The 72,089-nt window shown below is 46.3% G+C and overlaps 2 protein-coding genes and 1 long non-coding RNA gene across 6 annotated transcripts; 1 reads left to right on the plus strand and 2 right to left on the minus strand.

Annotated features, from left to right (window-relative positions):
- The first annotated feature begins 46,105 nt into the window (after nt 1-46,105).
- On the plus strand, nt 46,106-48,034 carry LOC125523593 (protein translation factor SUI1 homolog). Of its 3 annotated transcripts, none has more exons than XM_048688619.1 (5): nt 46,106-46,261; nt 46,966-47,073; nt 47,330-47,541; nt 47,632-47,685; nt 47,775-48,034. In XM_048688619.1, exons 2-5 carry the CDS (start codon nt 47,037-47,039, stop codon nt 47,817-47,819), a joined length of 348 nt encoding a protein of 115 aa, XP_048544576.1. In that variant the 5' UTR covers nt 46,106-46,261; nt 46,966-47,036; the 3' UTR covers nt 47,820-48,034. The 3 variants fall into 3 exon arrangements, with proteins under 3 accessions (XP_048544576.1, XP_048544582.1, XP_048544586.1); XM_048688625.1 differs by having other exon boundaries at nt 46,178-46,258; nt 46,964-47,073; XM_048688629.1 differs by lacking the exon at nt 46,106-46,261 and adding an exon at nt 46,353-46,371.
- Nucleotides 48,035-48,438: 404 nt separating this feature from the next.
- LOC125523612 lies at nt 48,439-50,209 on the minus strand. Of its 2 annotated transcripts, none has more exons than XR_007290313.1 (2): nt 48,891-50,209; nt 48,439-48,721 (listed from the first exon to the last, which is right to left on the minus strand). It is a non-coding gene; the product is annotated as an uncharacterized LOC125523612 (long non-coding RNA). The 2 variants fall into 2 exon arrangements; XR_007290314.1 differs by having other exon boundaries at nt 48,872-50,209.
- Nucleotides 50,210-51,613: 1,404 nt separating this feature from the next.
- On the minus strand, nt 51,614-55,103 carry LOC125523585. The gene is made up of 3 exons (XM_048688607.1): nt 54,580-55,103; nt 53,506-53,610; nt 51,614-53,407 (listed from the first exon to the last, which is right to left on the minus strand). The coding sequence occupies exons 1-3, from the start codon at nt 54,904-54,906 to the stop codon at nt 51,854-51,856; spliced, it is 1,986 nt and encodes a 661-aa protein (XP_048544564.1). The 5' UTR covers nt 54,907-55,103; the 3' UTR covers nt 51,614-51,853.
- Nucleotides 55,104-72,089: the final 16,986 nt, after the last annotated feature.

Raw genomic sequence — 72,089 nt, forward strand, 5'->3', positions numbered from 1 at the left:
CATAAGAGATTCGTTGTTATTTGGTTGCAGGGTTGTTTGAGAGAGACCATCTTCATCCTACGCCTCCCACGGATTGATAAACCTTAGGTCATCCACTTGAGGGAAATTTGCTACTGTCCTACAAACCTCTGCACTTGGAGGCCCAATAACGTCTACAAGAAGAAGGTTATGTAGTAGACATCAATTGTCGTTCGATCTAGGAGCATCCAATGGTGTAGACGTACGATCCGTGGGGTTTCGGTTCTGGCAAATCAGAACGCACGACTTAGATCGCGCACGCAGCAAAGGGGGGGCATCGGCCACAGTTTGGTAGGCACACACCTTTCGTGAGTGAACCGTGTTCTATTTGAAAAACATTTTTTGCGAGGGGCTATTTGAAAATATTTGCATGAACTAATAGCACATTTTCATTTGAATGAAAACAAGAGTTCATCGTTTCGCCTCCAAATTGTTTTCCACGGTAAGAAATCACTATTGTACCCTATGGTTTGATTTTCTCATGCATTTGAGGTATCGTTTGCTATATTTGAGTCGTTTGCTATAGTCGCAACTACACGTGGGTGCTAGCTAGCTAGCAAGATCATTTGTGTGTCGCTTTGGGAGTTTTCATTCATTGTTCGACAAACAGGAAAAAAATCAAACAGTTCGGCCATAGGGTGCGGCCAGAGGCGTATGCCTTGTTGGTATTCTAATTACATGAAATGCATATAGAGTCTGAAAATAACAAAAATCGGGGTGTCACCGTGCCGTGTTCTCAGGATCACATGGGAATTTTTTGGTAAAGATGGCACGAGTTTTCATGCTCACACCTAAGTATCATAGTTTCCAAAAGGAGACGCGGCACTTCGGACTCTAATCGTCAGTTTTCGCTTTGAATTATTTTCACGGTAAACAATCATGTATATACCCTAGGTTTGATTTGCTGACCCATTTCAGGTCCCGTTGCTATATTCAAGTCATTTTTTTGCACTTACCTTGCATTTAGTGCATATTATAATTAAATTCAAAACCATTCTACAACTACATCTGGGGTGTTAGTTAGCAAAGAAGGTGTACAAATCATTTGTGTGTCGCTTTTCGAGTTTTCATCCATTGTTTGAGAAATGGGGAGAAGTTTCAAACATTTCGGCCGCGAGGTGCAGCCACCGGCGTAGGCCTAGTTGGTATTTTAATTACTGGGAATTCAGATGGAGTCCATACTTCATGAAAATCGGTGTGTGCCCGTGGTGTGCTCTCACGACCCCGGGGAATTTTTTTGGTAAAGTTTGGCACAGGTTTTGATGATCGCTCCTTCCAAACCGGAGAATCTCATATGAAGGACCATGGTTTTCAAAAGGAGATGTGTCAATTCAAACTCCAGTGGTCGGTGACTTCATCGTTTGGCCTCATAAAAATTTCCATGGTACACATTCACCATTATACCACGGGTTTGATTTTCTAATGCATTTCAGGAATTGTTTGCTATATTTAAGGCATTTTTGAATTTAACGTGCAATTTATGGATATAAATAAAATCACAACCGGAACTACATGTGTTGTCGAAAGGGATGAGGATCGCCGTTCGATCAAGGAGAATCCAACGATGCAGACGTACGATCCATGGGGTTTGGGTTCTGGCTAATCAGAACACATGACTCAGATCACGCGTGTGGCAGAGGGGGCATCGACCACGGTTTAGTGGACATATGGCTTTCGTGAGTGAACCGTGTGCTATTTGAAAACATTTACATTATCTAACATCATATTTTTGTTTGAATGAAAACATGAGTTCATCGTTTCGCCTCCAATTTTTTTCCACGGTACGAAATCACGATTGTACCCTATGGTTCGATTTTCTGGTACATTTTACCAGGCGGCAGGCCTCGCTAGCAATCTAAAACTTTGAATGTGCAAAAAAGAGATCTCATTTGTATGTGTATATATATAGTCGCAACTACACGTGCATGTTAGCAAGATCATTTGTGTGTCACTTTGCGAGTTTTCATTCATTGTGCGAGAAACGGGGAAAAACTTCAAATAGTTTGACCGTAGGGTGCGGCCAGAGGCGTAGGCCTTGTTGGTATTTTAATTTCAGGAAATGCATATAGAGTCCGGAAAATAACGAAAATCAATGTGTCACTGCCGCGTGCTCTCACGATCGCATGGAAAAAATTTGGTAAAGTTTGGCACAAGTTTTGGTGCTTGCACCTTTCGTACCGGAGCATCTCACAAGAAGAATCATAGTTTCCAAAAGGAGATGCGACAGTTCGGACTACAAATCGTCAGTTACTACATCGTTCCGGCTCATTTCAGGTCGTCTTCTATGTTTAAGTCATTCTTTGCACTTACCTTGCATTGCATTTTAGTGCATATAATTAATTAAAGTCAAAAACCATACTACAACTACATGTGGGTGTGTTAGTTAGGCTATATATATACTTAGGCTACTCATAGTGGAGAGTGTCATATAATAGTATCATGCATACATATATATATATATATATGATACTAGTGTATGATACAACCTTTAATTAATTATAGCGTAGAGTATAATATATAGAATATAGTATCATAGATCATATTTATTGCCATGCATGACATAACTTAGCATCGCATTTAACATGATACAGTATCTACATATATGTTACTCTAACTATATATATATATATATAATTCTTTGCCACATCAGCATACTTGCTATTTTCGAGTGCATGATATCGTCGGCTATGATACCACCACTATGGCCAGCCTTATATAGTGGGAAGCATCATATACTATATATAGTATCATGCATATGATACTTGTGTATGATACTACGTACATACCTTCATAGTGCATATATAGTATCATAGAGTAGTATATATCATAGATTATTGTATTTATGGCCATGCATGACACAAAGTAGTATAGCATTTATTATATATGTTACGGTATCTACCTATGTTACTGCTTCTTTGCCACATCATCATATTTGCTATTCCCGAGTGCATGATACCAGCTATGATACCCCCCACTATGACCACCCTAAGGCTGGTCATAATATGGGAGTATCAAGCGGTATCATGCATGCCAACTAGACTTTTTGGATGATGTGGCACAAAGTTAAATGAGGAAAGAGAGGGTGTGGTATCATATCATGATACCGTTTCATATCAAATGTTGTACTACTTTGTGTCATGCATGGCAATTAATAAGGCAACCTAAGATACTAACTTATGATACTATGCATGCGCGCATGACGGAGGTATTACCGATCATATACTAGTATCATGCATATATACTCCCTCCTTTTCGGTTTATAGGCTTATCTTAAAATTTTAGTTTTTCCATTTTATAAGACTCAATTTGGTTGTTTCACATCACATGTTCAGATTCCAAGGTGCATTAATCATTGCATGCAAGTATTAAGAGAAAATTGACAAATGCATGTACTTTATGCATGCATGTATTGCAATTAATACATTGGTAAACATAATCTTTTGAGGAAAACAAAAGCATTAATTGGGTGTTTTTGCAAACTACAAAAAGTATTCCACCACTCACCATCTACCTTGGTTGGTCAGATTTTTGAATTGAGCCCTATAAACCGGGAAGGAGGGAGTATGATACTAGCTAGTATATGATATACTAGCTACCTCACTAAGAGCATGGTTAATAATACAGCCAACGGTCGGCTATAAGAAGTTGCCATGTCATATCCAACCAACCTCTTAGCCGGCATGTACAATAATAAGTTTTAAATATGTACTAGTTTATCAATAGTTGGCCCACCTTACATCCTCAAAAAGTGTCTTGGGTCTCGTGTTGCAATTGGCTCTACTAACCAAGAGCCCGCTTCTCTTCTCTCTCCTCTTCTCTTCCTCCAACTAATAAGCACATATATATTATTCTATTCCTTATAGTCTGCTTATGTTACTCTATTGTACTTGCTCTAATGCATAGTATCATAGAGTAGTATCATCTAGTACTTTATTTATTGTCATGCATGACACATAGTAGCATATCATTTATTATGATACGGTTTCATGATATGATACTTAACCCTCTCTTTCTTCATTTAATTCTATGACAGCTCATCAAAATTGCCTAGTTGGCATGCATGAAGCTAGCTATGATACCCCATTACTATCAGCCTAGCAAAGAAGGTGTATAGATCATTTGTGTGTCGCTTTGTGAGTTTTCATCCGTTTGTTCGAGAAGCGGAGAGAAGTTTCAAACATTTCGGCCGCGAGGTGTGCACACAGGCGTAGGCCTAGTTGGTATTTTAATTACAGGAAATTCAGATGGAGTTCATACATCATCAAAATCGATGTGTGCCCGTATCTATAATTTTGATTGTTCCATGCTATTATTTTATATGTTTTGGATGTTTAACGGGCTTTAATATGCACTTTTATATTATTTTTGGGACTAACCTATTAACCGAAGGCCCAGTGCCAGCTGCTGTTTTTACCTATTTCAGTGTTTCGCAGAAAAGGAATATCAAACGGAATCCAAATGGAATGAAACTTTTGCGAGGATCTTTTTGGAACAAACGTAATCCATGAGACTTGGAGTGGAGGTCAAGGAAGCAACGAGGCGACCACGAGGTAGGGCGGCGCGCCCCCCACCCTCGTGGGCCCCTCGTAGCTCCACCGGCCTACTTCCTTTGCCTATATATACTCTTATACCCTGAAAACATCCAGGGGAGCCACGAAACCACTTTTCCACCGCCGCAACCTTCTGTACCCGTGAGATCCCATATGGGGACCTTTTCCGGTGATCTGCGGAGGGGGATTCGATCACAGAGGGCTTCTACATCAACACTATAGCCTCTCCGATGATATGTGAGTAGTTTACCACAGACCTTCGGGTCCATAGTTATTAGCTAGATGGCTTCTTCTCTCTCTTTGGTTCTCAATACAAAGTTCTCCTCGATGTTCTTGGAGATCTATTCGATGTAATTCTTTTTGCGGTGTGTTTGACGAGATCCGATGAATTGTGGGTTTATGAATTTGATTATCTATGAACAATATTTGATTCTTCTTTGAATTCTTATATGCATGATTTGATATCTTTGCAAGTCTCTTCGAATTATCAGTTTGGTTTGGCCTACTAGATTGATCTTTCTAGCAATGGGAGAAGTGCTTAGCTTTGGGTTCAATCTTGCGGTGTCCTTTCCCAGTGACAGTAGGGCAGCAAGGCACGTATTGTATTGTTGCCATCGAGGATAAAAAGATGAGGTTTATATCATATTGCTTGAGTTTATCCCTCTACATCATGTCATCTTGCCTAATGCATTACTTTGTTCTTATGAACTTAATACTCTAGATGCATGCTGGATAGCGGTCGATGTGTGGAGTAATAGTAGTAGATGCAGAATCATTTCGGTCTACTTGACACAGACATGATGCCTGATACGTCTCCAACGTATCTATAATTTTTGATTGCTCCATGCTATATTATCTACCTGTTTGGGAAATATTGGGCTTTATTATCCACTTTTATTTTACTTTTGGGACTAACCTATTAACCGGAGGCCCAGCCCAGATTTGTTGTTTTATGCCTATTTTAGTGTTTCGAAGAAAAGGAATATCAGACGGAGTCGAAACGGAACGAAATCAACTGGAGAAGTTATTTTTGGAAGGAAACACACCCGATGGACTTGGACCCCACGTCAGGGGAGACACGAGGTGCTCACGAGGGTGGGGGGCGCCCCCCCTAGGGCGCGCCCCCCTGTCTCGTGGGGCCCCCGTGGCTCCTCTGATGTCCTCCCTGCACCCATATATATCCACGTACCCTAAAACTTCCAGAACGCAAAAAATAGATCAGGAGTTCCGCCGCCAGAAGCCTCCGTAGCCACCAAAAGTCAATCGGGGCCCTGTTCCGGCACCCTGCCAGAGGGGGGAACCCTCACCGGTGGCCATCTTCATCATCCCGGCGCTCCCCATGACGAGGAGGGAGTAGTTCTCCCTCGGGGCTGAGGGTATGTACCAGTAGCTATGTGTTTGATCTCTCTCTCTCTCGTGTTCTTGAGATGTTACGATCTTGGTGTATCGCGAGCTTTGCTATTATAGTTGGATCTTATGTTTCTCCTCCCCCTCTTCTCTCTTGTAATGAATTGAGTTTCCCCTTTGAACTAATCTTATCACATTGAGTCTTTAAAGACTTGAGAACACTTGATGTATGTCTTGCCGTGGATATCTGTGGTGACAATGGGATACCACGTGCCACTTGATGTATGTTGAGGTGATCAACTTGCGGGTTTCATGACATTGGGAACCTATGCATAGGGGTTGGCACACGTTTTCGTCGTGATTCTCCGGTAGAAACTTTGGGGCACACTATGAGGTTCTATGTGTTGGTTGAATAGATGAATCTGAGATTGTGTGATGCATATCGTATAATCATACCCACGGATACTTGAGGTGACATTGGAGTATCTAGGTGACATTAGGGTTTTGGTTGATTTGTGTCTTAAGGTGTTATTCTAGTACGAACTCTAGGGCTGTTTGTGACACTTATAGGAATAGCCCAACGGATTGATTGGAAAGAATAACTTTGAGGTGGTTTCGTACCCTACCATAATCTCTTCGTTCGTTCTCCGCTATTAGTGACTTGGGAGTGACTCTTTGTTGCATGTTGAGGGAAAGTTATGTGATCCAATTATGTTAGTATTGTTGAGGGAACTTACACTAGTGAAAGTATGAACCGTAGGCCTTGTTTCAACACATTGCAATACCGTTTACGCTCACTTTTATCATTAGTTACCTTGCTGTTTTTATATTTTCAGATTACAAAAACTATTATCTACTATCCATATTGCACTTGTATCACCATCTCTTCGCCGAACTAGTACACCTATACAATTTACCATTGTATTGGGTGTGTTGGGGACACAAGAGACTCTTTGTTATTTGGTTGCAGGGTTGCTTGAGAGAGACCATCTTCATCCTACGCCTCCTACGGATTGATAAACCTTAGGTCATCCACTTGAGGGAAATTTGCTACTGTCCTACAAACCTGTGCACTTGCAGGCCCAACAACGTCTGCAAGAAGAAATTTTTGTAGTAGACATCAAGCTCTTTTCTGGCGCCGTTGCCGGGGAGGTGAGTGCTTGAAGGTATATCTTTAGATCTTGCAATCGAGTCTTTTAGTTTCTTGTTTTATCACTAGTTTAGTTTATAAAAGAAAACTATAAAAAATGGAATTGAGTTTGTCTCACACGCTTCATCTTTTTAATATCTTTCGTAAGTATGATGGAAAGGATAATTGTGCTCAAGTGCTAGAAGAAGAAATCTATAAAATGTTTGGCACTAAATATTTGAATGATGAGCATGATTGCAATATTGTTGGTATGAATTCCTTGAATATCCATGATGCTAATGATATGCAAAGCCACAAGCTTGGGGAAGCTATGTTTGATGAAGATGATATTTTTTGTCCCCCAAGTTTTGATGAACAAATTTATTGTGATGAAAGCATGCCTCCTATTTATGATGATTATATTGATGAAAGTGGTTTCGGAGAGGTCGTGACTTTATTTTGTGATGAATCCACTATTCCGGAAGAGGTTCCAATTGATTATGAGAACAAAGTTGCTATCTATGATGATTATTGTGATGACTTGTATGCTATAAAGAATAATGATATCCATGAAACTTGTCATCATGATTTTAGTTTTCAATTGGATTATGCCTCACATGATAATTATTTTGTTGAGCTTGCTCCCACTACTATTCATGAGAAGAAATTTTCTTGTGTGGAGAGTAGTAAATTTTCTATGCTTGTAGATCATGAAAAGAATGATTTAGATGCTGTTTATATTGTTGAATTCATTCATGATGCTACTGAAAATTATTATGAGGGAGTAACATATGCTTGTAGTTGCAATAATATCAAGTTTCCTCTCTATGTGCTTAAAGTTTTGAAGTTATGCTTGTTTTGCCCTCCTATGCTAGTTGATTATTGTTCCCACAAGTTGTTTGCTCACAAAATCCCTATGCATAGTAAGCATGTTAGACTTAAATGTGCTTGTCATATTCTTCATGATGATCTCTTTATGTTTCAATTCCTATCCTTTATGAGAGCATCATTGAAATCATCATGCCTAGCTAGGGGCGTTAAACGATAGCGCTTGTTGGGAGGCAACCCAATTTTATTTTTGTTCCTTACTTTTTGTTCCTGTTTAGTAATAAATAATTCATCTAGCCTCTGTTTAGATGTGGTTTTATGCTTTTAATTAATGTTTGTGCCAAGTAAAGCCTTTAGGGTCTTCTTGGATGATTGTTATTTGATCTTGCTGTAAAAAACAGAAAGGATGCGCTCACGCGAATAATTTTCATGTTTTACCAGAGAGCGATCAAATACCAATTTGAACTGCAATAGATCAATATACAAATTATTTAAGACGTCCTAATTTATCAGGATTTTTGGAGTTACAGAAGTACTCGAAACCTACGGAATACTACAGACTGTTCTGTTTTTGACAGATTCTGTTTTTCGTGTGTTGATTGCTTATTTTGATGAATCTATGGCTAGTATCAGGGGGTATGAACCATAGAGAAGTTGTAATACAGTAGGTTTAACACCAATATAAATAAAGAATGAGTTCATTATAGTACATTAAGGTGGTGGTTTGTTTCCTTGTACTAACGGAGCTCATGAGATTTTCTGTTGAGTTTTGTGTTGTGAAGTTTTCAAGTTTTTGGGTAAATATTTGATGGATTTTTGAATAAGGAGTGGAATGAGCCTAATCTTGGGGATGCCCAAGGCACCCCAAGGTAAAATTCAAGGACAACCAAAAGCCTAAGCATGGGGATGCCTCGGAAGGCATCCCCTCTTTCGTCTTCGTCTATCCGTAACTTTACTTGAGGCTATATTTTTATTCACCACATGATATGTGTTTTGCTTGGAGAGTCTTGTATGATTTGAGTCTTTTCTTTTTAGTTTACCACAATCATCCTTTCTGTACACACCCTTTTGGAGAGACACACATGAATCGGAATTTATTAGAATACTCTATGTGCTTCACTTATATCTTTTGAGCTAGATAATTTTGCTCTAGTGCTTCACTTATATCTTTTTAGAGCACGGTGGTGGTTTTATTTTATAGAAATTATTGATCTCTCATGCTTCACTTATATTATTTTGAGAGTCTTTTAAAACAGCATGGTAATCTGCTTTGGTTATGAAATTAGTCCTAATATGATAGGCATCCAATATGGGTATAATAAAAACTTCCATATAGAGTGCATTGAATACTATGAGAAGTTTGATACTTGATGATTGTTTTGAGATATGAAGATGGTGATATTAGAGTCATACTAGTTGAGTAGTTGTGAATTTGAGAGATACTTGTGTTAAAGTTTGTGATTCCCGTAGCATGCACGTATGGTGAACCGTTATGTGATGAAGTCGGAGCATGATTTATTTATTGATTGTCTTCCTTATGGGTGGCGGTCGGGGACGAGCGATGGTCTTTTCCTACCAATTTATCCCCCTAGGAGCATGCGCGTAGTACTTTGTTTTGATAACTAATATATTTTTGCAATAAGTATGTGAGTTCATTATGACTAATGTTGAGTCCATGGATTATACGCATTATCACCCTTCCACCATTGCTAGCCTCTCTAGTACCGTGCAACTTTCGCCGGTACCATAAACCCACCATATACCTTCCTCAAAACAGCCACCATACCTACCTATTATGGCATTTTCATAGCCATCCTGAGATATATTGCCATGCAACTTTCCACCATTCCGTTTATTATGACACGCTTCATCATTGTCATGTTTCTTTGCATGATCATGTAGTTGACATCATATTTGTGGCGAAGCCACCGTTCATAATTTCATACATGTCACTCTTGATTCATTGCACATCCCGGTACACCGCCGGAGGCATTCGAAAAGAGTCATATTTTGTTCTAAGTATCGAGTTGTAATTCTTGAGTTGTAAGTAAATAAAAGTGTGATTATTTTCATTATTACAACATTGTCCCATGTGAGGAAAGAATGATGGAGACTATGATTCCCCCACAAGTCGGGATGAGATTCCGGACGAAAAATATATAAAAAAAGAGGCCATAAAAAGAGAAAAAAGGCCCAAATAAAAAAATGAGAGAAAAAGATAGAAGGGCAATGCTACCATCCTTTTTCCACACTTGTGCTTCAAAGTAGCATCATGATCTTCATGATAGAGAGTCTCCTATTTTGTCACTTTCATTTACTAGTGGGAATTTTTCATTATAGAACTTGGCTTGTATATTCCAATGATGGGCTTCCTCAAAATGCTCAAGGTCTTCGTGAGCAAGCAAGTTGGATGCACACCCACTTAGTTTCTTTTGTTGAGCTTTCATACACTTATAGCTCTAGTGCATCCGTTGCATGGCAATCCCTGCTCACTCACACTGATATCTATTGATGGGCATCTCCATAGCCCGTTGATACGCCTAGTTGATGTGAGACTATCTTCTCATTTTTGTCTTCTCCACAACCACCATTCTATTCCACCTATAGTGCTATGTCCATGGCTCGCGCTCATGTATTGCGTGAACATTGAAAAAGTTTAAGAACATCAAAAGTATGAAACAATTTATTGGCTTGTCATCGGGGTTGTGCATGATTTAAATATTTTGTGTGATGAAGATAGAGCATAGCCAGACTATATGAGTTTGTAGGGATAACTTTCTTTGGCCATGTTATTTTGAGAAGACATGATTACTTTGTTAGTATGCTTGAAGTATTATTATTTTTATGTCAATATTAAACTTTTGTCTTGAATCTTTCGGATCTGAATATTCATGTCACAATAAAGAAAATTACATTGAAAATTATGCTAGGTAACATTCCACATCAAAAATTATGTTTTTATCATTTACCTACTTGAGGACGAGCAGGAATTAAGCTTGGGGATGCTGATACGTCTCCAACATATCTATAATTTTTTATTGTTCCATGTTATTATATTATCTATTTTGTATGTTTAATGGGCTTTAATATGCACTTTTATATTACTAGCAAAAGAGCCCGTGCGTCGCAACGGGAGAGAAAACATAACACACGATCTTAACTCAACAACCATCACTCAAGACCACAATAGGTCCATCTCCTTTATTTTTGCGAGGCATCATATTTGTGTTGCCACTTATCGTCCTTCTCACCCCGCCGGTGATGGCCTCGGTGTTCACACAAAACAACAACAAACGTGTGTTGAATATGGTTAATCCTAAGACGTCTCTCTCTCCCTCTCTCCTCCCTCTCCCTCTCTCTCTCTCTCTTTCTCTCACTATCCGATGAGAAATCTGTTGTTTTCCCCTTCGACATTTTTCAGAGGTATGCATGTGTAGTTATCGATGTTTTCTTTTCCCTATATGGTTATAGTGGGGTGTTTATTTGCAATCTGGATCGCCGCCGGTATGAAAAAAACGGATCTTGCACTATAAATTATAAGTTTGCTTCCATAACAATATTTTAAAAATATTTAACAAGTAAAATTAACATAATATTTAGATTCCACACATTTTTCTAATAAAATTTCATATATAATATGTTAAAATCAAAGTTACGGTTTAAAAGATATAGATAATTTAGAAAATCATTTGGTTTGAATCAAATATATTCTAAAATAATATTTAAAAATACTTAACAGGTAAAAATAATCTCATATTCATATTCTACATATTTTTCTAATAAAATTTCATATATACATGTTCAAATCGGAGTTACGGTTTAAAAGATATGGATGATTTTAAAAAGCATTTGTTTGACTTAAATATGATCCGCGGATGAATTACATAAAACATCAGGGTTTTTCAAAAAATGTAAAATAACGGTTCGGGTGTGACTTAAATCCGGACGGTGGGTTGATTTCAAGAAAAGACAGGGACTTTTGTGTAAAATACGAAAATAATGATTCGTTTTAACTTAAAATAGGACTGTGGGTTGAATTCTCTGAAACAGAGGGACTTTTCTGAAAAATGCCATGACGGGCGAAAGAAAACCAATTTGCTTTATTATTAGGTAAAGATTTTTGGGACTAACCCATTAACCGGAGGCCTAGTGCCAGTTGTTGTTTTTGCCTATTTCAGTGTTTCGCAGAAAAGGAATATCAAACGGAATGAAACTTTCGCGAGGATCTTTTTTGGAACAAACGCAATCCAAGAGACTTGGAGTGGAGGTCAAGGAAGCAAGCCACGAGGTAGGTGGCGCGCCCCCCACCCTCGTGGGCCCCTCGTAGCTCCACCGGCCTACTTCCTTTGCCTATATATACTCTTATACCCTAAAACATCCAGGGGAGCCACGAAACCACTTTTCCACCGCCGCAACCTTCTGTACCCATGAGATCCCATCTGGGACCTTCTCCGGCGATCTGTCGGAGGGGGATTCGACCACGGAGGGCTTACATCAACACGATAGCCTCTCCGATGATGTGTGAGTAGTTTACCACAGACCTTCGGGTCCATAGTTATTAGCTAGATGGCTTCTTCTCTCTCTTTGGTTCTCAATAAAAAGTTCTCCTCGATGTTCTTGGAGATCTATTCGATGTAATTCTTTTTGCAGTGTGTTTGACGAGATCCGATGAATTATGGGTTTATGAATTTGATTATCTATGAACAATATTTGATTCTTCTTTGAATTCTTATATGCATGATTTGATATCTTTGCAAGTCTCTTCGAATTATCGGTTTGGCACAAGTTTTGATGACCGCTCCTTCCAAACCAGAGCATCTCACATGAAGGATCATGGTTTCCAAAAGGAGACGTGTCAATTCAAACTCCTGTGGCCGGTGACTTCATCGTTTGGCCTCATAAAAATTTCCACGGTACGCAATCACCATTATACCACGGGTTTGATTTTCTGCCGCATTTCAGGTATCGTTAGCTATATTTAAGATATTTTTTGAGATTAACGTGCATTTTGTGCATAAAAATAAAATTACAACCGGAACTGCATGTGATGTCGAAAGGGATGAGGATCACCGTTCGATCTGGGAGCATCCAATGGTGCAGACGTACGATCCGTGGGGTTTGGGTTCTGGCCAATCAAAAAGCATGACTCAGATCGTGGGTGGGGTTTGGTCGGCACACGACTTTCATCAACGAACCGTGTGTTATTCACAACCCAGATTGCATATTTTTGTTCACACATACTGTAGTGAGATCAATTGAGTGTGCTACCTCTATGATATAATAATAACAATAACAACAACAATAACAACAACAACAACAACAACAACAACAATAACAACAACAACAAAAATAGTTCATATTCATTGCCTGAGCTGACAACATATCAAGGTCAACATATTAGCGGTTCTTACATCAACAGAAAACCGGGCATAACTTTACAAATTCAGTACATGTGATAGTTCTAAATTGAACGAATTAAGTTGCAGGGTAGGCATAAATACTAGTATTACGGCTTAATTCCCATGTACATGGAGGAACTGGGATCATTACGTTAATGAAAGTGCAACTATCCCTGGGTGGTTTTGGTAATTATTAACAACATATAGCTCATTGAACTAATACTATTTCAAGATGATCATTTCAGAAAGTTCAATGATTGGCATGGCATGGATTAAGAATGTGGACCCCTCAAAATGCTAAGGACACATTTTGGCTCAAGCTCAAGACTCTACCTTTTTCATTTTAGTGATCCAAGATCACATTGAGTCCATAGGAAAAGCCAATACTATTAAAAGGGGATGAGGTGTTGCTTAATGGCTTACTTGCTCAAAATGCTTAGTGATATGCTCCAAAAACCATCAACCACTTTCTCATATCCACATATCTCCCAAACCAAAAAGTCAAACTTGGCCCCACCGAAGTGTTCTATCCGGCGCCACCGAGTTCACTTGACATAGCCACTGCCAGAAACCCTAGTCATATCGGTCGTACCGATAGGGATCTCGATCTCACCGAGATGGGATTGCAAACTCTCTGTTTCCCTTCGTAACATTTTGGTCCAACCGAGATGAGCGATCGGTCCCATCGAGTTCGCAATGCAAACTCTCTATTTCCCTTTCGTAACGTTTCGCTCTCACCGAAATGAGCGATTCGGTCCCACCGAGTTTGTGTAATCGGTCTCACCGAGATTACGTTATGCCCTAACCCTAATCAAATCGGTCCCACTGAGTCGACATGTCGGTCCCATCGAAAAGCCTAACGTTCACATTTTGAACTGAATCGGTCCCGCCAAGTTTTCTGATTCAGTCCTACCGAGTTTGGTGAATTGTGTGTAACAGTTAGATTTTGTGTGGAGGCTGTAAATACCCCTCCACCCACTCTTCACTCGTGGAGAGAGCCATCAGAACATGCCTACACTTCCAACATTCATTTTCTGATAGAGAACCACCTACTCATGTGTTGATACCAAGATATTCCATTCCAACCATATGAATCTTGATCTCTAGCCATCCCCAAGTTGCTTTCCATTCAAATCATCTTTCCACCAAATCCAAATCAGTGAGAGAGAGTTGAGTGTTGGGGAGACTATCATTTGAACCACAAGAGCAAGGAGTTCATCATCAACACACCATTTATTACCTTTTGGAGAGTGGTGTCTCCTAGATTGGTTAGGTGTCACTTGGGAACCTTCGTCAAGATTGTGGAGTTGAACCAAGCAGTTTGTATGGGCAAGGAGATTGCCTACTTCGTGAAGCTCTACCCTAGTGAGGCAAGTCCTTCATGGGCGATGGCCATGGTGGGATAGACAAGGTTGCTTCTTCATGGACCCTTCGTGGGTGGAGCCCTCCATGGACTCGCGCAACTGGTACCCTTCATGGGTTGAAGTCTCCATCAACGTGGATGTACGATAGCACCACCTATCGGAACCATGCCAAAAATCTTCGTGTCTACATTGCGTTTGCTCCCTCCAAACTCCTCCCTTTACCTTCATGTGCAATGTTTTACATTCTGCTGCTATACTCTTAGACTTGCATGTGTAGGTTGATTGCTTGACTTGTGCTAAGTTGTTAAAATCTGCCAAGACTTAAAATTGGGAAAAGGCTAGATTTCTATTTGGTTAAGTAGTCTAATCACCCCCCCTCTAGCCATACTTTCGATCCTATAGTTAACCCCGAATGAACTTGGGTTTTCTGATGATTTTACGCTTCTCTGTTACACCGGTGCGTGATCCTTTGGCTGGCAACTCATCAAATTCATCGTACTCGTCCTCATCAGCAACATCGTCGACACCCAGTACCCTTCTCTTCCCATGCATCACTACATGGCAGTTCTTATGCAAGGGGTCTTCCACAAAGAAAATCTGGGTAGCATCGCTGGCAAGAATGAATGGGTCCGCGTGATATGCCATCGTTGTCCTGTTAACACAGGTCTTCCTGTACTCATCAATACTTACATGACCAAGAGGGATCCATGCGCACCTGAATAATGCCACCTTAACTTTCACATAGTCAAGCTCCCAAATCTCTTTGATGGTTCCATAGTATACCCTTTTATCAGCTTCATTTACAGTCATGCATTCTATTCGAACAGAGCTGTTCTCATATGAGGTCTTTTGATCACGTTCCTCAATGTAGAACGTGTATCCATTTATGGCATATGCTTGGTACGTCTACACCATAGGTGATGGATTTTGTGCCAATCACGTAGCAATGTCATCGATGGATCCTTGTGCCAAACGATTCTTCGGCCATTCGACATAGTTCTTAGTGTGCTCCTTCATCTCCACATCTGATGAAGGCACAATTGGTAAGAAGCTTTGGCGTATCTCCGACAAGTGTTCTTCGGCATAAGCGTTGAGAACTAGGCTGTTAAGCAGTACCGTCAAATGGGCTTTCTCTGCCAATTCTCTGGGTGCAGCCATTTGCGTGCCAGCAAGGACCGGCTTACCTTTCATCCTTCTCTCGTGGCGAGAGAGGGGCAAACCTATAGGTCTTTGTTTCATGTATTCAGTGCAAAACTCAACCACCTCCTCCGCGGTATAACCTTGTAGGATGCTTGCCTCTGGATGGTTTCAGTTCCGACAAAAGTGCTTCAGTATTCCCGTGAACCGCTAGAAGGGATACATGTTGCGAAGAAACACAGGACCACAATACTTTATCTCATCGACAAGGTGCACAGTGAGATGGACCATGACATCAAAGAATGACGGTGGGAAAAACATCTCTAGGTTGGACAATATTCTTGCAATATCATCTTGCATATGATCCAACTCTTCAGGATCTATAACTTTCTGCCATAGTTGGTCGAAGAAATCACAGAGGTCAATGAGTGTGTTTCTTATATCTTTGTCCATAAGATTCCTGATGGCCACCGGGAGGATTTGTGTCAACATTGTGTGGCAATCATGTGAGTTTATGTGTCCCAATTTCATTTTACCTGAGCTCACATCCACAAGATTTCTGATGTTGCTTCTTTTGTACTGAAATTGTAACTCTTGTGAGATTTGATGAATTTGTCATCATCTTCTGCTACACTCTTGTGTTTTGATTGATTAGCAAGCATATTGAGCCGTGAACCGTCACCATCCTTTCTTTACCTTTAATCTTGAGCAGAGTACCAAGGATGCTTTCACATACATTCTTCTCTACGTGCATGACATCGATGCAGTGACGTACATGTAGAATCTCACAGTAAGGTAATTTCCAGAACACCGATTTCTTCTTAAACACTTGGCCCTTGGGTGTTTGTTTCACTGTCAAATAGTGGTTCTTGCCAAGCACAACATTAATTTTTTAGCCATGTTGTGGACCACCTCCCCTTCATAGGGTCTTGGGCCCACATCTTCCTCTGTTGTACCATCAAATTCAGCTTTCATCTTTCGGTATGGGTGATTTTTCCGTAAGAACCTACGATGACGCAAATACATGGTTTTGTGCGAGTTGGGAAGTCTTCTGCTAGCTGTCCTATCCATGCATGTGACACACCCTACATCTCCCTTTGTTTTCTGCCCCGATGTGTTGCCTAATGCCAGCATATCTTGAATGGTGTGCACCAGCATCGCATGTAGATCAAAAATCTCCTTTCTGTAAGCATCATAACATTTTATAGCAGGCACATCTATCCACACTGTCAGCAGTTCTTCTACCAGTAGCTGAAAGTAAATGTCAATGTCATTTCCAGGTTGCTTCGGGCCTTGTATAATCATTGACATCATAATGTATTTTTTCTTCATACACAACCAAGGATCTAGGTTATATATGCACAGAAGCACCAGCCATGTGCTGTGATTGGTGCTCATATTGCCAAAAGGATTCATCCCGTCAGTACACTCCCTCAGCCTTATACTTCTAGGCTCCTTGGCAAAGTCTACAAACTTATTGTCGATTAATTCCCACTGAGCCCCATCTTTCGGGTGCCTCATAAACTTATCCGCAATTCGCTCATCATGATGCCACCGCAACCTCTTTGCCTCTCTAGGGTTTGCAAACAAACGCCTCAACCTTGGAATTAAAGGCAAGTACCAAACAACCTTGGACGAGATTCTTGTCTTGATCTCGTCATCCAATTTTTACTTGTCCTTTGCTCTCCTGCGCTTGTATCGTGCATGCTTGCATGTGGGACATGCACACAAATCTTTGTACTCACCACGGTACAATATACAATCATTCACACAAGCGTGTATCTTTTGTACTTCAAGTTCCAATGGGCAAACAATTTTATTCACTTCATTAATTATTCTAGGGAGCACATTATCTTCCAGAAGAATTTCTTTGAAAAGACCTAACATCTCTGTGAAGCCCTTGTTTGATAGACCGTTTGCTGCTTTGAATCTGAGAAGCGCTAGGGTGGCACTCAACTTGGAATATATATTTTTGCAACCTGGATACAATTCTTTCTTGGAGTCCGCATCAATGGTTGGTAGATCCTTGTACCCAATCATATCCTTTTTTGGGCCCTCGAAATCTGCAATCATAGCAGCAAAATCTAGCATATCAAGATCGTCGTCATCTGTGTCGACGTCTTGGTTTTCCAGTGGGTGTTTCGGCTTTCCGGTGTTCCATTGGTAGCTTGACGCCTCTGCCCCGATGTTAGATTTAACATCCATGTGACACTGGTCAGGGTTTGGCATCTCGCTGCCCTGGGTATCTTCATCCATGACCTCCTCTTCACCGTGTCTGGTCCAACGTGTATATCCATCCATGAATCCCCTAGAGACTAAGTGCAACTGGACATCTGAAACTTCATGTGAGTCTGTGTTGGCACAATTAGTACATGGACACAGGATGTAATCCGCATCACCAATTCTCCTCTTTATACTTTCAGCCAAATTCATGAACTCTGTCACACCACTGATAAAATCTATGGTTTTCCGATTCTTCGTCCATCGAGATCGTTCCATCCGCACCACACGAATGGAAATTAAAAACAAAACAACAATATTAATACACGGATTAACTGCTTCCCAAAGATGCGTGCATAAATCACAAGGTTTTATTTTCATAATTACTGAGGGCGCTTCATGTTGTTATCCAGACATGCAATGACAAAAATTAATGGCCAGTCAATTTACATGCAGAGTACTAGTACAACACTACCCTTAGGAATTGAATACCTTAATTAAGCCACTCACGAAAAGAATACTTAATTAATTAGCCACGGGGCGACCTCCACCCAGCAAACAGAGAAGCGCGATGCGGCGGCACGCCGAGACAGCAGGGTCGAGGAGCAAAGCTTAGTGTGGCTACCGCCTGAAGTTCGACCTCCACTATCCCTCCATTGACCGCGATGGATGTGCTCGAATCACGCCGCCGCCGACCTCGATGGTTGAGCTCCTCCTATCTCCCGTCGTAGACCGGGGATTGACCTCCTATGACGCCGCCACCGCCCACCGGCCGAGGATTGACCTCTTCTCCGGTAGCCGCTGCCTAGGCCACCGCCGCCATCTCTATATGCAGAGCGGCTGTTTTTTTATGGATATCCGCAGAGCGGCTGTTTACACAGTATCACTGTAACTCAATTATATGGACATGGTAGTACATCACATACGGTTATGTAACGGCAACCGTGTCTAACCTACGTTGTCTTCTCACACGGTTTGGTGCGGAAATCGTGTGTGACGTTGTAATACCTAACTAAAATGACATGTATAAACAGTGTGCCGTATACAACATATAGTGCCATAGGTAGTTCCCGACCGTTAGCTTATCCCCACAGTTTCCCCATTTCCCCCAAATCCCTACATAGCCTCCAAATTCCCTCGCGTGGCGCTGACATTGGGGGAATGCAGATGTGTGGTGCTGATGGTTTCGGTGCGGCTGCTCTTGCTCGTATCACCGCCACGACGACAGTCGCCGCCGAGCACTTGCCTAAGGTCATCAGAAGGCATGTGTACTATGGATCCGAATCGTCCTGTCAGGTTCCAATCTATCCCGATCTTTTTTAACATGTCCAAAGTATAACTCCTTGCCGAATCCGTCCTGAATGACACCCCCACCCCCCAGGAAAGCAATATGCCACCGGATCCGAAGCATGACTCCAGACTCCCGCAACACGAGTTTGATTCCGAGTTTTGCACCACCAAGAAGTACCAAAAGTTGAGTTGTGTGCACGGGCACACTCCTGCTCAACGTGTATGCACGAAAAGATTCGACATTGGCAAGCGGTTTCTCGGTTGCCCCTTAGAGGTTAGTGCTAAGTTCATCATTTTACTTCAGTTAATGCCACCGCTCATCCTGAATACTATTTAACATTGGCCGGGATATGAGGCATGTGCCTTTGTTAACTGGCTGGATGAAGAATGGCATGGTAGGGCTCAGAGTGTTCTTACCAAGCTCGCAAAAGATAACGTAAAGCTGAAGAAGAAACTGGCTGATCTGGAATGTACAATTAGTACGATGAAGCAAGAAAGAATCAATCACAGGCAACAGATGAAAGCAAGAGACAAGAAGGAACTAGCATGTGTAGTTCGGGTTGTCGCATTGGCCATGTTCTATGCGTTGTTTGCAATGATGATTAGGGTTTTTTATAGTATTGCTAAAGCACATCTAGATGTGCTCTAAGTAATGCACATCTAGGTCATATGCCATTGATGTTACGCGAAGATTCGTGCAGATATTTTCCTTTGTCTTTTTTTCTTTTCCTTTGTAGTTTGATTATTACTGGCTTTATCAATAAGAAGAGCTCAATGTATTGCTTGCCACCTGTCCTACTCCGTTCGTACCTATACCGGTGCATAATCCCAAAACTCGTTCCTTCTTTGTGTCCTAAAAAAATAAACCAGCCAATAGGAGTCATGCGCAACCCCAGAAATTTGGAGCGACTGGGTACAAATAATTGTGGTTGATTATATCAGCGGTTAGATAATACGTCAACCCCCGCTTCAATTGGCATTTCCTCTTCTCTGCATACCCCGCTTAAGTGTCCACCATCTTCATCGTCCCCGGCAGGCCGTGCTACACACTGGCACACACTCTGCAGCCATGTTGAGCGACAACAAGGACAATAGTTCGGCCAGTAGTCTGGCGCCCGATGATAGGTCAACATCGGAATCATCCCGCTCGTCTTCCATGAGTCCGGCGTCGAGTCCAGACCTCGATTATATCCAGATCATGGAAGGGACGCCGCCTCCGGAGTTGTCAGACGACAACCAGACAGACGAGGAGCCGTCGGAGGACGGAGAAGAGGACGACGATGATGAGGTGGAGGAATGGTCGAACAAGGAGGAGGAGGAGGAGGATGACAGCAACGACGATGACGACGACGATGAAAAGCCAGCCGTCGGTGGCAAGAAGCGTCCTCGCCAAGATGATGTTGCGGGGCCATCCAACAACAACAAGAAGAAGAAGAAGGACTAAATTAAGCAGACTGTACATATCTTTGTTTCCGTTCGCTCATATTAATTTGTTATCTCTGTTTATCCTGTCAATCTCATCGCAGACGGTTGGTAATAAGTATTCGACAGAGATCTTCTACATTATTGCCCACAGGTTGGTTTGTTGAACTGTGTGCCCTGACGAGCACACAATTCACAAAAAAAGACAGTATGGGCTGTCTATAATGACCGCACACAATTCTGATTACCGGCCTGTTTGTCGGGTATCACACACATCTTGTTACGCTGAATCGTTTGTGTTCACCTCGATCATCACAAATAGTTCATCGGAGCAAACTATATGCCGTATATTTCACACACATTGATATGGCTGCCCGTTTCTGTTGTTCTATCTAATCGCAAATAGTTCGTATGGATCAATCATATGCTCAGCATCACACACGCAAGTAAAATCTGAACCGTGTTTGATGTGCCCGCCATCGCAAACGGCTTGCACCTTTTTTGACGGTTATTTTACACCACCATTTGAGATATTGCATCGCACACAGTTTCGTCTAAGGGTCTCTGATCGTAGTGTCGCTTTAGTAGCATCCTGCAGTAGTGCTACCCAAGGATACCTGTCAGATTCAGATCTAATAGCAACGCGCGCAGGATTAACGTTAATCAACGGGCAGGTACACGTGGAGAGTTGTCCTTCCCTCGAGAGGACGAAAGGGTATGCTTCGTGTCTTTCTTATTGCGTGGCCTAGGATTTCCTATTCACCCCTTCCTTCGGGGCCTGTTGGATTTCTATGGGCTGCAGCGTCACCACTTCACCCCAACTCGATTTTACATATCGCGGGGTACGTCGCCCTTTGCGAGATGCACCTCGGGTGCGAGGCACACTTCGGGCTATGGAGGAAGTATTTCTGCATAGCGCCCTGCTCTCCTGTCGAGAAGTTATACAAGGTTGGGACAGCCGAAGTCTGCCGGATCGATGGGACCGAATAGCCATCAGCCACACCTCGGGAGGATACCGATGTCTGGCCAACTGGGTGGTTTTAGATAGAAGACGTTATTGGAAATATGCCCTAGAGGCAATAATAAAATGGTTATTATTGTATTTCCTTGTTCATGATAATTTTCTATTGTTCATGCTATAATTGTATTATCCAGAAACCGTAATACATGTGTGAATACATAGACCACAACATGTCCCTAGTAAGCCTCTAGTTGACTAGCTCGTTGATCAATAGATGGTCATGGTTTCCTGATCATGGACATTGGATGTCATTGATAACGGGATCACATCATTAGGAGAATGATGTGATGGACAAGACCCAATCCTAAGCCTAGCACAAGATCGTGTACTTCGTATGCTAAAGCTTTTCTAATGTCAAGTATCATTTCCTTAGACCATGAGATTGTGCAGCTCCCGGATATCGTAGGAATGCTTTGGGTGTACCAAACGTCACAACGTAACTGGGTGGCTATAAAGGTGCATTGCGGGTATCTCCGAAAGTGTCTGTTGGGTTGGCACGAATCGAGACTGGGATTTGTCACTCCGTGTAAACGGAGAGGTATCTCTGGGCCCACTCGGTAGGACATCATCATAATGTGCACAATGTGACCAAGGAGTTGATCACGGGATGATGTGTTACGAAACGAGTAAAGAGACTTGCCGGTAATGAGATTGAACAAGGTATCGGGATACCGACGATCGAATCTCGGGCAAGTACTATACCGGTAGACAAAGGGAATTGTATACGGGATTGACTGAATCCTCGACATCGTGGTTCATCTGATGAGATCATCGTGGAACATGTGGGAGCCAACATGGGTATCCAGATCCCGCTGTTGGTTATTGACCAGAGAGATGTCTCGGTCATGTCTGCATGATTCCCGAGCCCGTAGGGTCTACACACTTAAGGTTCGATGACGCTAGGGTTATAGGGAAAGTATGTACGCAGTTACCGAATGTTGTTCGGAGTCCCGGATGAGATCCTGGACGTCACGAAGAGTTCCGGAATGGTCCGGAGGTAAAGATTTATATATGGAAAGTTGTTGTTCGGGTTCCAGGAAAAGTTCGGTTTTTCCGGTATTGTACCGGGAAGCTTCCGAAAGGTTCCGGAGGGGTCCGGAAGTCCAGAAAATGTTCCACCGCGTCCAATATAGCAGCATGGGCTATAGGGGGCTCCCTAACCTTAATGGGCCAGGGGTACCAGCCCCCCAAGGCCCATGCGCATGGGAGAGGGGAAACCCTAAGGGGGAGGGCCTCCACTTGACTTGGGAGGCACTCCTCCCACCTTGGCCGCCGCCCCAACCCTAGATGGGATCTAGGGGGGCCGGCCCCCTCTCTCCCCCCACCTATAAATAGTGGAGGGGTGGGAGGGCGGCCAGACCCTTGCACTTGGCGCAGCCCCCTCCCCTCCAATACCTTCTCCTCCTCGTGTCTTGCAGTGCTTGGCGAAGCCCTGCTGGCGTGCCATGCTCCTCCACCATCACCACGCCGTCGTGCTGCTGCTGGACGGAGTCTTCCCCAACCTCTCCCTCTCTCCTTGCTGGATCAAGGCGCGGGAGACGTCATCGGGCTGTACGTGTGTTGAACGCGGAGGCGTCGTTGTTCGGCGCTTAGATCGGAATCGACCGCGATCTGAATCGCTGCGTGTACGGCTCCACCAACCGCGTTCTTGCAACGCTTCCGCATTGCGATCTTCAAGGGTACGAAGATGCACTCCTCTCTCTCATTGCTAGTCTCTCCATAGATTGATCTTGGTGACACGTAGGAAATTTTTTGAATTTCTGCTACGATCCCCAACAGTGGCATCATGAGCTAGGTCTATGCGTAGATTCTATGCACGAGTAGAAAACAAAGCAGTTGTGGGCGATGATTTGTTCAATTTGCTTACCTTTACTAGTCTTATCTTGATCCGGCGGCATTGTGGGATGAAGCGGCCCGGACCGACCTTACATGTACGCTTACGTGAGACTGGTTCCACCGACTGACATGCACTTGATGCATAAGGTGGCTGGCGGGTGTCTATCTCTCCCACTTTAGTCGGATTGGATTCGATGAAAAGGGTCCTTATGAAGGGTAAATAGCAATTGGCATATCACCGTTGTGGTTTTGCGTATGTAAGAAATGTTCTTGCTAGAAACCCATAGCAGCCACGTAAAACATGCAACAACAATTAGAGGACGTCTAACTTGTTTTTGCAGGGTTTGCTTTGTGATGTGATATGGCCAAAAGGATGTGATGAATGATATATGTGATGTATGAGATTGATCATGTCCTTGTAATAGGAATCACGACTTGCATGTCGATGAGTATGACAACCGGCAGGAGCCATAGGAGTTGTCTTAATTTATTTATGACCTGCGTGTCAACATAAACGTCATGTAATTACTTTACTTTATTGCTAACCGTTAGCCATAGTAGTAGAAGTAATAGTTGACGAGGCAACTTCATGAAGACACAATGATGGAGATCATGATGATGGAGATCATGGTGTCATACCGGTGACGAAGGTGATCATGCCGCGCCTCGAAGATGGAGATCAAAAGGCGCAAGATGATATTGGCCATATCATGTCACTTTATGATTTGCATGTGATGTTTGTCATGTTTTTACATCTTATTTGCTTAGAACGACGGTAGCATAAATAAGATGATCCCTCGTTAAAATATCAAGAATTGTGTTCCCCCTAACTGTGCACCGTTGCTAAGGTCCGTTGTTCCGAAGCACCACGTGATGATCGGGTGTGATAGGTTCTAACGTTCGCATACAACGGCCGTAAGCCAGATTTACACACGAAATACACTTAGGTTAACTTGACGAGCCTAGCATGTACAGACATGGCCTCGGAACACGGAAGACCAAAAGGTCGAACATGAGACGTATAGTGGATACGATCAACATGAAGATGTTCACCGATGATGACTAGTCCGTCTCACGTGATGATCGGACACGGCCTAGTTGACTCAGATCATGTATCACTTAGATGACTAGAGGGATGTCTATCTAAGTGGGAGTTCATTAAATAACCAGATGAACTTAATTATCATGAACATAGTCAAAAGGTCTTTGCAGATTATGTCGTAGCTCACGCTTTGGTTCTACTATTTTAGATATGTTCCTAGAGAAAATTTAGTTGAGAGTTGACAGTAGAAATTATGCGGACTGGGTCCGTGAACTGAGGATTGTCCTCATTGCTGCACAGAAGGGCTATGTCCTTAATGCACCACTCAGTGCGTTGAACCTCAAGCGTCGTCTGTAGATGTTGGGAAACATCTGACATACACATTTTGATGACTACGTGATAGTTCAGTGTGTAATACTAACAGTTTAGAATTGTGGCACCAAAGACGTTTTTGAAACGTCGCAGAACATATGAGATGTTCCAAAGACTAAAATTGGGATTTCAGACTAGTGCCCACGTCAAGAGGTATGAGACCTCTGACAAGTTTCTTAAGCCTGCAAACTAAGGGAGAAAAGCTCAATCGTTGAGCATGTGCTCAGATTGTCTGAGTACTACAATCGCTTGAATCGAGTGGGAGCTAATCTTCTAGATGAGATAGTGATAGTTCTCCATAGTCACTGCCACCAAGCTATTAGAGCTTAGTGATGAACTATAACATATAAGGGATAGACATGATGATCCTTGAGCAATTCGCGATGTTTGACACCGTGAAAGTAGAAATCAAGTAGGAGCATAAATTGTTGATGGTTAGTAAAACCACTAGTTTCAAGAAGGGCAAGGGATAGAAGGGATACTTCATGAGACGGCAAATCAGTTGCTGCTCTGGTGAAGAAACCCAAGGTTGAACCAAACCCGAGACTAAGTGCTTCTATAATGAGGGGAAAGGTCACTGAAGCAGAACTACCCTAGATACTTGGTAGATGAGAAGGCTGGCAAGGTCGACAGAAGTATTTTGAATATACATTATATTATTGTGTACTTTACTAGTACTCCTAGTAGCACCAGGGTAATAAATACCGGTTCGGTTGCTAAGTGTTAGTAACTCGAAATAAAAGGCTGCGGAGACTAGCTAAAGGTGAGATGACGATATGTTGGAAGTGTTTCCAAGGTTGATGTGATCAAACATCACACGCTCCCTCTACCATCGAGATTGGTGTTAAACCTAAATAATTGTTATTTGGTGTTTGCGTTGAGCATAGACATGATTGGATTATGTTTATCGCCATACGGTTATTCATTTAAGGAGAATAATGGTTACTCTATTTACTTGAATAATACCTTCAATGGTCTTGCACCTAAAATAAATGGTTTATTGAATCTCGATCATAGTGATACACATGTTCATGCCAAAAGATATAAGATAGTAATGATAGTACCACATACTTGTGGCACTGCCATTTGAGTCATGTTGGTGTAAAACGCATGAAGAAGCTCCACGTTGATGGATCTTTGGACTCACTCGTTTTTGAGAAGATTGAGACATGCGAACCATGTCTATTGGTAGATATGCATGAAGAAACTCCATACAGATGGATCGTTTGGACTCACTTGATTTTAAATCACTTGAGACATGCAAATCATACCACATGGGCAAGATGACTGAAAGGCCTCGTTTTCAATAAGATGGAACAAGAAAGCAACTTGTTGGAAGTAATACATTTTGATGTGTGTAGTCCAATGAGTGCTGAGGCACGTAGTGGATATCGTTATGTTCTTACTTCACAGATGATTTGAGTAGATGCTGAGTATATTTACTTGATGAAACACAAGTCTGAATTATTGAAAGGTTCAAGTAATTTCAGAGTGAAGTTGAAGATCGTCGTGACAAGATGATAAAATGTCTATGATATGATCATAGAGATGAATATCTGAGTTACGAGTTTGGCACACAATTAAGACATTGTGGAAATTGTTTCACAACTAATACCGCCTGTAACACCACAGTGTGATGGTGTGTCCGAACATCATAACTGCACCCTATTGGATATGGTGCATACCATGATGTCTCTTATCAAATTACCACTATCGTTTATGGGTTAGGCATTAGAGACAACCGCATTCACTTTAAATAAGGCACCACACAATTCCGTTGAGATGACACCGTATGAACTATGGTTTAGAGAAACCTAAGCTATCGTTTCTTAAAAGTTTGGGGCTGGGACGCTTATGTGAAAAGTTTCAGGCTGATAAGCTCGAACCCAAAGCGGATAAATGCATCTTCATAGAATACCCAAAAATAGTTGGGTATACCTCCTATTTCAGATCCAGAAGCAAAAGTGATTGTTTCTAGAAACAGGTCCTTTCTCGAGGAAAAGTTTCTCTCGAAAGAATTGAGTGGGAGGATGGTGGAGACTTGATGAGGTTACTGAACCGTCACTTCAACTAGTGTGTAGCAGGGCATAGGAAGTTGTTCCTGTGGCACCTACACCAATTGAAGTGGAAGCTTATGATAATGATCATGAAACTTCAGATCAAGTCACTACCAAACCTCATAGGTCGACAAGGATGTGTACTACTTCAGAGTGGTACGTAATCCTGTCTTGGAAGTCATGTTGCTAGACAACAATGAACCTACGAGCTATGGAGAAGCGATGGTGGGGCCAAATTCCGACGAATGGCTCGAGGCCATAAAATCCGAGAGAGGATCCATGTATAAAAACAAAGTATAGACTTTAAAAGAACTACTTGATGGTCGTAAGGCTATTGGGTGCAGATGGATTTTAAAAAGAAGACGGACAATGATGATAAGTGTCACCATTAAGAAAGCTCGACTTGTCATTAAGATGTTCTCCGACAAGTACAAGGAGTTGACTACGATGAGACTTCCTCACTCGTAGCGATGCTAAGAGTCTGTTGGAATTATGTTAGCAGTTACTGCATTATTTATGAAATCTTGCAGATAGGATGTCAAAACATTGTTTCCTCGACGTTTTTCTTGAGGAAAGGTTGTATGTGATACAACCAGAAGGTTTTGTCGATCCTGAAAGATGCTGACAAGTATGCAAAGCTCCAGCAATCCTTCTAAGGACTGGAGTAAGCATCTTGGAGTTGGAAGGTACGCTTTTATGAGATGATCAGAGATTTTGGGTTTATACAAAGTTTATGAGAAACTTGTATTTCCAAAGAAGTGAGTGGGAGCACTATAGAATTTTTGATGAGTATATGTTGTTAACATATTGTTGATCAGAAATGATGTAGAATTTCTGGAAAGCATGCAGGGTTATTTGAAAAGTGTTTTTCAATGAAAATCTGGATTAAGCTACTTGAACATTGAGCATCAAGATCTATAAGGATAGATCAAAAACGCTTAATAGTACTTTCGAATGAATACATACCGTGACAAGATTTTGAAGGAGTTCAAAATAGATCAGCAAAGGAGTTCTTAGCTGTGTTACAAGGTGTGAATATTGAGTAAGACTCAAGACCTGACCACGGCAGAAGAGAGAGAAAGGACGAAGGTCGTCCCCTATGCTTTAGACATAGGCTCTACAGTATGCTATGCTGTGTACCGCACCTGAAGTGTGCCTTGCCATGAGTCAGTCAAGGGGTACAAGAGTGATCCAGGAATGGATCACATGACAGCGGTCGAACTTATCCTTAGTAACTAGTGGACTAAGGAATTTTCTCGTTTATGGAGGTGGTAAAAGAGTTCGTCGTAAAGGGTTACGTCAATGCAAACTTTGACACTAATCCGGATGACTCTGAGGAGTAAAACGGATTCGTATAGTAGAGCAGTTATTTGGAATAACTCCAAGTAGCGCGTGGTAGCTGCATCTACAAGACGACATAGAGACTTGTAAAGCACACATGGATCTGAAAGGTTCAGACCCATTGACTGATAAACCTCTCTCACAAGCAAAATATGAACATACCCCATGGGTGTTGGATTCATTACAATCACATAGTGATGTGAACTAGATTATTGACTCTAGTGCAAGTGGGAGACTGTTGGAAATATGCCCTAGAGGCAATAATAAAATGGTTATTATTGTATTTCCTTGTTCATGATAATTTTCTATTGTTCATGCTATAATTGTATTATCCAGAAACCGTAATACATGTTTGAATACAAAGACCACAACATGTCCCTAGTAAGCCTCTAGTTGACTAGCTCGTTGATCAATAGATGGTCATGGTTTCCTGATCATGGATATTGGATGTCATTGATAACGGGATCACATCATTAGGAGAATGATGTGATGGACAAGACCCAATCCTAAGCCTAGCACAAGATCGTGTACTTCGTATGCTAAACCTTTTCTAATGTCAAGTATCATTTTCTTAGACCATGAGATTGTGCAGCTCCCGGATACCGTAGGAATGCTTTGGGTGTACCAAACGTCACAACGTAACTGGGTGGCTATAAAGGTGCACTACGGGTATCTCCGAAAGTGTCTGTTGGGTTGGCACGAATTGAGACTGGGATTTGTCACTCCGTGTAAACGGAGAGGTATCTCTGGGCCCACTCGGTAGGACATCATCATAATGTGCACAATGTGACCAAGGAGTTGATCACGGGATGATGTGTTACGGAACGAGTAAAGAGACTTGCCGGTAACGAGATTGAACAAGGTATGGGGATACCGACGATCGAATCTCGGGCAAGTACTATACCGGTAGACAAAGGGAATTGTATACGGGATTGACTGAATCCTTGACATCGTGGTTCATCCGATGAGATCATCGTCGAACATGTGGGAGCCAACATGGGTATCCAGATCCCGCTGTTGGTTATTGACCAGAGAGATGTCTCGGTCATGTCTGCATGATTCCCGAGCCCGTAGGGTCTACACACTTAAGGTTCGATGATGCTAGGGTTATAGGGAAAGTATGTACGCGGTTGCCGAATGTTGCTCGGAGTCCCAGATGAGATCCCGGACGTCACGAGGAGTTCTGGAATGGTCTGGAGGTAAAGATTTATATATGGAAAGTTGTTGTTCGGGTTCCAGGAAAAGTTCGGTTTTCCCGGTATTGTATTGGGAAGCTTCCGAAAGGTTCCGGAGGATTCCGGAGGGGTCCGGGGGTCCGAAAAATGTTCCACCGCGTCCAATACAGCAGCATGGGCTGTAGGGGGCTCCCTAGCCTTAATGGGCCATGGGTACCAGCCCCCCAAGGCCCATGCGCATGGGAGAGGGGAAACCCTAAGGGGGAGGGCCTCCACTTGACTTGGGAGGCACTCCTCCCCCCCCTTGGCCGCTGCCCCAACCCTAGATGGGATCTAGGGGGGCCGGACCCCTCTCTCCCCCCACCTATAAATAGTGGAGGGGTGGGAGAGCGGCCAGACCCTTGCACTTGGCGCAGCCCCCTCCCCTCCAATACCTTCTCCTCCTCGTGTCTTGCAGTGCTTGGCGAAGCCCTGCTGGCGTGCCACGCTCCTCCACCATCACCACACCATCGTGCTGCTGCTGGACGGAGTCTTCCCCAACCTCTCCCTCTCTCCTTGCTGGATCAAGGCGCGGGAGACGTCACCGGGCTGTACCTTTGTTGAACGCGGAGGCGCTGTTGTTCGGCGCTTAGATCGGAATCGATCGCGATCTGAATCGCTACGTGTACGACTCCACCAACCACGTTCTTGCAACGCTTCCGCATTGCGATCTTCAAGGGTATGAAGATGCACTCCTCTCTCTCGTTGCTAGTATCTCCATAGATTGATCTTGGTGACACGTAGGAAAAAATTTGAATTTCTGCTACGATCCCCAATAGACGTCCCCCTCCTCGAGCCAGTTCGGCCCGGACTCCCCTCATTCTCCTCGGAACACCTGAAGAGGCATTATAGTTGAAGGCCGCAGGGCTCCGCCCAAGAGGAAGGTGCCGAGATAACCAAAGTTGGCGGCTCAGGTGAAGCAATTAGGGAGGATCGGCCTTACTATAATAGATGTAATGGCCACGACAATAAACCAAAGATTCCAACCACTTTGGCAGCACCCTCATCTGTTGTGCGGCTACAACAAGACCAAAGAGTCTTCACGAACAATTCGGCATAGCTTCTTTGACCAACGGGACCGATATCTATCAGGGGGCGGTGACGGACTTCACCCGGCGACAATTCCGAGATGGGTTGTCCTACTACAATCCCACCGACATAGTAAGTTTTCCCTGATTTTCTTGTCCATCCGAGTTGTTCAATAATCAATTTATCTGATCGGTCATTTACTGGTTTTGAACGGAGATGGAGACGTAGGGTCGAGGTTATAAGCAGCCCGACACCCGAGCCGGAGACACACCACCGAGGGAAGGACCCCTCTTTAATGAGGATGAGGATTTAGCCGTCATCTACGAAGGGAGGAAGTTTTATCTAGAGAGCCTTGTCGGCTCAAGGGTGGTCCTTGCCCCCGATGTACCAGGGACGAGGCCAGCTTCATTGGTAACACCCCTTCCTCTAAAAAAAAGCGAGCTCCTCGCCCCCAAGCCCATGGTCGCCTGACTTCTCCTCCAAAGGGACATCGTTCAAAACATCCACATAGAGAGATGACCCCTCGAGGGAGCCCCTTGTAGGCGGCGCAAGAAGCTTGGGCACAGGAGGAAGTCATGGGGGCAGGCGAAAGTGCTCCCTCAATTCCCATGTAATCTCCCCATTATAGTGTTCCACGGGAATGACATCTCGGATTTTAACTACTTAACTATTTACAGGCATTTCACTCCTTCCTCAACGCCGACGGGCGCAAGGGCCGGAGTGACAGCGGCTCCAAGTGGAGATATGGTGGCGCGACATATTTCGGGAACTACCCCCGGAGTTCCTCAGTCCGAAGACTCAGAGGCCTTCTCGGCCACTAATTCCGAGGTTGAAAGTGCTGCAGACCATCGTCGGCGAAAGACTTCTCTCAAGAGCCCGGCCTTTACCGACCAAGAGTTTAATGCCCTGAGCTCGATGGGCGCGCTGAAGGAAATATGCCCTAGAGGCAATAATAAAGTTATTATTTATTTCCTTATATCATGATAAATGTTTATTATTCATGCTAGAATTGTATTAACCGGAAACATAATACATGTGTGAATACATAGACAAACAGAGTGTCACTAGTATGCCTCTACTTGACTAGCTCGTTGATCAAAGATGGTTATGTTTCCTAACCATAGACATGAGTTGTCATTTGATTAACGGGATCACATCATTAGGAGAATGATGTGATTGACTTGACCCATTCCATTAGCTTAGCACTTGATCGTTTAGTTTGTTGCTATTGCTTTCTTCATGACTTATACATGTTCCTATGACTATGAGATTATGCAACTCCCGTTTACCGGAGGAACACTTTGTGTGCTACCAAACGTCACAACGTAACTGGGTGATTATAAAGGTGCTCTACAGGTGTCTCCGAAGGTACTTGTTGGGTTGGCGTATTTCGAGATTAGGATTTGTCACTCCGATTGTCGGATAGGTATCTCTGGGCCCACTCGGTAATGCACATCACTTGAAGCCTTGCAAGCATTCCAACTAATGAGTTAGTTGCGGCATGATGTATTACGGAACGATTAAAGAGACTTGCCGGTAACGAGATTGAACTAGGTATTGAGATACCGACGATCGAATCTCGGGCAAGTAACATACCGATGACAAAGGGAACAACGTATGTTGTTATGCGGTTTGACCGATAAAGATCTTCATAGAATATGTAGGAGCCAATATGAGCATCCAGGTTCCGCTACTAGTTATTGACCGGAGACGTGTCTCGGTCATGTCTACATAGTTCTCGAACCCGTAGGGTCCGCATGCTTAAAGTTCGATGACGGTTATATTATGAGTTTATGTGTTTTGATGTACCGAAGGAGTTCGGAGCCCCGGATGAGATCGGGGACATGACGAGGAGTCCCGAAATGGTCGAGACGTAAAAATCGATATATTGGACGACTATATTCGGACATCGGAAAGGTTCCGAGTGATTCGGGTATTTTCGGGAGTACCGGGGAGTTACGGGAATTCGTATTGGGCCTTAATGGGCTATATGGGAAAGGAGAGAAAGGCCTCAAAGGGTGTCCATAACCCTCCCCATGGGCTGGTCCGAATTGGACTAGGGAGGGGGGCGCCCCCTTCCTTCCTTCTCCTTTTCCCTTCCCTTTCCTTCCCTCCTACTCCTACTATTTGGAAGGGCTCCTAGTTCTACTAGGAAAGGGGGAATCCTACTCCCGGTGGGAGTAGGACTCCCCTAGGGCGTGCCATAGAGAGGGCCAGCCCCTCCCCTCCTCCACTCCTTAATATACGTGGCCAGGGGGCACCCCATAGACACAACAATTGATCCCTTGGATCTCTTAGCCGTGTGCGGTGCCCCCCTCCATCATAATCCACCTCGATCATATCGTAGTGGCGCTTAGGCGAAGTCCTGCGTCGGTAGAACATCATCATCGTCACCACACCGTCGTGCTGACGGAACTCTCCCTCAAAGCTCGGCTGGATCAAAGTTTGAGGGACATCATCGAGTTGAACATGTGCAGAACTCGGAGGGGCCGTGCGTTCGGTACTTGATCGGTCGGATCGTGAAGACGTACGACTACATCAACCACGTTGTGTTAACGCTTCCGCTTTCGGTCTAAGAGGGTACGTGGACAACACTCTCTCCTCTCGTTGCTATGCATCACCATGATCTTGCATGTGCGTAGGAATTTTTAAAATTACTACGTTCCCTAACAGTGGCATCCGAGCCAGGTTTTATGCGTTGATGTAATATGCATGAGTAGAACACAAGTGAGTTGTGGGCGATATAAGTCATACTGCTTACCAGCATGTCACACTTTGATTCGGCGGTATTGTCGGATGAAGCGGCCCGGACCGACATTACGCGTACGCTTACGCGAGACTGGTTTTACCGCCGTGCTATGCACACAGGTGACTAGCGGGTGTCAGTTTCTCCAACTTTAGTTGAACCGAGTGTGGCTACGCCCGGTCCTTGAGAAGGTTAAAACATCACTAACTTGACAAACTATCGTTGTGGTTTTAATGCGTAGGTAAGAACGGTTCTTGCTCAGCCCGTAGCAGCCACGTAAAAACTTGCAACAACAAAGTAGAGGACGTCTAACTTGTTTTTGCAGGGCATGTTGTGATGTGATATGGTCAAGACGTGATGAGATATAAGTTGTTGTATAAGATGATCATGTTTTTTTGAAGTTATCGGCAACTGGCAGAAGCCTTATGGTTGTCTCTTTATTGCATAAGATGCAAGCGCCAAATAATTGCTTTACTTTATCGCTATGCGATAGCAATAGTTGCAAGAGCAATAGTTGGCGAGACGACCATGTGACGACACATTGATATAGATCAAGATGATGGAGATCATGGTGTCATGCCGGTGACGATGGAAATCATGACAATGTTTTGGAGATGGAGATCAAAGGCACAAGATGATGATGGCCATATCATGTCACATATTTTGATTGCATGTGATGTTTATCTTTTATGCATCTTATCTTGCTTTGATTGACGGTAGCATTATAAGATGATCTCTCACTAAATTTCAAGATAAAAGTGTTCTCCCTGAGTATGCACCGTTGCCAAAGTTCGTCGTGCCCAGACACCACGTGATGATCGGGTGTGATAAGCTCTACGTCCATCTACAACGGGTGCAAGCCAGTTTTGCACACGCAGAATACTCAGGTTAAACTTGACGAGCCTAGCATATGCAGATATGGCCTCGGAACACTGAGACCGAAATGTCGAGCGTGAATCATATAGTAGATATGATCAACATAAGTGATGTTCACCATTGAAAGCTACTCCATTTCACGTGATGATCGGTTATGGTTTAGTTGATTTGGATCACGTGATCACTTAGAGGATTAGAGGGATGTCTATCTAAGTGGGAGTTCTTAAGTAATATGATTAATTGAACTTAAATTTATCATGAACTTAGTCCTGGTAGTATTAGCATATCTATGTTGTAGATCAATAGCTCGCGTTTAGCTCCCCTGTTTTATTTTTGATATGTTCCTAGAGAAAACTAAGTTGAAAGATGTTAGTAGCAATGATGCGGATTGGATCCGTGATCTGAGGTTTATCCTCATTGCTGCACATAAGAATTATGTCCTTGATGCACCGCTAGGTGACACACCTATTGCAGGAGCAGATGCAGACGTCATGAATGTTTGGCTAGCTCAATATGATGACTACTTGATAGTTTAGTGCACCATGCTTAACATCTTAGAATCGGGACTTCAAAGACGTTTTGAACGTCATGGATCATATGGATGTTCCAGGAGTTGAAGTTAATATTTCAAGCAAATACCCGAGTTGAGAGATATGAAGTCTCCAACAAGTTCTATAGCTAAAAGATGGAGGAGAATAGCTCAAGCAGTGAGCATGTGTTCAGATTGTCTGGGTACTACAATCGCTTGAATCAAGTGGGAGTTAATCTTCCAGATAAAATAGTGATTGACAGAATTCTCTAGTCACCATCACCAAGTTAGTAGAACTTCGTGATGAACTATAGTATGCAAGGGATGACGAAAATGATTCCCGAGCTTTTCATGATGATGAAATCGATGAAGGTAGAAATCAAGAAAGTGCATCAAGTGTTGATGATTAACAAGACCACTAGTTTCAAAAAAGGCAAAGGGAAAGAAAGGGAACTTCAAGAAGAACGGCAAGCAAGTTGCTGCTCAAGTGAAGAAGCCCAAGTCTGGACCTAAGCCTGAGACTAAGTGCTTCTACTGCAAAGGGACTGGTCACTAAAAGCGGAACTGCCCCAAGTATTTAGCGGATAAGAAGGATGGCAAAGTGAACAATGCTATATTTGATATACATGTAATTGATGTGTACTTTACTAGTGTTTATAGCAACCCCTCGGTATTTGATACTGGTTTAGTTGCTAAGAGTAGTAACCCAAAACGGGAGTTGCAGAATGAACAGAGACTAGTTAAGGGTGAAGTGACGATGTGTGATGGAAGTGGTTCCAAGATTGATATGATCATCATCGCACACTCCCTATACTTTCGAGATTAGTGTTAAACCTAAATAAATGTTATTTGGTGTTTGCGTTGAGCATGAATATGATTTGATCATGTTTATTGCAAAACGGTTATTCATTTAAGTTAGAGAATAATTGTTGTTCTGTTTACATGAATAAAACCTTCTATGGTCATACACCCAATGAAAATGGTTCATTGGATCTCGATCGTAGTGATACACATATTCATAATATTGAAGCCAAAAGATGCAAAGTTAATAATGATAGTGCAACTTACTTGTGGCACTGCCGTTTAGGTCATATTGGTGTAAAGCGCATGAAGAAACTCCATGCTGATGGGCTTTTGGAATCACTTGATTATGAATCATTTTGATGCTTGCGAACCATGCCTCATGGGCAAGATGACTAAGACTCCATTCTCTGGAACAATGGAGCGAGCAACTGACAAATTGGAAATGTACATACTGATGTATGTAGTCCGATGAGTGTTGAGGCTCGCGGCGGGTATCGTTATTTTCTGACCTTCACAGATGATTTGAGCAGATATGGGTATATCTACTTGATGAAACATAAGTCTGAAACATTTGAAAAGTTCAAAGAACTTCAGAGTGAAGTGGAAAATCATCGTGACAAGAAAATAAAGTTTCTACAATCTGATCGCAGAGACAAATATTTGAGTTAGAGTTTGGTCTTCAATTAAAATAATGTGGAATAGTTTCACAAAATCATGCCACCTGGAACACCACAGCATAATGGTGTGTCCGAACGTCATAACCGTACTATTATTGGATATAGTGCAATCTATGATGTTTCTTACCGATTAATCACTATAGTTTTGGGGTTATGCATTAGAGACAGCTGCATTCACGTTAAAATGGCACCATCTAAATCCGTTGAGGCGACGCCGTATGAACTGTGGTTTGGCAAGAAACCAAAGTTGTCGATTCTTAAAGTTTGATGTTGCAATGCTTATGTGGAAAAGTTTCAACCTGATAAGCTCAAACCCAAATCGGAGAAGTGCGTCTTCATAGGATACCCAAAAGAAAATGTTGGGTACACCTTCTATCACAGATCCAAAGGCAAGTTATTCATTGCTGAGAATGGATCCTTTCTAGAGAAGGAGTTTCTCTCGAAAGAAGTGAGTGGGAGGAAAGTAGAACTTGATGAGGTAACTGTACCTGCTCCCTTATTGGAAAGTAGTTCATCACAGAAATCTGTTTCTGTGACTCCTACACCAATTAGTGAGGAAGCTAATGATGATGATCATGTAACTTCAGATCAAGTTACTACCAAACCTCGTAGGTAAACCAGAGTGAGATCCGCACCAGAGTGGTACGGTAATCATGTTCCGGAGGTCATGTTACTTGACCATGACGAACCTACGAACTATGAGGAAGCGATGATGAGCCCAGATTCCACGAAATGGCTTGAGGCCATGAAATCTGAGATGAGATCCATATATAAGAACAAAGTATGGACTTTGATTGACTTGCCCAAAGATCGGTGAGCCATTGAGATTAAATGGATCTTCAAGAGGAAGACGGACGTTGATAGTAGTGTTACTATCTACAAAGCTAGAATTGTTGCAAAAGGTTTTCGACAAGTTCAAGGTGTTGACTACGATGAGAGTTTCTCACTCGTATCTATGCTTAAGTCTGTCCGAATCATGTTAGCAATTACCACATTTTATGAAATCTGGCAAATGGATAAACAAAACTGCATTCCTTAATGGATTTATTAAAGAAGAGTTGTATATGATGAAACCAGAAGGTTTTGTCAATCCTAAAGGTGCTAACAAAATATGCAAGCTCCAGCGATCCATCTATGGACTGGTGCAAGCATCTCGGAGTTGGAATATACGCTTTGATAAGTTGATCAAAGCATATAGTTTTATACAGACTTGTGGTGAAGCCTGTATTTACAAGAAAGTGAGTGGGAGCACTACATCATTTCTGATAAGTATATGTGAATGACATATTGTTGATCGGAGATAATGTAGAATTATTCTGCAAAGCATAAAGGAGTGTTTGAAAGGAGTTTTTCAAAGAAAGACCTCGGTGAAGCTGCTTACATATTGAGTATCAAGATCTATATAGAGAGAGATCAAGACGCTTGATAAGTTTTTCAATGAGTACATACCTTGACAAGATTTTGAAGTAGTTCAAAATGGAACAGTCAAAGAAAGAGTTCTTGCCTGTGTTACAAGGTGTGAAACTGAGTAAGACTCAAAGCCCGACCACGGCAGAAGATAGAAAGAGAATGAAAGTCATTCCCTATGCCTTGGCCATAGGTTCTATAAAATATGACATGCTGTGTACCAGATCTATTGTATACCCTACACTGTTTTTAGCAAGGGACTACAATAGTGATCTAGGAGTAGATCACTGGACAGCGGTCAAAATTATCCTTAGTGGAATAAGGATATGTTTCTCTATTATGGAGGTGACAAAAAGGTTCGCCGTAAAGGGTTACGTCGATGCAAATTTTGACACTGATCTAGATGACTCTAAATCTCAATCTGAATACATATTGAAAGTGGGAGCAATTAGCTAGAGTAGCTCCGTGCAGAGCATTGTTGACATAGAAATTTGCAAAATACTTACGGATCTGAATGTGGCAGACCCGTTGACTAAACTTCTCTCACAAGCAAAACATGATCACACCTTAGTACTCTTTGGGTGTTAATCACATAGCGATGTGAACTAGATTATTTACTCTAGTAAACCCTTTGGGTGTTGGTCACATGTCGATGTGAACTATGGGTGTTAATCACATGGTGATGTGAACTATTGGTATTAAATCACATGGCGGTGTGAACTAGATTATTGACACTAGTGCAAGTGGGAGACTGAAGGAAATATGCCCTAGAGGCAATAATAAAGTTATTATTTATTTCCTTATATCATGATAAATGTTTATTATTCATGCTAGAATTGTATTAACCGGAAACATAATACATGTGTGAATACATAGACAAACAGAGTGTCACTAGTATGCCTCTACTTGACTAGCTCGTTGATCAAAGATGGTTATGTTTCCTAACCATAGACATGAGTTGTCATTTGATTAACGGGATCACATCATTAGGAGAATGATGTGATTGACTTGACCCATTCCATTAGCTTAGCACTTGATCGTTTAGTTTGTTGCTATTGCTTTCTTCATGACTTATACATGTTCCTATGACTATGAGATTATGCAACTCCCGTTTACCGGAGGAACACTTTGTGTGCTACCAAACGTCACAACGTAACTGGGTGATTATAAAGGTGCTCTACAGGTGTCTCCGAAGGTACTTGTTGGGTTGGCGTATTTCGAGATTAGGATTTGTCACTCCGATTGTCGGATAGGTATCTCTGGGCCCACTCGGTAATGCACATCACTTGAAGCCTTGCAAGCATTGCAACTAATGAGTTAGTTGCGGCATGATGTATTACGAAACGATTAAAGAGACTTGCCGGTAACGAGATTGAACTAGGTATTGAGATACCGACGATCGAATCTCGCGCAAGTAACATACCGATGACAAAGGGAACAACGTATGTTGTTATGCGGTTTGACCGATAAAGATCTTCATAGAATATGTAGGAGCCAATATGAGCATCCAGGTTTCGCTATTGGTTATTGACCGGAGACGTGTCTCGGTCATGTCTACATAGTTCTCGAACCCGTAGGATCCGCACGCTTAAAGTTCGATGACGGTTATATTATGAGTTTATGTGTTTTGATGTACCGAAGGAGTTCGGAGTCCCGGATGAGATCGGGGACATGACGAGGAGTCTCGAAATGGTCGAGATGTAAAAATCGATATATTGGACGATAATATTCGGACATCGGAAAGGTTCCGGGTGATTCGGGTATTTTCGGGAGTACCGGGGAGTTACGGGAATTCGTATTGGGCCTTAATGGGCTATACGGGAAAGGAGAGAAAGGCCTCAAAGGGTGGCCGCACCCCTCCCCATGGGCTGGTCCGAATTGGACTAGGGAGGGGGGCGCCCCCTTCCTTCTCCTTTTCCCTTCCCTTTCCTTCCCTCCTACTCCTACTATTTGGAAGGGCTCCAAGTTCTACTAGGAAAGGGGGAATCCTACTCCCGGTGGGAGTAGGACTCCCCTAGGGCGCGCCATAGAGAGGGCCGGTCCCTCCCCTCCTCCACTCCTTTATATACGTGGCCAGGGGCACCCCATAGACACAACAATTGATCACTTGGATCTCTTAGCCGTGTGCGGTGCCCCCCTCCACCATAATCCACCTCGATCATATCGTAGTGGTGCTTAGGCGAAGCCCTGCGTCGGTAGAACATCATCTTCGTCACCACGCCGTCGTGTTGACGGAACTCTCCCTCAAAGCTCGGCTGGATCGGAGTTCGAGGGACATCATCGAGTTGAACGTGTGCAGAACTCGGAGGTGCCGTGCGTTCGGTACTTGATCGGTCGGATCGTGAAGACGTACGAATACATCAACCACGGTGTGCTAACGCTTCCGCTTTCGGTCTACGAGGGTACATGGACAACACTCTCTCCTCTCGTTGCTATGCATCACCATGATCTTGCATGTGCGTAGGAATTTTTGAAATTACTACGTTCCCTAACAAGCGCACCTCGGAGCGGCCCGCTGTAGGTTTGAGAAAGCAGTAAGCGTTATGTCGCAGGGCCTGCAAGTAAAGTTCCGCCCAAGCCCTTTTATCTTGAAGATTTCTAATATCTTTCTGTTTGTTTAAAGACAAACGAAACTGTCGACCATGGCAGTATCCCCTAAGACTTGATATGGGCAAGGTTGCCCGTAGCGAGGCTTGAATTTAACCTAAAAAGCCATTTTTGACATATTGCTCGGGCGAGGAATGATCGGCTATCTGAAGCTCTTTCCCAGACAATGGGGAAGTTGGATGCCACCTTGGCCGAGGTGGAGCAGGTGAAAAGGTTCACCAGGGAGGCGCACAATAAGTGCTTGTTTGGCATATAAAGTTGTCGCTATGGAGATCTTGAGATGGCCTAACAACATAATCCAATGTAGCAGCGGAAGCCCTAGGTCATCTTGAAAGAAATCTTAAGTAGGCCCGCAAGGATTTGATGTATACGGAATCACAGTGCCAGGCCAACCAACATGTACTAACCCAAAGAAGGGATGGTACTAATGCACTTAGGGCAGAAAATGCCCGACAAGCCCAAGAGATTGAGAGTTTAAAAGCTCAACAGGTTGTTACCGAGGCAAAGAATCGTCAAACGGATGAGATGATTTTTGGTAAGTTTTGATTTCGAGAACCGTTCCTAAGTGTGTCGATTACCTGAGGTAATTAGCAGGCTAACTTATGTTTCTTGGCAGCTTCTCTGTCCGGCCAACCCTTAACGTTCGAGGTCCGGTGCCCGAAGATATGGTGGCTCATCTATGCGTGGTGCACGAGAGTGCGCTGAAATCGATGAAGGGTGTCTTCAAGGATTTATAGCGCGAGGTGGAGGACGTGCCCGAAGACATGGCCGTCCTAGCCGAACATCTGAAAAGGGCTCGGCGCTGGATCCAGGCTGGGAAGGTGTCCTCCTGCCGGGAAGGGCCGAGGAAGGCCTGGGCCATGGTTAAGACCCAGTATACAGGTGTTGATACGACGTACCTAGCCGAGGTAGGACCTATGGGGCCGGACGGGGAAGAAATACCCAGCAGTCTCGCATACGAGAGTATCATGCCTGCTGCTCAGTTTTCACAGAAGGACTGCACTCTAGACACCTTAATAGATGGGCTAGACCGGGTGTAAATAAATGATTATGTTTGACTCTATGTATCAAAGTACTTTATGTCATAATTCAAACTGTGCATCCAAACTCCGTCAGCCAGCCATTGGCTTCTACTGCCACATCCCTAGTCTAGTAGTGCTCTAGGCTAGCATTTGCATCCATGTCATCATGTTTAAATTCATATGAAACTTGAATTGAGGAAAGTGGAAGCCTCAAAATTTTAAATAAAGGGCAAGAACCCTGAAAATGCATTCAGTGAAGCCAAAATGCCTAAAAATAGTTTTGGTAATTTTGGAAAGAGCTATACATCAATCCAAAATTCTGGAACAATTTTATGGAATATTTTGGGACATTGAATTTAAATCATATTGTATTTGAATTTGGATCTATATTCTTAATATATAGAATATATATTCAAATAACTTTGAAATATTTTATGTGCATTGGGAACAATCCAGTTAGCAACATAAAAATATTGAAAGGTTTATTGGCAGTGTTTGGATTCTATTTTGAAATTGAAAACAGTGGCAAAAGACAGAAAAAACAAAACAGTAAGAAAAATAGAAAGGACGGAGAGAGAGAGAGAGAGAGAGAAGCCCAACCACTTACCTGGCCTACCTGCCAACAGCCCAATTACCTGTTCGGCCCAGCCAGCAGAGGCCCAGCCCACTGGCCTCTGCCAGTCACCACCAACCTCCCGCCAGGAGGACCAAGGCGTGTGCCCGCGGCGCGCGCGCGCACACATCGCCACCTCCTGCTTGCCGCCGACCGTTCGGAGTTGGCTAAGGACGCCACGCACCCCCCAGGCCCCTCTCACTCTCCCCATTCCTCTCCCCTCCTCTACTCCCCTCTCGCGCGCACCACAGAGCGGAGCTCATCGCCACCGTCGCCGTTCACCATGGCCACTGCCTCTCTCTCGCCTCCCCGACGTGCCTCAGGGATCCGCCTCATCACCTTCGTCCTCCTCGCCGAGTCACGCAACGCCGGGTGCCCTGGAACGCCGCCATCGCCATCGTCATCATCCTCTGCCCCGACGATTGCCGCCCGTCGATTCGTCGTCGCAGAAGCTTCCCCGAGCCGCTGAGCTTCTCCCCCGATCCCTTGTGAGCTTCTACACCTTCCCCTATGCTCGCCCCCTCTGTTTCTCTCTGCTAGCCTCGATCCCCGTCGTGCCCGAGCTCGCCGTCGCCCTGCCGTGTTGCTGCCATGGCCACAGCTGTCGCCGTACCTTGTTGAGCCTGCCTTTGTACTCACCGTGCTCCCAGGAGCCGAACGCACGCACCAGCTCCTCCCCTAGCACACCACAACCCCAAACCCGCAAGCCACCGTGCCGCCGCCACCAAACCTCGTCGCCGGTCACTTTCCGGCCACCCCGCGGCCTCCCGTCCGGTCCTTTGGATGCGGACGAGCAAGAGCTACTCCCCGGAGCCCTCAGCTCGCCAAACCACCACCCGTAGCTCGAATCCGAGCCGAGCCGCCGTCGTTTGGGTCGCCGCCGGCAAGGCTCTGGCGACTGCCGATGTGGCCGTCATTAGGGACTAATCGCGCAACAAATTAACCTCCAGTCGCTGACATTAGGGCCCCACCAGCTAAATAACCACGGGTTATTTTTTATTAGATTTAGTTAAACCAGACGGGACCCACGCGTCAGAGTTGACTTTGCTGACGTGGCGTTTGACCGGTCTCACCTGTCTGCGACCCTAACCAGCCCTTAGTCACTGACCAGCAGGCCCCACATGTCAGGTTTGACCTGGGCGGCGCCTGTTGACCTGCTGAGGTCAGCATGACGTAATGCTGACGCTATAAATTATTTTCTGGATTTAAGTTTATTCAGGAAATTCCAGAAAATGCCCAAAACTTCTAAAAATCATAGAAAATTATCTATAACTCCAAATGAAATAATTTATATATGAAAAATTATCAGAAAAATTCAAGGAATCCATCTGTACCATTTTCATGCATGTTTGAGCAAGTTAACCTCACTGTTTAGGATGAAACATGATTAGGGCAAATTTCATAATAGGTTTGGAGTTGGAATTTGATATAGTTTTGCATTCCACTTCAATTAAAATGACTTTCTGTTGCATTAGTCCAAATCACATCATATTGCCATGTAGTGATCATGCATCATATTGTGCATTGCATTGATTGTGTTCTTTCTCAGTTGTCGATGTTTGTCCCCTCTCGGTAGACGTGTATCGACGATGTGATCGATGACACTGATGAAGAACTATATTATCTTTAGAAGTGCCAGGCAAGCAAAACCCCCTTGTTCATTCCGATACAATCCCTCTCTCTCGCTCCTGATCTCTTTTACTGCATTAAGACAACAACGTTTCAAATGTTACATGCTGCGGTAGCTGAACCCCTTTCCTCTGCATGACCTGTCATTGCCACAGTAAATAGATGAAACCCACTAGCATGAGTAGGAGTTGTTTGAGCCCTGATGTGCCTACTCATTCATGTTTGTTTGACATGCATGCTACTGCTTAGAGTTGAGTCAGGTCTGATTCATCGGGGATGAGTTGGAATGTGGTGAACATGTCCTACTGTTGAGAGCTAAGTGTGTGAACATGATTTGGTAAAGGTAGCGGTGAGAGGCCATGTAGGAGTACATGGTGGGTTGTCTCATTGCAGCCATCCTTAGGAACTGAGTTCTGTGTTTGTGATCCATGAACAGTTACTACCACACATTGGGCTCCGGGCGCTCCAAGCTCTCTCGACTTATTAATCAACCTGATCTCTGTCCAGGAGTTGCAACTAGTTTCTGGTGTTTGTAGGTAGTGTTAGTAGTCTACCAGGTGGCACCCGGTACAGGTGGGCTTGGGACAGACTAGGCACAGTGGCCCGGTGTACCAAGTGGCATCCGGATGGTGGGCTTGGGAACCCTGTACACATCGTTTGGGGTCGTGAGCGACACCCCGGCCGGATCTCCTTGCGGATGGAACCCGAATAGGCGATAAACCTGACCTAGAGACTTGTTGGTTAGTCAGGTCATGGCCGACTCCCTCACCAGGCTTCCGCTTGAAGGTTGCGAGATACACGACGTGTACATGGTGGTAAGTGGCGAGAGCGTGTGTGAAGAAGTACACCCCTGCAGGGTTATCATTATCTATTCAAATAGCCGGATTCCTCGGATATGGAAACTTGGACCCCTTGCATAATTCATAGACAAGTGAAAGTGGATACTCTAAAACTCGCAAGATAAGCGTGAGTGCTATGGATGGCGTTCTCGCAGGGAGACGGGAGCGGATACATGGTGTATTGGTATGGTGAATTTGTGGACTCGTGTGCGCCACCTCAAAAGAGTTACTTGCAGTCATAGTTCAGGTTAGCCACTGAGTCAAAGCTGGCTTGCTGCAGTTAAACTCCACCACCCCCTTTGTTGATACCGATGCATATGTAGTTAGTTCTGATGTAAGTCTTGCTGGGTATATTTGTACTCACGTTTGCTTACTTTATGTTTTGCAGAGACGTTAGTCTCGCTAGTAGTTCCGTGTGGACTTCGACGTTTAGCTTGATACCTCAGCTACGATCTTGTGCCCTCGGCAGGATCTGGTAGATAGTCAGGCTTCTCAGCCTTTTTCATTTATAGATGTCTGTACTCAGACATGTTAAGCTTCCGCATGTGCTTTGATTGTATGCTATGATTGTTGGGTCAGGAGACCCATGTTTGTAATATCTCGCTCCTCGGAGCCTAATGAATAAATACTTTGAGTCGTAGAGTTTTGTTGTGATGTCATGTTGTATTTACACATATCGAGCATATTGTGTGTATGATTGAAATACTTGGTATGTGTGGGATCCGACAACCTAGTTGTTTATCCCTGGTAGCCTCTCTTATAGGGAAATGTAGTCTTATGCTTCCATGAGCCATAGTAGTCCGCTACAGCCCGGTTCACCGGAGTCCTGCTAGCCCATCACTACTGCTCCGGAACACTTGACTGGCCGGCATGTGATTCACTTCGTTCCTGTGTCTGTCCCTTCGGGGAAATGTCACGCGCTGACATCCGGAGTCCTGCCTAGCCTGCTACAGCCCGGGTTCCCGGAGTCCTGTTAGCCTAGTGCTACAGCCTGGATTCGCATGCTGCTGACCGACATGCTCGATATTGATTCATGTATGCTTGTCCCCGTAAGTTGGTGTCACTTTGGGTTCACGACTAGTCATGTCGGCCCGGGTTCTCTGTCATATGGATGCTAGCGACACTATCATATACGTGAGCCAAAAGGCGCAAACGGTCCCGGACCATGGTAAGGCGACACCCGTGGGAATACCGTGCGTGGGGCCGCAAAGTGATATGAGGTGTTACCGGCTAGATCGTCCGAATGCGGGTTACCTCGGGGGTAAAGCCCCGAGTCGGGGTTTGAAAGACCGCCTCCACTTTACTCCTATGCCATGGCCGACCGATTCGAACGTTTAAGAGTGCTAAGCCTTCGGCTTTGTCCGTCAGAGGTACTACACCGGCTGACCCGGGAGTAACAATCACAGCGGTGCTCCCTTTGTCCGTTAGCCGAATGATTGGGAATGTAACAGGTAAGCACACGAGCAGGACAACCCGGTTGGCAAAAATCTTAAGTCTAATCGATGCATATTTTGGCTTGAAAGACAATGTTAACTATCTTCTCCATTGCTGTGTCGTTCGTTGGAAGGTCCCTTCAAATTTGAATGTTCAGTGGTTATCGGCGTCCTTAATTAATTAATTACTCCGCGTAATAACAATTTCCTGGCAATTAAAGAATAGTCATAAATAAAATCAATTTAAACGGCTTTTCTGGATGGGTCGGAGGGAATCCAGAACCCTAGAGCCGTGTACAGCTCCTCCCCCTCTCTGCATAAGGCGGTTTGCCTAATTATACGTTTCCTTCCACTATAAGTGCGCGACACCTCCCGGCCGGCCCAGCTCACATCCGCCTCTCTCTCTCTCTCCTCGCACCGCGTCCCCTCCCTCTCCTGTCGCGTGCGCTCGGCCAGCAAAAAGGTAACCATCCGCTTTCCCCTCCCCGATTAAATCCGCGTGCTAGCTTCCTCCAAGATTTGGGGATCTTTAGGCGTCTCGTCGCGAGCTCTCGATCGCTCCGCGCTCCCGCGGTTAGTGATTCCGGAGGCCGGCGGATCTCGCTGCTGTAATAGCGGGGGCTTGGGGGGATTTTGGTGCCCGGATTTGATGCGATTGGTTGTCGATTTCGTGTTCGTGGCTGCTGAGGAGTCGGGGTGGATGAGGCGATCTGTTTAGTTGTCGGCTGGTCAGGCTTTGGGGGGAATTTCTTATCTTGGTGATTAAAAAGATTGGGGAATTATTTTTTACGGATAGATGGTTATTCTCGCGATCTGCTCTGCTAGAACTCCGTATATAGCTTAAATTGACGCGATTCGTTCGCGTATGGGAGAACTTGGTCTCGTAGAGTCGGGGAAATGGTTAGATTCGTCGATTTGTCGCACTATGCGCATCTCGGATTCCTGTAATCCTCGGACAGTTTCGTCTCTGTTCATCTGTTTCCTGAGAGGTCTGTAGATCTGTTGAACTGCTTCGTTTTGGTCCATGAAGTTACTAGGTCTCGGCTAGGCGTGAGGGTACCTGATTTGCTTCGGTCCTGCATATATCGCTTTCACTTGTTATTTGTTTCTCAACATTTAATCATCATTTATTGAATGGCATGTGATGGATGTTGTGATTTTGTGCAGCTTCCACATAAAGGCCAACAAGAGAAACCATAATCTGTTGGGTGCCAGTCAAACCTCAACAACAAAGTTTCATGTCTGATCTCGACGTTACTCTGCCATCTGCCTTCGGTATGCTTCCACTACATCCATGTCTGTTGCTTCTCATGAAATAAATGCTAAATTGAACATTCTGTAGTTTGATGTATATAATTTGTCACTTTGAGCTTCTCAAAGCTTCACTGTAGTAAAAATTTTTTGGAAATTTGTGTGTAGTCACCTGATCATCCTATCCTAAACAAGGGTTTGGTGTTCAATTGCTCATCGTGACCTTGTATGTACATGAGCTCTGCCTACATCTTCTCTGACATGGTTTCTTCCTTTGTAGATCCTTTTGCTGAGGCAAATGCTGAGGATGCTGGTGCAGGCCCCGGCGCAAAAGATTATGTGCATGTGCGCATCCAGCAGCGCAACGGCAGGAAGAGTCTGACCACTGTCCAGGGCCTGAAGAAGGAGTTCAGCTACAACAAGATCCTCAAGGATCTCAAGAAAGAATTCTGCTGCAATGGCACAGTAGTCCAGGATCCAGAGCTAGGCCAGGTACGATCTCAGATACTTTAACTTACTTCCAGCTAGTTCTCAATTCTCTCCCGGTGTTGGTATACTGACTAGATAATTCATCTTCTGCAGGTCATTCAGCTTCAGGGTGATCAGCGTAAGAATGTTGCTACTTTCCTAGTCCAGGTATCTTCGACATCCAACAAGATGAACACCATTCATCATTCTGTTAACGTTTCTGTGCATAATCACTTGTCCCCTTTCTCCTCTGCTAGGCTGGGATTGCGAAGAAGGAGCTCATCAAGATCCACGGCTTCTAAGCCGAAGCCGCCTCCGATAAATGCCCGAACCGCCAGCCGGTTCTACTCTATATTGAAGACTTAAGGCATCTATATTGCCGCCCGCTTGTTGAACCGGTTTCTTGCTTGATGCAAGTTGTGTTGTCACCTGGTTATTATGCTGCTGCTGTACCAGCATATCAGTATGGTTTGTCTAAGATGTTGCCGACTAAATAAAAATCCGTATCGTTTGGCTATGACTCTCATTTTGGTCCCAACTTTCGTTTCCTTTCGTTGTCGTGATTGTGGATGCTTGTTTGGTTGTTCGTCTGATGAGCCTAATGTGCTGCACGCTGGTCGCTGATGTGTGGCCCGTGTCGTCTTGGCGGACCCGTAGTCGGCAGAAGCATCCGGCACGAACCAAATCTGTAGCTCGTCAGACAAGGACGAGTCGTCTGACACCACACCGCTTGGGCCTTCCACTATGTGGGCTAAAAGAGGTGTCAAAACCAGTTTTCCCTCATTTGGCACCGATGCCTTCCATAGCCCAGCCGGTGCCATAAAAATATTCCAGGGAGCCGGAGCAAGTAGCTGCTCCGGTGCCCACTTCAAGCACTACAATAAAATATACTGAAGTATAACTGCCATCTCTACAGGAGCATTCCTACCCAACCACCACCGAGCAACATCATTCAATCCATACCAAACAGCATTCAAGTTACAGCAAACCAGAGCACTCAAATTTTCAGATGACCGTTGCACTGCAATAGAAAAATCTGCCCGTTTGGAGAATATGTCTATAAAATATACAGAACAAGCTCATAGAAGCACAAGAAGATCTTGGAAAAACTCTCCCCCAAAACATGGAGCACTCATCTTCTCAAAGCTTCACAAGCATGATGAACTCCTCCTTCCCACCTTCAGATGCACAGAGCCCAAATAACCTACAAAATCCACAGAGCCCAGTTAGTTTGCAGTACAATTCTAGTTTCCATCCCCATCATCCACACATGAATTATCTACCCACACAATATATTCCCAGTTTCCAGCATCAACACCCACACCATGCAAATTTATATGCTCAAGGAGGTTACCAGCAAGTTCCATCCATACCTCCAGGCTACCATGGTGTTGCTTCCCAAGGTAACATGGGGCAGTACCCTCCAGGAGCATTTGGAGCAGGCTCAAGTAGCAGTCCAGCTTCTCCTGCTGGATGCATACCTTTTCTTGGATCTGCTAGAGGCACTAGTTCAAGAGGAGATGAGAACAGTCCAGTTGGATTTAGTTCTCCCATGTCACCTGCATATCAAGTGGATGAAGATCTGGCTGTCAATAATCAAGATGGCAGTGATAGTAGTCCTGATGAGATTCAGAAAAAAGGAAAAGGCAAGAACTGGAGTAAGCGTGAGGATGAACTTCTCATAGCAGCTTGGGTGCACAATTCATGTGATCCGATTGATGGAAACTCCAAAAGGGCAGAGACCTATTGGAAGGAAGTCGCAGCAGAGTACAACAAATATGCAACGAAAGAGCAGAAGAAAACAGTTGGGCAATGCAAGAACCACTGGACCAAGACCACAAAGAAGGCTACAAAGTTCAATGGTATCTACAATGTTGAAAAAAGTACATGGCCTAGTGGGAGCGATGACAAGCAACTTATGGAGAGGGTACGTGCCAAATACATGAGTGTTGCCAAGACAAAAAGACCCTTTCCATATGAGCACTGGTGGGAGTACGTGAGGAAAGAGGCTAAATGGAGAAGGTCTTATTCAGTTGAAGAGATGAACAAAAGAAACAAGTTGAATGCATCAGGAGCTTATAGTTCTCCAACCCAGGCAATAGATGAGGAAGGTGAACTTCAACGACCCCCGGGACGCAACACTTCAAAAGACGCAAAAGATAAACAGAAGTCATCAAGCAGGTCTAAATGCTCTGGAAGCTTGACAAGTGAGAGTGTGGACAAATTTAATGAGATTCAACTAAGAAAATCAATTGCTGCAGAGAAAATGGCCGACGCCACCCTTATTCAAGCACAAGCCACAAAAGTTCAAGCAGAAGCTGAGAAAGAAAGAGTTGAAACTGAGAAGGAGAAGATAAAGGTGGAAAAACTGAGCAAATACCTTGATCTTCTTCACAAAGATACTTCAGCTTATGATGATGCCCAAAAGAAAAGACATGAACAAGTTCACTTTGAAGTCAATCACAATGAGTATAACTTGGGATACTACCTAGTAGATGGCATTTATCCGGAATGGGCGACATTTGTGAAATCATCTATAAGTTCTACATGAATTCATCTTACTAATTTCTACCCCTTTCTACTTTAGTTTTCCAGTCGAGCATCTCCTTTGTAGTTTTCCAGTCGAGCATCTCCTTTGTAATTGTGTGATTTAGTTTACAAATTGTGGAATGAGAACATTTTATTATTATTTCTTGCTTCGAGACCAGTAGAGGCAGCGCAGTAGTAGAAAGTAGTAGATGCAGCGCAGTAGCCGCCCGTCCAGCAGTCCGGGCAGCGCTAGCCGCAACATACTGCTGGCCCGCCTCCGCCTCCTGCTTCCTCCTCCTCGTCCATGGAGCTCGTCCCCCGCCGCACATCACCTCCACTAGCCGCGGCGCCTCGGAGAACCTCGACAGATTCCTCCTCTCGCGCCTCCGCTCTGCCCGGACCTTGGGCCGACGAACACCTTGCCTGGAGTAGGAGATGCGTGTCGAGACGAGGAGGTGACGATGGAGATGGATCTGGTCGGAGGAGAAAGGGGATATTTTCTGGACAGAGGCGGACGAGAGGAACCCGCGCGAAGGATCGAGGAGAGGTTGGCTTGCTCAATTTTTTTATGGACGTGTGGGTCCCGCTTTCCTATGGGCTGCAAACGCACATTGTGAGGCCGGTGCCAAATTTTTTTGTAAGGGCATCGATGCCCAGTCTGCTATATTTTAGTGCACCGGGCACCGGGCACATAGTGGAAGGCCTTAGGGGACGCTTATCTCAAGGCGCGAGGTCGACACTGTAGTTAACCATGTGAAGTCACGGACCTGCAGTAGAGTCACCAGTTCTCCGAAGTCACGGACGTCAGCTACTGTCTACTGAACTCCAAATGCAGTGCCGAAGAGACCAACTGTACACGAGAGAAAACGATACGCGCCAGTTTTGTTTCTGGTCATCAGATCAACACCCAACGGTCAGGAGTGCGCCTACACCTGTTCATCTTTTTCCTCGCCCACAGTCCCTTCCGGTTACCCCTCACCCCCAGTTAAGTTCCAGACTCGCTATTGCCATCTCCTGCTCGTAGCTGTGGCCGGCGCTCCTTACGCCGTCCCCCAGCCGGAAAGTGACTGACGGCACACAAGAATCGAATACTCCATAGTCCAAGGTTGCTGATGATGAATTTCACACTTCCACATAGGATAGCTCCAGCATCCAGATGAGCACACGCGAACGATCGTCAGTCACACTTCCACATAGGATAGCTCCAGCATCCAGATGAGCACACGCGAACGATCGTCACGATGAATGCTTTGCTCCTCTACAGTAGAAGATTAGCTCTCAGATCAGTCTGGTCACAGCAACCTCCAGTTCCTAGGCAAAGTATCCAAAACAGCAAGCAACTAGAAACGAACTGAACTGAAATGAACGAAACTAACGAAGGAAACACCACATACGCTAGAGCATGCAAAATACATGGAGCCATGGAGATTGCTCTCACCTTCTCAAGTCGTTGGAGCAGAGCCGTCTTAAACTGCCAGACTCCGCGACCGATAGAAGTAGATACATACATCATCACAAGCACAGGAAATAGACAGAAGCAGCCACCAGTCAAAAGTGTCCAGAGACATGCCTAAGTAATGCATTTGATTGAAAGACACTACTAATACTACATTTGATTACAAGGGCGTCGTGAATATTCTATGCGAGCTAAAAGGCTATCAGAACATCAATTAGGTACAGCCGATGATAGGCACCCATTTCAGGGACCAATGTTACTACAAGTCATTTCTTCTTACAGACCAGGCACCCTTCCAAGGCAAGATCGTCCTATATTCAGAAATTGGATACAGCGTGTGGACGGGCCATCCTATATCTTCTGCTTCAATGCTTGGCGCAGCTGGACCTTGCGGCCGTCGAATCTCGAATCCAGAGGCTTTGACTTCAGGCTCTGCTTCTTCGCGCCCTGGGGCCATTCGATGCGACCTTTCATCGCGCGGACCACGTGAGGGTTCACCAGCTCCGGGCTCCACTCGCCCACGCTCGGCGAAACCGTGCACACCTCGCTGCCCTTCAGAGTGGGCGAAAGAGCGGAGTTCGACATTCTGCCACTTGAGAGCATCCCGTTCAGTAACTCTGATCCTGTTTTCTTGCGGCCATTGTCGTTGTTTGATGATCTCCAGAGTCTGGCGAAAGAAGGCCCTCTCTTCCGGTACTTCTCTGCTGTGGTCGAACATACTTCGCTGATACCGCTAATGGACCTGCAGTTTTCAGAATTGTCATCGCAGTCCGTTCCACTCACCGATGCGCCGTCTCCTCCACAGAAGCCGTTCACTGATGGTTCACTCCCACCTGGTGAGTTGCTCGAGCCGTGCTCATCGACATGGCTGACAGTCTCCCATCCGCTGTCATCTTCCTCTTCGTTTCTGGCACAGGGTTGATGGGGATACCTCTTGGATGGTTTTTCCAGGAAGATGTCATTTTCAGGACTAACTGTGTGGATATTTGTTGCATGACCGATGGGGATATCTCCGTTACACTGCCCAATCTCCTTCTCCTCGGTGTCTTCCCTCTGTCTGAGCTCCTCAAATACAGCAAAAATATCCTCTGAAGCAGGTGGCGGTTTGTAAGAGAACTCCTTAATATCATGAAACTTCATCGAGCAAATTGCTTCCCTTAGCCTTTCTGCATCTCTTACCATCTCTTTATCTGCAGTATTGCCTCCATGGGAACTGAGGAAAGCCTCAACCTCAGACTGAAGGTCGCTCAGCTGTGAATACTTGCTGTCTAGTGTCAGCTTTGCATCAACGAGCTTCATCTGAACCCTCTCTTCGCGCCAAACCTCCGCCATCTGCAGCATCTTCCTTTCTTCCTCCAGCTCATCTCTCATCTTCATAGATTCACTCTTCAGAGCCTCAACCTCAGCTTTGTCTTCGGCAATCTCCTTTGCTAATTCATCACACACCTCCTCCATAAGCTCCCTGGCCTTCCTCTCCTTTTCATAATCTTGCAAGTATCGCTTTGCCACCAACTTCAACTCGGATACCTCAGTGGCCAACTTGGAATTCATAATTTCTGCCCTTTGTCGGTTCTTCCTCTCCCGGTTCAGACTCTCTTTAACACCATCGAAGATGTCTCGAACCTTATCATGCTCCCTGCTCTTCCAGGAAGCCTTTTCCTCGGAAAGGCTCCTTAACATGTGATCAAGCTTCTTCTTTGCAGACCGACTCTCAGCTTCAAGCTCATGAATCCGGTTGTGAGCCTGCATAAGCTCTGCTCTTAGTGCAGAGATTTCTGCATCAGCACTCACTGGATAATGATCAAAGGAATCACAGTCAGTATCCCTTGACGTGTTCAAGCAACGCCGGTCCCACTTGGTTGCCACCTCCATTTCGATTCGAGGTGATGGAGAGTAAGCTCCCACCTAATTTAGGATCAAAACCATTCTCATTAATAAAACAAGATGAGAAAAGAAAATGGTGAACTGTACTCTAAGTAATAATTCGTGAACAAGGAATATACCTCATGAATGCTGCCGTTGCCAAGAGGCTTTCTTCCTGACCTGCCTTCCAGGACAGCTTTGTAATAATTGCACCGATCCGGCGTATGCAGAGGCTTCGGGTTAGGCTGCAAATTATTTCTTTTAGCTCATCACCAACACTTCAAAACCACATATTAATACTCCCTCCGTCCCAAAATAAGTGTCACTGATTTAGTACAAAGTTATACTAAGTAGGCGACACTTATTTTGGGACAGGGGGAGTAGCATCTTACAAAATCTACATGTCAAATGGAGAAAAAAATGTTCAAAGCCAACCATTGGATGGTCAGCATTGCAGATATATAACACTAACAGCAATATATAGGGACCACAAGGACCCTAATTAGAGGGTAGATAATAATGGAAACATGGAGATGTGACATCCCTGGGCCCGATTAATGGAGATACAGCGAACACTAAGCAATCTAGGACGGCAATGATCAGCAATTGGATCAACAAAGGACATGGACATGCTCAAATCTAACATAAAACCTGACATGATGGTGGTACCAAATTGACGCGGAAACATGGACCCTGCTACCTCTCCCTAAACCAAAATTTACCCAGCGAAGTAGATGCACAGCTTGCTACGCATTATGACGCAGTAAGCAAAATGGGGCGAATCGTGGGTTGGAAGTCCAAGTCAGTAAGCAACATTTATGCTAGATAGTCAAATTCCACCTCCAACTAAAAATGTTCTGCCGTCCCTTCGTCCCTCGAATTGGCAGACACAATGCGCTGAGACAGCAACATTGTGAGAAAATTCGCACCCATCTCGCCGAATTCCCTCCACCCATTGGATGCGCAGACACAGTAGCTTTCAGAACAAACAGCCCAAAACCTGTAGAGAAAATACCAGGCTGGACCTCCTGAAGAAGGACGAAAACAAAGGATCACAGAGCACGAAACCACCTAAATTCTAACCAGTTCGTCGCCGGTTGCATCCCACCAGAGGACGGCCACAGCAAAACCCTAGAACGCCACAGCAGCACAGCACAGACGCACGCGACCACGGGGGAAGAAGATCCACGCTGATCTGGGAGACAAATCCCTACCTGCGGCCGTCGCCGCGGTTCCTCGGGCACCTCCCGCGGCGGCGCCTGCGGCGGGTGGACCCTCCAGAGCGCCGCGGCGATCTTCCTCACGGTGGCGACGCGCGCGACGGCGTCCCCGGGCCAGCGGAGCGGCGGGGTGGCGGGCGGGGCGGCCGCCACGCGGCGCGCGGACGCGGCCAGAGAGGGGCTCTGCACGCGCAGCCGGCGGCGGGGGCGGGGGCGGGAGGCCGCTGGGCCCGGGGAAGCCGCAGCGACCGCGGCCGGCTCCCTCGATCTGGGCGGCGAGGACTTGGCCTGCGGCGTGCGGGGGCGGCGGGAGCGCGCCATTGTGCGCGGGCTCGCTCGGTCGGTCGCTCAGAGCGCGTCGGCGGCGGGCGGGGGCGGTGGCATTCGCCGGGGATGCGGCGCGGGCGGTGGGGGGAGGGAGGGGGGGTGCGCGTGCGGGTCTGCGGGCGAGATCCAGTACCGGTGCCGCGGCAGGGGACGCAGTGGGGTGCGTGTGTGTGTGCCCAGAGCCCAGTGGTGGTTTCGATACGACTGGTGCTAGTGCTACGAGTAGTACTACTAGTAGTAGGGGTAGCTGCGTAGGCTCGTGATGGAGGCTGGGGAACGTGGGATGGGGGAAAAGGGGAGGGGAAAGGGAGATGGATGGAATGCAATGGAAGGATTTGTTTGGCTTTGTTTTTCTCCTCTTGTGGATTTAGTATTTTGGACTTTTGGAATTTGTGGCTTTGTGAATTGTGGTGGTGAAAATGTTTTGGGTTGAGTTGAAAATGGAACGGTTCGAGCTGTTTGAATGAAAAATGCACTAGTGATTTAGAGTTTGATGGAGTCTCCACGGCGAGTTGCGTTTGTGTGAGAGTATATACCTCCAAGTTTTCGAACAAAAAGATTTTTTTTATAAAAACATTATATGTAACAAGAACACTTGATAAAATGTGTATGAATGTGACTTTTCGTGTGCTAAGAAAGAGAAAGGAAAGAGGCGAGGGGTTATCGTAGCAAGCATGCATACAAAAATATTCAAAAAAAAAACTATGCATATATGATATGGTATTTTTACTTCATGGAGGCGTGCGCCCAGCTAACTGCATTCTTTCGCATTAGCTAATCATCAAGTATCTTGGAGAAGAAGAAATGTGTGTCAGTTACCTTCTCCGCTTAGCCGAAAGTGAGGATGGCATGAGCAACACCAGGCACCCCGAGCGGCAACCGGCGATAGCCGGCGGGAGCGAGTCCAAAACTTGACGGGTGCAAGTCGAGGGGAAGGGGGGGCACTGGAGTTGTTACAAGTCGAAGGGCTTAGAGGGATGGTCGAGGTGGTGGCCAGCACGAGGTTGGGGGGAGGTCGAGGGAAGGGAGACCGGGGCGCAACAGTGCCCGCCGGCCGGGAGGCAGAGGCGGATAGTTAAGGCTAGGTAGGTCGTGGGGTGGAAGACGAACCGTCACATGCGGAGGAAGAAGTACAGTTCACGCACAATGGCCATTGAATATTGATCGGACGGGCATGGAAAAGTAACGGGCGAGGCAGCCAGCCCATCAGTGTTCGAGTCTCGGCTTGAGCACTTGGTGCTCACGGAGTTTTCTTCTATAAAAAAATTGCCAACATACTAGTCTAGCCCAGGTTAGTCTCTTTTTTTAGAATAGTGATAGATGTAGAAACAAATCAAGTACGCGCTCTCCATTTTTCTCCGTCGTCGGTGTGCGCGCAATAATCTGAAAACTACTTTTCCTATGAGAATACAAACAGCGAATTTTCTGTCTGATGTTTTTTTTTTGAATTTTTAACTGGGGGATGAGGGGGGGCCCCTCAACGACCTGAATATATTCCATCGAATTTGCCTAGAAGCCTCGCAGCTCCATACAAGATAGGTTCAAGTGAACCAGAATACACGGGGGAAACAAGAGGAGACACAACCAAAACACACACACACACACGTGCACACATCCAGCCAAATCTCCGGAAGACCCGCCGAGGAAAGGGCAGAAGAAGGCCTTTCAAAGATCCGAAGCCGGACGCACCAACACCACCGACCGCCATTCCAAATATCATCAGCACAACCAGCAAGGAGGAGGACCTCAACTTACACCTTCATTTGGCCAAGCAAGGAGAAGAGCCTTGAACGTTGGCCGGCTGGTTGCCACCAACAGCACCCCGCAGAGGTAGAGGTGCCATATGGGAACGAGGTGATCCATTGAGTAGGATAACGACCCCACTAACCCGGCTTCGGATGAAAATCAGACCCATTCCGGCGCATGGCTAAGCCACGATCTCGCAGACAGAGTAACACCTCCTCACCAACAAGGCACACACCACCGTCGACCCCAAATTGGCTGCACCACCACCACCATCGAACCCACAACGAGCATCCCCCACATAGACGAACCGAGCCGAACCTAGATGATGCCTTCAAGAAGGGATGCGACACAAAATGCGCCGCCATCACCCGTTCCAGGAGAACCTGGAACATGGGTTTCCACGGGTTTTCGGAGGAGCACTCACCATGACAGCGCCGCCTCCACGGAGGTACACGGCACCCGCAGGCGTCGCCATCGCCGGCTCCGGCAGGAGCAGAGCTTTCGCCCAAGTGAGAATACCACCTCCTAGAAGCATGGACAGGTCGTGGAGCACTGCCCCCTGCACATTGCCACAGAGAAAGGTCACTGCAGCCCAGCCGTGAAGGAAATATGCCCTAGAGGCAATAATAAAGTTATTATTTATTTCCTTATATCATGATAAATATTTATTATTCATGCTAGAATTGTATTAACCGGAAACATAATACATGTGTGAATACATAGACAAACAGAGTGTCACTAGTATGCCTCTACTTGACTAGCTCATTAATCAAAGATGGTTATGTTTCCTAACCATGAACAAAGAGTTGTTATTTGATTAACGGGATCACATCATTAGTTGAATGATCTGATTGACATGACCCATTCCATTAGCTTAGCACCCGATCGTTTAGTATGTTGCTATTGCTTTCTTCATGACTTATACATGTTCCTATGACTATGAGATTATGCAACTCCCGTTTGCCGAAGGAACACTTTGTGTGCTACCAAACGTCACAACGTAAATGGGTGATTATAAAGGTGCTCTACAGGTGTCTCCAAAGGTACATGTTGGGTTGGCGTATTTCGAGATTAGGATTTGTCACTCCGATTGTCGGAGAGGTATCTCTGGGCCCTCTCGGTAATGCACATTACATAAGCCTTGCAAGCATTGCAACTAATGAGTTAGTTGCGAAATGATGTATTACGGAACGAGTAAAGAGACTTGCCGGTAACGAGATTGAACTAGGTATTGAGATACCGACGATCGAATCTCGGGCAAGTAACATACCGATGACAAAGGGAACAACGTATGTTGTTATGCGGTCTGACCGATAAAGATCTTCGTAGAATATGTAGGAGCCAGTATGGGAATCCAGGTCTCGCTATTGGTTATTGACCGGAGACGTGTCTCGGTCATGTCTACATTGTTCTCGAACCGTAGGGTCCGCACGCTTAACGTTACGATGACAATTTCATTATGAGTTTATACATTTTGATGTACCGAAGTTTGTTCGGAGTCCCGGATGTGATCATGGACATGACGAGGAGTCTCGAAATGGTCGAGACATAAAGATCGATATATTGGAAGCCTATATTTGGATATCGGAATCGTTCCGGGTGAAATCAGGATTTTACCGGAGTACCGGGGGGGTTACCGGAACCCCCCGGGGGATTATTGGGCCTACATGGGCCTTAAGGGAGAAGAGGAAAGGAGGCAAGAGGTGGCCGCGTGCCCTCCCCTTCCTAGTCCGAATAGGACAAGGGAAGGGGGGCCCCCCCTTTCCTTTCCCTCTTCCTCCTCTTTCCCCTTCTCCTTATCCAACTAGGAAAGAAGGGAGTGGGAGTAGGACTCCCCCTTGGCGCGCCCCTCCTTGGACGGCCGCCCCCTCCCCTTGGCTCCTTTATATACGGGGGTAGGGGGGCACCCTAGGACACACAAGTTGATCTTCGTGATCGTTCCTTAGCCGTGTGCGGTTCCCCCCTCCACGATATTACACCTTGGTCATATTGTAGCAGTGCTTAGGCGAAGCCCTGCGACGGTTGAATATCAAGATCGTCACCACGTCGTCGTGCTGACGGAACTCATCCCCGAAGCTTTGCTGGATCGGAGCCCGGGGATCGTTATCGAGCCGAACGTGTGCCAAGAACTCGGAAGTGCCGGAGTAACGGTGTTTGGATCGGTCGGACCGTGAAGACGTACGACTACATCAACCACGTTGTGCTAACGCTTTCGTTGTTGATCTACAAGGGTACGTAGATCACACTCTCCCCTCTCGTTGCTATGCATCACCATGATCTTGCGTGTGCGTAGGAAATTTTTTGAAATTACTACGTACCCCAACAAGCCGCGCACACATGACCGGATCCGGTCCACCGCGGGCCAGATCCGGCAGGATCCAACATGCCCCGCCCGCCCCCATCGGATCGAAGCCAAATCCGCGGCCGGCAGGCACGTCGCCCATGCAAGGGGCAAGCACCACCACCCCGCGCCTCACAGAGCACCTCCGCCGGACCCCCAATCGAAACCAGCAGATCCCCGACGCCCCCGAAGCACCGGGTGCCAACACAGCGGGGGGTCGCCGGTTCGAGGGAGGCCAGCGGGAGGGAGCCGCAAGCGCACCCACCCCCACCGTCCCTGATACGTCTCCAACGTATCTATAATTTTTGATTGCTCCATGCTATATTATCTACTGTTTTGGACATTATTGGGCTTTATTATCCACTTTTATATTATTGTTGGGACTAACCTATTAACCGGAGGCCCAGCCCAGAATTGTTGTTTTTTGCGTGTTTTAGGGTTTCGAAGAAAAGGAATATCAAACGGAGTCTAAACGGAATGAAACCTTCGAGAATGTGATTTTCTCAACGAACAAGACCCAGTAGACTTAGACCCTACGTCAAGACACAAAAGAGGAGGCCACGAGGTAGGGGCGCGCCTACCCCCCCCCCCCCCCCCCCCCAGGCGCGCCCTCCACCCTCGTGGGCCCCATGTTGCTCCACCGACGTACTCCTTCCTCCTATATATACCTACGTACCCCCAAACGATCAGAAACAGAGCCAAAAACCTAATTCCACCGCCGCAACTTTCTGTATCCACGAGATCCCATCTTGGGGCCTGTTCCGGAGCTCCACCGGAGGGGGCATCGATCACGGAGGGCTTCTACATCAACACCATAGCCCCTCCGATGAAGTGTGAGTAGTTTACCTCAGACCTACGGGTCCATAGTTATTAGCTAGATGGCTTCTTCTCTCTTTTTGAATCACAATACAATGTTCTCCCCCTCTCTTAGTGGAGAACTATTCGATGTAATCATCTTTTTTGCGGTGTGTTTGTTGAGACCGATGAATTGTGGGTTTATGATCAAGTCTATCTATGAACAATATTTGAATCTTCTCTGAATTCTTTTATGTATGATTGGTTATCTTTGCAAGTCTCTTCGAATTATCAGTTTGGTTTGGCCTACTAGATTGATCTTTCTTGCAATGGGAGAAGTGCTTAGCTTTGGGTTCAATCTTGCGGTGTCCTTTCCCAGTAACAGTAGGGGCAGCAAGGCACGTATTGTATTGTTGCCATCGAGGATAACAAGATGGGGTTTTCATCATATTGCATGAGTCTATCTCTCTACATCATGTCATCTTGCTTAAAGCGTTACTCTGTTTTTAACTTAATACTCTAGATGCATGTTGGATAGCGGTCGATGAGTGGAGTAATAGTAGTAGATGCAGGCAGGAGTCGGTCTACTTGTCTCGGCGTGATGCCTATATACATGATCATACTTAGATATTATCATAACTATGCTCAATTCTGTCAATTGCTCAACAGTAATTTGTTCACCCACCGTAGAATACTTATGCTCTCGAGAGAACCCACTAGTGAAACCTATGGCCCCCCGGGTCTATCTTCATCATATTAACCTCCTACTACTTAGTTATTTACTTTGCTTTTTACCTTACCTTTATTTTACTTTGCATCTTTATCACAAAAATACCAAAAATATTATCTTATCATATCTATCAGATCTCACTCTCGTAAGTGGCCGTGTAGGGATTGACAACCCCTATTCGCGTTGGTTGCGAGGATTTATTTGTTTTGTGCAGGTACGAGGGACTCGCGTGTGGCCTCCTACTGGATTGATAACTTGGTTCTCAAAAATTGAGGGAAATACTTACGCTACTTTGCTGCATCATCCCTTTCTCTTCGGGAAAAACCAACGCAGTGCTTAAGAGGTAGCAGTCCCCGGCCACCGCGATCGAAGAAGTGACGCGCGCCGGAGTCACGCCGCGCCGCCCGCGCCACACAGAGCTCCCCCGGCTCGTGGGCGCTCTGCGCAAAGAACGACGCCCCGCCGCCGCCAGATCTGAGTGGGCTTTGCTCGGCAGGAGCTTTGGGCGGCGGCGGGAGGGAGAGGGAGTAGCGGGAGGGGGGTTCGGCCGGGGGGAGGGGTCGCCTCCCTGGGGAGGACGGCGCGGGGACTCTCCTTCTGTCTGATGTTAATTTCAGTTTGGTTATACGCGGTTAATATGGGCAAGGGAGGTCATATTATCATTTATTTTACACAGAAACGGGAAACTAAAAGTGGACAGCTTCAATGAGAACGCCGCCGTACGTGCTCCGTGGACCACATCACACTATGAGGATGTCGCTGGAAAAGATAGTTCGAGTGGTGGCCGGCGAAGACCCATGGATCCAAAAGGGGCAGGAGGGCCGTAGTTCATCGAGAATCTCCGTGCACCACCCACGCCAGAGACGTTGATGATGGTCGGCCAGGACCTGGTAGGGAGAGTGTCGGGCGGTGCTAATCCTTGAGAGAACGACATGCGCCGCCTACACGTTAATTAGACCAGCACGCGTGACCGACACTTTAAATTCTAGCGTGCCATCGTCGGTAGATCCATTTTTAGATGCTCGGCGTTGGTAAATCTTTCATACTACTTACTTTCTCGGATCCAAATTAATTGCAAATAGAGGCCGTGTCAGTTAATTCGGCTGGGAGGGACTACTAGTACTTTTTCTGCCTGCGAAAAGCCTGATATGGACTGGTATATGAACGAAATTAGCTCAAGTCGAAAGGGGATTATTTGGTTATGGGCGCATGAATGGCACGATGGTGCATGTACACGTTGCGGTAAAATACAAATACACCCATGCACGGACTCGTTCCATGAATCTGCGTGGTCCTCCGCATCTTTGCTGCAGAGGCATCCTTCCTACTACTACGTGCGTATATACAGTGAAAGCTCGCATGTACCAACAGATCATAAAAGATAATTTAGGGCGTGTTCAGTTTAATAGGTAGTATCCCTTCGCATCCATTTTGATGACAAATACTTCTGGACGGAGGGAGTAGGTATTAGTATTAGAACTTCTTCCGTTGGATATTCGGTGACCTTGTCTCAGCAATTCTCTGATGTGGAGGATTGCACTGTAGCTAGTATTCATACCATGATACCAGTACCCTACAAGAGAAACAGCGTCCAACTTTCGAATGCCTCTCGCGTGGTACGGTCGTAGAGCATAACACCACCCAACGTACCCAACGTAGTACTGCAAGATACTCCTATACGAGTAGAGAAGAACTAGCCGTAAAACCACAACGTGGCACATGGTCTCCCCTCTCCCTCCGGCCCTCGATCGATCCCGGATACGATGCTCCCATTCCCATGCATATCAACCTCCGAATCATAACCAGACCGACGTGCGGAGCACCTACACTACGCCGCCGGTCACGGAGTTCACGCATGGCTGGCGTGCCGTGCCTGCCTCTTTCTAGGCCTTTAATTGGAGGGAGCGCTCACATGAAACTTCGCATAAATGCTGACGGCCATACCGGAAAGGAAAGGAGTCTACCAACCGATGCAAAATAAGGATATCTTGGGGATTTTGTCATATCTTTGCGTCTCAAAGTCTTGCCATGTTCTCGGAAGATTATGATGTTACAATCTACCAACCGACTAGTAGCCCAACTATAGCTAGTCCATTAGGCTGGTTGAAAACTAGTTTAGCATCTCGTGTTTGCTTGTTTACGGTAAATAATTACAATGGTTTTGTCTTTCCACAGTCCATCGAGAAATGATTTAAATAAGTCACCGCTAAGGACCGTATAGGCTAAACAAAAGATTCGTGTCTACATCGCCACACACAGAAAGACCATCCATTTCCTGCGAGAATAAAGAGGGTTCCAAAACGTGTATCGTAGGTGCACAAGTCTTGATTTATGAAAGCAACAATATAATGGGAAATACCCAATGGAACCTAGGTCTTAGGCGCATCCACATTGAAAAAATATTCTATAAAAAGTCAAACAGTTCTGATTTTTTTAATGAACATGGTCTAGTGTTATATATTCATTGTAAAGTTTCATGAAGAAATGACTTTGATCTTCTATGCAAAGAAAGGAAAACAATTCTATACAAAGTTACTATTCAAGTTTTTTGAAGTTAATTATTTCTTCACCGACAAGAAAACAGAAATCATTTCTTTGCGCAAATTCCATACGTGAGTAGAACATTCGACCATGTTCGGCAACATTTTTTTTCAAACTGGCTGATTTTTTTGGTATTTCCTAAAATCGAAATGCTTTAGCAGGTGCATCTAGAACCATATTGCAAAAATCCGCACCACGGTATAAGAACCGTCATTCATAGGAAATCTCATGAGATTAATTTGGGGATTTTAGATGTTACTGATATATGTTTTATACACTTGATCAAACATATATAGACATGAATGGATTAATTAATTTGAAACAAGCCTGTCCTAACTCGAACCGAAAAAAAAGAAACAGACCCGCCACTTCAGTTATTTTTTTTTGAACCGAAGGTAGTGCTCGCGCTGACGAATGGTTACGCTTCCGCCAGTACAACATTATCGTGGGTGACGAAATTGAAGGCCACCTCCACCTCGTATCCACTCTCCCGTGGAATACTGCTGCGAGTCTCGATTGAACGAGGTTCCAGTTTTCTCGTTGATGCCTTAAGAATGGAGGCGGTGCGAGATGCAGTACTACCGTCGCCATTTTCCAGGCTGGCCAAGCACTCCGCCTCACGTATGCATGCACCTTCCCCGGGGGGCACGGCGCGTACGGCGGTGTCGCCCGGGTCCGCGGAGTGGGGGCGGCGTTTCCTCGCCGAACCTGTCCGCCCGTCGGTGCCGAGGCCGTCGTCGTCACTTGATTTGCTTGGCCGCTGTGCCCGTCGGCGGCGACCCATCCATGATTATCCGGTCAAGATCGGGCTCTCGAGGATCTGTGCATACCCCGAAAATTTCCAATCATAAAATCGTCAGCCAGCGGTGGGCAGGGACCGGGAAATGACAAGCGTGCTTTCGTTCCTCGGTGCCGGGACCAGTTTTTGCGACTGAAATTCTGAGACCAACTCCACCTCACGATCCCAAACAGACGTCTGGATTGGCCGGATTTTGTCCCTTTGGAGCGTCGATGGATTCGCCCGTGTCCGCCTTTGTCAGATGGGTCATGCGTGCGCGCACCGCACGACCGCATCCCAAATCGTGTCCGGGGTGGACGTGAATAAAACAAATATAAAAACTAGAATGAAATAACTAAAAAACTAAATAAAAGCATTTTAAAAAAACATAATACATATATAGGGGACGGCCACAAAACGGCCCAGTTTGCACGGCCACTTAAAAGGCCCGGTTTTCATAATTAACATATAAAACAAAATAAAAAAACGCCTCCGCCTCCCGCGCGCTCCTGCCGCGCCCGTTGGTGCCGTGACCGTGGCCGTCTTCACTGGCCGCCGGTGTCGTCGTCGTCGCTGACGAGGTCGACGTAGTCCGGCGGCGTCCACAGGTGGGCCGGAGGTGCGCGGTGGACGGGGGCGGGCTGGACGGCCGGAGGTGCCTGCACCACCTCCTCCCGTGGCGAGGCCTCCCGCTCCGGTGACCGCGGCGGAGTGGGGCACCAGTTCACGCCCACGCCGGCGGACATCTCCGGGGCAGTGCAGGACCAGCCCCACCCCTGGCCCAGCAGCTGCTGGAACGCGGCCGGCGGGTCCTCCCTCCTCTCGTCCTCCATGGCCACCATCTGGAGCTCCGGGAAGGCGACGTCCCCGGCGGCAGAGAGGGCCATGGCCTCCTCCAGGGCGTCCCACTGCCGCTCGTCGTGCGTGTACATGGAGTCGTCCATGACACGCTTGAGGAGACGGGCCTCCTCCTCCGCTGACATGCGAGGAGGTGGAAGGGGCGACGGAGACGGCGATGGCGACGGCGTGGGCGTGACGCCGCGCACCCGCCTACGCCCGCGCTCCTGGGCGCGCCCATGTCGTGGCCGCCGCGGCCCCGTCGATGTGCCGGCAAAGAAGGACGCGCCTGGTGTCGTGCTTGTCACGAAACCAGGTGTCCCACAGCGCGGAGTCGGGGGCGTACCTGGGTCGTAGAAGAGGTCGTCGGGGAGGAGGCGGCGACGGCGCTCGATCTCCTCTTCGCGCGCACGGCCGCTCGTCGGGACCGGCGGGATCGGGACCCAGTCGGTGGACAGATGCCAGTTATTGGGGAGATGGGCGTCGCTCCAGGGGAGCGGCGTCCTCGTCTCCCAATAACGGTGGCACACCGACGCGCGGACGTAATGCCGGTCGCGCGCGCCGGCGGATGTGGGCGCGATGAAGAACGCGGGCGGCGCGGGGGCCCGGCGTGGTGGCGATGGCGACGGCGTCTCCTCCTTCTTTATCGAGCCGCGGCGGCGTCCCGACGAGGAGCCAGCCTCGCGGTCGTGCCTGCCTTTGCGGCCGTAGTTCCATAGCCCCATGGCTGCGGGCGGCCGGCCGGCGAGTTCTTGGCTAGGGTTTGGGACGTGGTCGCCGCTGTCGGGTTTCGAGGAGGCCGCGGGGTGGCGTGGGGCAGTGTGGACGACGACCCGTCCACGCTTCCCATTTAAAGAAGGACGGCGACCGTTCGACGTGCGGATGACAGGTGGGGCCGTCCGCTCATGCGCATTGATGTGGGTGGGTGGGAGGTAGGTGGCCGCCTGCCACGCGGCCCCGACGCGGACGAGCGCGCGTCCGTTTGGTGTCCGCCGCGACCTAAACCCGACGCAAGTTTGCGCTCGAAATGGGTCGGCCCGGACACAGAACGGACAGAATGGGTCTAGGCCGTCACGCGCTGGGCCGTCTCCTTTGTCCGTTTTACCCAAACGGATAGGGTCGGACAGGATAGAGTCGCGTGATGGAGTTGGCCTGACACTTGTGTACAGTAGTACATCTTCTTGGTTCTCGGCACCCTCGTTTGAAATTAGCATTCTGCATCTTCGCACCACCCTAAAGTATCTGTACCACATCAGATGATCTTGGTAGTACTGGTACTCTGTTTTTGCTACATTATATGTCACTTTGAAGGTGAAATATTATGCTTAAAAAAGTCGTTTGAAGAAAGTGTGGGGCTTAATAATGCGTGCACGAGGCAAACCGTGTTCAAGGTTGCGTTGCTCCCATTAGCCCATTAAGAATTGGTTGAGCCGCATGCAAGTTGGGAGATTAACAAGCGGAAAGGGAAGCACGCAATCATAGCTGCCCACCCCTTTTAATCTCTAGCCTGATCTCAAAAAGGTGAGTGAAGTTTGATTCAAACCCTGAAGTTGTAGAGCTCGATGAAAATAAACCCTCACCTTCAATTTCCTGAAATCGGCACCCTGTACTCTTTGATCCCGGTGTAAATAAACCTACAACTGTTTTAGGGATGGATTTGATGACGTGGCATTAAGAGGCTGGGATTGTTGACTTTGACCAGTACACGAAAAATTAATGTTGTGTCGCAGTATTCGATCTGTAGATATTTTACTGACAAAAAAAATAGTATGACAGGCAACAGCCAAAGGGCCAGGGTGATGTTCGTACTCGTCGTCCCAGGCTCTCAGCCCATGCCGTCGCCGTGCTCACGTGAGAGCCGGCGGCTAACGGCGCCGCCGGTAAGAGCTCCAGTGCCTCATGTTTGTGCTCCAGCGCCTCGTCCGTCTAGAGCTTGCTTCGCCGGTAGAATCTTGTGCGAACTCCACTGCTTTGTTGCTTAGGCCGAGGTATAATCTTGTGAACGTGAGGGAGATGCTGGTCTTGTTCGGCTCCGGCCATGCATCAGCACCACAACAAGCTAGAAACATGCGGATGGTAGCAGTGAGCGCACAACAATAGCTAGCAAGCATGCAGTAGAAATGGACTACACACCAGTGGGCATATGGACTGGCAAGATTGCCATACGCCATGCCGTGACTATCAGTTGTTGCCTTGTCCGTGCACGAGCGTGAAGTGAGAGGGTACTAAGACAGAGCTTGACGCGGCAGACCAGATGGCCATGGCTGCCTCCTCGGTGGCGGGGTCCTGCAACCTCCGCGGCCGGCACATGATGAAGACAACGAACAGAGAGTGCCGTCATGGACGTGCTACGCCTACGCCACACTCTACGGCACTGCCGCGATGCCGCACAGACACGCCGGGAGGAGGAAGAGCATCAGCCTCCAAGGCTCCAACCGGTGCTCTTAGACGTTGTCGCGGATACGTAAAAGAAAATTTCGTCTGCGGTCGCCGTCGCCGCACCTGCTCGATGCCGCACACACGGGATGCGCTGGCCGGGAGAAGGAAGAGCCCTGAACAGGCGCTCTTTGACATTGTTGCGGATAAAAAAAATCGCATGTTAGCGGTAGCCCTCGCCACGCCGCCGAGCTGCGGCAGGAGTCGGCCATGGCAACGTCCTCGAGCCAGCACGGCGTCAAAAGTAGAAGCGAGAGCGAGGAAGAGGTGCATGGCTACAGAGCCGGGTTTAATTTTGTGAGACCCACTCACAAATGACCATTCACTCGCTGATCCCGGTCTATTCCGGTGCCACGTAGCAATCCTTCTGTTTGGATACAGCCTCAAGGTTAAAAACGACCGGGATTGATGAAATTAGGGTACCGATTTCAGGAATTTAAACATGAAGATTCATTTTCATCGAGCTCTACAACCTCAGGGTCTAAATCAAACTTCACCCCAAAAAGGTCCAGGAAACCCACGCCGTCCGTTTCCCTCCCGCCAGCGCCCGCCGTTCGCAGGCTCGCTCGCTCCCTCGCGCCCACACGGCGTGTACTACGTGGTCAAGGCCGCCATCACGCAGCCATGTGGTGTCACGGCGTGAATGAATGATTGATTGCATCCGCGATAATCTTTCCCCGGTTACGAAAATGCAACATGGCCGATCCTGTCGCTGGATGAAGATAAGTGTGGAGTGCTTCTGCAGGTGTGCAGAGAGTTTCCAGACCTGGAGATGCGAGCCTCTGCAGTGAAGTTTCTCTTGGTTGTAGCGAAAATGCGAGTTCAAACATGGTGATCCGGGCTCAAGCAGTGCATATTCTGGGGCTCATGGCTTCGAACAGAGCGAGATGCTCTGCGGCGAGCCTCTGCATGCAGTAAAACTTCTCTTGGTTGGAGTGAAAATGCGGGTTCAAACATGGTGATCCGGGCTGAAGCAGTGCATATTCTGGAGCCCTCCCTCTCACACTTGGCTTCGAACAGAGTGAGATGCTCTGCGGGCTGCGGCGCTCTTCTGGGATCGGGCGACCATTAATGGCGCCACGCATGGGGATCGGAGAGCGCGGGTTTTGAGAAGCTCGACGCCTCATTTCTCGAGCCGGAAGCATCGATCGGCGCCCGAGCCCACGGGGGCGCGCGCGAGATCGCGGATGTTTTGGATCGACCCGATGGCCAACAAGCGCACGGGCGGTGGACCTTCATGAGTCAACGGATTAGTGGGCAGTTAAATATGCTAACCCATGGCGGTCACTGCATGTCTGCGTGCGCATGTGTCGTTTTGACCTCGGTTTGCGTGGCTAGCTCCAGGAAATGTTAATTGCGGATGAGATTAGATAACCGGCGGAGCAGCTGATGAAATTAATGCGGGATTCAGGCCACTTGATATAGAAATTTCTATAATCTGAGTGGCATTTTTCATTTTGCGGGGGAATCTGAGTGACATTTGTGGCAAGTTTCAAACTTCAAACGGGGTTCGTGATTTACTAGCTAGTCAGTGGCTGCCTGTCGACCCGTACTGCCAATGGCCGGCGTTAATGGCATGCCGTAACCTCGTGGTCGACTTACTACTAGTGCTGCTTCATCATAGGATACTGTTTTGTGCGCACCTCTTTCCTCGATAAAGATGAGAAAATCTTCAGACATTTCATCGTTCAGTGGATGGACGCACGGATTCTGACATTGCATTTGAATCGGCGTTTACATGCCCATACAGAGAGATTTATCGGCGTTGTCGTCGTGGTTGATCCTGCCCGTCGTTACTGTCAGTCATGCCGTACCGCCCTGGTCGACTCACTAGCTGCTTCGTTCTGTAATCTTCAGATACACTTGCACGAAGCACTTCTTTCCTCAGCAAGGAAAAGGAAAATCTTCAGACACTTCGTCATTCAGAGACTAGATGTGGATCATGGCATTGCATTCAAATCGGCGTATCCATCCCCATTAATTGGTGCCCGTCTGGTGGTTTGGCACGGGCAGAAAAAAAAGGATACGTGCTTGATACTACTTTCTCCGTCTTAAAATTCTTGTCTTAAATTTATCTAAATACGGATGTCTCAAGTCACGTTTTAGTATTAGATACATTCGTATCTAGAGGAATCTAAGACAAGAATTTTAGGACAAGAGAGTACTTATCATGGCTCCTCATAGAATCTACTTACATTGCACTGCTACTGACTGGGCTGCAACACATTACACATGGCTACGTTGATAGGAAAGAAATCAGTTGCACTGTTGCGATCTGACACGCTACTACTAGCTCATTCAGAGAAACGCCAAGCATTGCATTTAAACCGGCGTTTCCATCGCCACCCATTGATACCTGTCTGCCTCTTGTCTGGTACTCCGGCGGTGGCTTGGCACGGGCAAAACGGTAGGCGCTCCATCATGGCTGCTCAGGCCCGATTAGCGCGTACGAAATCGTAGAATCTCTACATTGCGGTAGTACTGGCCGCGCTGCAAGAACACATTGGCTATGTTGATCAGAGAGAGATCACTTGCACTGTTGCAATCTGACATAGACTAGCTCGTAGCCGGCCGCAGCGAGGATTCTCTCATTCGCCATTACTACTTCGATTCCTCTTTGTGTGCTCAGGCCAGAGACCAGTTGCTGGTTATTTTTCCACGTCTGTCACGACGTCGAACAACTCTATTCTACTCTCCACAGGCGCTGTAGTTTATTCCGGGGGGAACCACCAGAGTAGTAATTAAAACCCCTGCACTTTTTGCTTAGTTATAAGCGTAACAGTGTCTGATGTCCCAGGCAGTGGTTACTGCTCCGATTCATTAGCAGCACCGGTACTGACAGGTACTCACGCGCGCTTGTGGCTGTGCGTTCAAGTTTGAAATTTGAATTTCAAAGGATATGAGCGTGCGGGTTGGCAACAAGATAAAGAAAGATCACGCAGGTTCTTTATTACTACTGGTCTACTGAATGGTGTTGCAAAGAATTGTAGGTTCGGCACTTGATGGAAGCAGATCTTCAGATCCAATGCCGGTACGGGTGTCTCTCAATGAAAACTGCGTCTGGCCAAGATTGTTGTTGTTAGAGCATTTTTAGTAGAGCCCTCAAATCCTCAAACCTCTAAAAATAATCGTTATTTTTACAGTTTTCGCCGAAAAAACGCCGTAGACTACAACTTCTAAACCCTCAAACCCGTAAAAAAAATTAGAGGTCAAACCATCAAACCACTTTGCAATCTGTAGAAGTAGGGGTTAAGGGGAAAATCGCCCCCCAACCCGCACTCCTCCTCCTCGCTCGCTCCTCGCTCGCGCGGGAGCCAACCGCCTCCTCCTCCCGGCCTCCTCCTCCCGCCGCCTCCTGCCGCGCCGGCCATGGAGGGCCCCGCCGCCACCGCGCCCCCGCCCGTCCCGCCCGCCCCCGCCCCCGCCCAACCGACCGTGGCCGACGTGGTGGCGGCGACCCACGTCGGGGCCAAGCGGCGGCGGGCGGGCCTCGCACCACCTCCTGCCGCCCCGACCACCGTCACCGCCCCGGCCACCGTCACCGCACCGGCGCCCGCCCTCGCCGCCTCCCCGCCGCCCGCCCCGACCACCAAGAAGAGCCGGCCAAAGGCAACCTCTCATGGGCCGCGAGGGGCTGCCTCCAAGGTTGCCGGCTCGTCCCCGGCCGTGACCAAGCCGCGGAAGAAGCCCGCGGCGCGGAAGAAGCCCGCGGCGGCCGCCGTCGCCGAACCTCCTCCCGCCGCGCACGAGGTGTTCGAGGAAGTGGCAAACCCATCCTCGTTCATGGACCTCCTCCAAAACGCGGAGGTGGACCTCGGAGCTCCGCCTCTAGACCCCTTTAGGGTTGGTGACGACTTGGAGGAGAAGGAGGAAGATGAGGAGGATGTACGGGATGACGAGGAGGAGGTGGCCGAGATAGGGGAGGAGGCATTCACCGCCGCTTCCCGCCCACACGCGCGGTCGACAAACTACACCGAGGCGGAAGATGTCCTCTTGGTTCGTGCTTGGGCAGCTGTGGGAATGGATGCAACCACCGGCACCGATCAAACCGGTAAACGGTATTGGCAAAGGATTGAGGACGTCTATTGTAAGATCAAGCCGAAGAATAGTGGGTTCATCCATCGCTCTTTCCGGTCGCTTCAAGGCCGGTGGGAGTTGATCAAGCCCGCTTGTTCTCGTTGGAGTGCGGCCATGGACCAAGTGATAGATGCACCACCTAGTGGAACCGTGGAGAGTGACTATGTGAGTACATATTTCTTCACTATTTTGATTATGTGTGTGCACTATGCTATTGGTGGGTTCTTATGTGATTTATGTATGGTTGATAGGAGACAATTGCCGGCATGAGGTACAAGGAGATGGCCGCTTCCAAGGGCAAGCCATTCCCATTTAAGCATGTTTGGTCAATTCTTCAAACCTTTGACAAGTGGAAGTTGAGGGATCAAGAGACCGCACCTAAGAAGTCGGCAATGCTAAGGATGGATGATAGTGAAGATGAGGAGGAGAGGAACTTGGGCAAGCCCGAGGGAACCAAGAAGGGCAAGCTAAGGGTGAAGATGGAAGAAGAGGTGTCAAGCCTAAGGGAGAAGATGGACCACATGATGAAGGCAAGAGAGGAATTGACAACGAAGACATTGGAGACGAAGCTTCTTATCACCGAGAAGAAGAAAGAGGTCAAGCCTGCACAAGTTGAAGCAAAGCGTGAAGAAGCAAAGCGCAAGGCCGAGTTGGAGGAGAGGATGATCAAGCTCAAAGAGGCAAAGGTATGGAAAGAACTCATGGTGGAAGAGAAAGAGCACATGATGATGTCCAAGAAGGACATGGATGAAGACCAATTGCAATGGTGGAAGGACTACAAGGAGGACATTGCGGAGAGGAAGAGGATGTTCCGTGTTGCGTCCACTACTTTTCGAGGTGACACTCCGATGAGTAGTTGTGGTGATGGCGGTGTGTACGACTCCACCGGTGCCGAT

This window comes from Triticum urartu, chromosome 1 (assembly GCF_003073215.2).
Source record: "Triticum urartu cultivar G1812 chromosome 1, Tu2.1, whole genome shotgun sequence".
NCBI classification, from domain to species: domain Eukaryota; kingdom Viridiplantae; phylum Streptophyta; class Magnoliopsida; order Poales; family Poaceae; genus Triticum; species Triticum urartu.

Coding starts and splice junctions, on each gene's coding strand:
- LOC125523593 (XM_048688619.1), top strand. CDS start 47,037: ATGTCTGATCTCGACGTTACTCTGCCATCTGCCTTCG. Junction 47,074..47,329: donor TACTCTGCCATCTGCCTTCG/GTATGCTTCCAC, acceptor CTTCCTTTGTAG/ATCCTTTTGCTGAGGCAAAT. Junction 47,542..47,631: donor AGGATCCAGAGCTAGGCCAG/GTACGATCTCAG, acceptor CATCTTCTGCAG/GTCATTCAGCTTCAGGGTGA.
- LOC125523585 (XM_048688607.1), bottom strand. CDS start 54,906: ATGGCGCGCTCCCGCCGCCCCCGCACGCCGCAGGCCAAGTCCTCGCCG. Junction 53,611..54,579: donor AACCGCGGCGACGGCCGCAG/GTAGGGATTTGT, acceptor AATAATTTGCAG/CCTAACCCGAAGCCTCTGCA. Junction 53,408..53,505: donor GCAACGGCAGCATTCATGAG/GTATATTCCTTG, acceptor ATCCTAAATTAG/GTGGGAGCTTACTCTCCATC.